Below are 72,089 nucleotides of genomic sequence, written 5' to 3'. Positions count from 1 at the left end.
GAGATTGAGACCTGAGTTGAGCTCCGTGCTAAGTGTGGAGCCCGGTTAAGATTCTCTCTTTCCTTCTCCCTCTGCCCTCCCCCCAAATGTAACTTCCCTAATGTCATCTTTCTAATATTTCCAGTGGAAAGGAAGATCCAAATGTCATCATCCTGCCGTATAGATCGGCAGTTAAGGCATAAAAGGTTATGTGTCGGGATCCCTGGGTGGTGCAGCGGGTTAGTGCCTGCCTTTGGCCCGGGGCACGATCCTGGAGACCCGGGATCGAATCCCACGTCGGGCTCCCTGCATGGAGCCTGCTTCTCCCTCTGCCTGTGTCTCTGCCTCTCTCTCTCTCTCTCTCTCTCTCTCTGTGACTATCATGAATAAATAAATAAAATCTTTAAAAAAAAATAGGTTATGTGTCGATCTTGGCCAGTACACTTGGTGATAAAGTTAGAACCTTAGGCAACGTGTTCAAATCAGAATCACCATGTATAGCTGGTAAAAATGCAGGTTTCAAGCCCCCCTCCCCCATGGTCCTGGGGTGAGTCCCGTCTAGTAGTGAAAGAATGGCACTGGAGGAATTATGTGCAACGCTCCCAGTACTGTTGCCATGAGGCCATGTTGTCAATGAAAGTTGAAAACTGATTGAGGAGACATCGCTGAAACTCTGCAGACCTGCTAACGCTTTGCCCAGAGAGATGCCAGAACTCGAAGATTGAATCTGAGAGCGGTGAGGACTTGCTGATTGAGCTCCACGTGTAGCCTTAGCTATATGGAAATAAACTGCCACTGCTTACAGTGTATTCAAATCTAGATTTCTGGGAAGGCAATTAGCCTAATTAGTTCAGTAATGAATAATGTTAACCTTCGTGATATCATTATAGAGTCCAGGGTACCAGTTTATTTCTGTCCCTCAATTTTATACGTCATTATAGATTGAGATGGAAGCGTCGTGTTCTTAACTCAAAACAACTGCTCAATTAGGTGGGGCAGCTGAGCAATAAAAATGTCGATCGGGTAATCCCAAGGCAAAAATACTTGACGGATGATTTTGTTTTATTTTTTTAGGTTGTGGGGAGAAGGAGAGGGAGAGAATCCCAAGAAGGCTCCATACTCAGCCCGGAGCCCAGCTTGGGGCTCCATCTCATGACCCTGAAATCATGAATAACCTGAGCCAAAATCAAGAGTCAGACACTTAACTGACTGAGACACCCAGGCCCCTCTTCTGATGGATGTTTAAATGTTTAAATTTCAAATATGGCTATTTCAGCATGTGGCAAAATCACTTAAAAGTAAAGATTACCATACTTTGATTTCTTGCTGAAATGTCATTGGATAGCTGCAGATTAGTTTACCAAAAGTTGATTCGCTTGTTATTTTTTTACGTCCTGAGTTGTTATTGTTTCCAAATCGGTCTTCCATCAGTTTTTTAGGAGCTGAGACACTTAAAAAATATGTAGATTCCCTAGGGTACTTTGGGAATCTGCAGTGTAATCTGCTATCCAGGGCAATTTAGCCCTCATGCACAGCCTTACCACCCACCCATAAGTTAGTGACCCAAAGGGCTGACAGCATCACCCTTTGAGGTCTTGGATTATTTGCCTCTGAGGTTAAGTTACTTAGATCCTGTCTCATAGTATGTGAACCCTCCTTCAGAGCAAAGGTTGCAGCTTTTTATTTTTTTTATATCCGCCAAACTCTAATTTTGCTTTTCCAGTAGCGGTGACCCATTGTGAACTAACATGCACAGCTCAGCTGCTCCCTTGAATTTAAAGAAGATCATATGTTTCTGTGCGCAGCAGACCAAATAGATTAATGAAGGAAAATTTTGGGAAATGAGACTTTCATCCAAAAGACATATACCTTCCCTGGCAACTATAATGAGTGGAATCGACATAATCAGCCCAGCAATTTAGCTTTGGCCTTTTATCTAAGACTTAGCAAACTTGCTACTTTCTGCCTTTTTGGTACGTTTTCCATATTAGGGAGATGAGACATATAGGATCCCTCATGAGGAAAATGAAAAGCAGCTCACACCTATAACTTCCCTGACTCTTTCAAGGATATCAGAGGAGAATCTTCAATCATCGACTTAATATTTTAGAACCAGGTAAGTCACTTCCTCAGGTATGGTTTGATTCACAGGATTCAATTTTTCTTTAAAAGTCGGCAACACCACAGTAATTAAATGTTTGCTAGAACCCCTGATTTTTTTACATTACTAACCTAGAGATTATACATATAAAAATAACATCTCTAGGTTATATATAAGCTAATATGATTTATATTACATAAGGTATACAACACAAGATATATACGTGTATGTGTAATATGACATTATTCCATCCCCAATATGTTAACAGGTCACAGCTTCATTTGGAAGTCAGTTATTTGGAACTTGGAAAAATGCCTGATTTCTGATATTATATTACTTATTATTATATTATAATATCTGTATATTTTACATTATAAGAAAACTATATTGCATCTTAAATTATGTAATAATTTATATTTGGTGATAACATATCATTATGTTACTGTTTTCTGACATTAGAAAAAGTGGCTAGCACCATGGTTAGCTCACATAGCAATGGATTTTTGTTTATATTTGGCAATAACATTTTTATCTTTATTATTTATTTCTACTGCCTAACAGCACAGTTAAACCACAAGCTAACTATGCTTCGATGTATACAACCAACAGTTATTGCAGACTTATAATGAAAAATGTCCTACGGTGCCAAGGGGATGTGGTGGTTGGTGACTATTTCTTCCTCTGGAGGGGAACTGACAGATGCCTAGCTCTTTGGACAAAGGGAGCCCTCCTCGTGGTGTGGCTTGGCCCTTGACCTGTGTGGGTATTTAAATGCCCTGTATCTATAAACAATGGACACTCTCCTTAATAAATATGACCATGATAAAAATAATAATCATAAGAAAAGCATCTACCACGTGTTTATGATATGGAGGTACAATGTGAAGGCCCTAAAACATTTTATCTCCTAAATCACAACTTTGTGAAGTGCTTACTGGTGAAGCTGAGCCTTGGGGAGGTTGAGTGACTTCCTCATCATCCAAAGGTCATTGTAAACAAAGGTTATTGAGAAAAGCTAGGTCTTGTGCAAACTTCCTTGGTCAAAAGCATGTTGTTTCTCCCATGTGCTCTGACATCCAAATATACTTCTATGTAAGAAAAAACTTATGCAAGTTATCCATTTTGTACCAAAAAACAGTAAACAAAATCAGCATAAAGGGAAAGATCGCATCTCACCATTCAGAAATAATGACTGTTGGAACCCTTTCTAATTCCTTGAGATGCAACATTAAACGTAGAATCTTAGGGAGTCCATAGTAATACTTTTGTCCCCATCCAACTTTGCATTCCTTCTACCATAATCCCACACCCTTAGTAGCCATTTCCACATATATGCCCCAGATTTCTGCTTGTATAAATTAGAAAACTTAAGTAGTTCTCTTGGAGTGTAGCCTACTTCCTCACATTTTGTACCTCATCTCTAGGCATCTGCTGGGGCTTGAGTCTAGTTACAAGTCTGGAGGCAAAGAAGGGGGGTGGCAGTGCATCCTGAGCAGACCTAGCATCGGTCCTTCATGGCATTGACCTCAGGGGAGGGCATAACTCTTCCCTCAGGCAGTGCAGGGTTAGTCCCTTCAGAGGGAGGTGGAGAGGTTACTTCCCCTGTGGGTGGAGGGGCTGATACTCAGGGTGAAGAGATTGCTTCCGCTGGCAAAAAATAATTCTCAGAATTTAGAAGAAAGTCTCTCCTCACTCTAGGATTATATAAATGTTCTCCTATATATTCTTCTAGTAATTTTTGGTTGCGTTTTTGACATTGATATTTTTGTCTCTTTGGGGTTTATTTTGGTATGAGAAGTGAGGTAGGAAACTCTTTTCTCATTTTATACTTTTCAGAGCATTTTAATATAAATTAAGATCTTTTGGACTTGTGAAGTAGGTGAGGGCTCTATCATTTCTTGGATTTTATACATACGAACACGGGAACTCAGACATTTCAAGTGATTTGCCAATGGTAACAAATTTAGCTAATGGCAGACTCAGGCCTGGAATCTAGATTGTAGTCATCTGTCCAGAATTCTTCATACCCCATTAGCTTGCTTCTTGGTTTTCTGTGCTACTTTTATTACTTACTGGAAGTGAATTCAATTATTTTCTTAAATCATCATTGAATGCAGTTTATGACATTATTGTTGAGAATTACCGCATTTTGGAAATCCTTGGTCTGTTCCTAATAGTGTGATGATAACTGTTGACATATGCTGACCTTTCCGATGTGCTCCATGTTAAGTGCTTAAAACTGTTTGTCTCATTTAATCCTCACAAAATCCCTCCAGGAGTAGACATTATTACTGAAATGCATAGTATACAGCATAACAACCATTTTCCAACTTTTGGGTTTCTGACACTCCCTTTACACTCTTAAAACTTATTGAAGACCCCAGAAAGCTTTTGTTTATGGGCTATAGATATCAATATTTACCATGTTAAAAATGGAAAAAGTATGGGACACCTGGGTGGCTCAGCATTGGGCATCTGACTTCACCTCAGGGCATCCTAGGATGGAGTCCCACATCGGGCTCCCTGCATGGAGCCTGCTTCTCCCTCTGCCTGTGTCTCTGCCTCTGTGTGTGTGTCTCTCATGAATAAATAAATAAAATATAATGTTTAAAAAGTGGAAAATTAATATTTATTTACTATTTCCTCTAAAGAAGGAAGAACAACAATAAACCTAAATATCATTTTTTAAAAGATTTTATTTTTTTATTCATGAGAGACACAGAGAGGCAGAGACACAGACAGAAGGATAAGCAGACTCCCTGTGAGGAGCCTGCTACAAGACTCGACCCCAGAACCCTGGGATCACGCCCTGAGATGAAGGCAGACGCTCAACCACTGAGCCACCCAGGTGTCCCTATATATCATTTTTCAAGTAAAAAATAGCCATGCCTTCCCAAAGGATGACATTATTTTTCATTTTTTCAGTGTTTCTTTAATGGCTGCTTTCATAGAAGGACTGCAGGTTCTCATGTTTTTTTCTACATTTAATTTGCAGCAGTATCACATAGCCTCTGGAAATCTCCCAGAGGCACATTCATGATAGAATGAGAGTAGGAAGAACAAGTATTATCTTAGTATTCTTATTAAAATAGTTTTGATGTTGCAGAACCTCTGAAAGGCTGTTGTATTTCTCTGAAGAATCACTGCCATATCACACAGTGGGTAAGAAGGAGGGCTGGTGCTGCCGGGGAGCCAGATCCCTGGGTTTTCATCCCAGCTTCACCGTTTACTCATTGTGTGATCCTGGGCCAGTTATTTTTGCATTTCTTACCACAGTTCCATGTCTCTAAAATGAGGGTTATAGTAGTGAGGATGAAACCAATTAAAATATCCAAAACATATAAAAAAAATCCTTGACAAAATATAATCACTTATATGCAAGAGCTTCATTACAATTTTATTTTTTATTTTTTAGAGGGAGAAGGACAAGGGAGAGGGAGAGAGTGACTCTTAAGCAGGCTCCATGCCCAGTGCAGAGCCCAACACAGAGCTCAATCCCACCACCCCGGGATCATGACCTAAACCAAAATCAAGAGTCAAACGCTTAACTGAGCCACTCAGGCGCTCTATTATTATTATTTACCTTTCTACATGAAGAAACCTGACGCTTAGTGAGGAAGTCCCTAGACCGAGATTTGGGTCACATCTAGTCAGTGTTTCACTGTATAATTTCCTTACCTTTGGGAACCTTAGATTCCCTCACGTAGAGGAGGAAAGTAACAAAAGTAGGGATCCCGGAGGAGTGGTACTGAGCTTTAAGTGAGAAAACACATGTCAGGTACTTAGCACAGTGACTATCAGGGAGGAAATACTATGTGTTTGTGCTAACAATTGATATAATTTTTACTTCCATATAAATATGACTATATTCTTTCTTTCTTTCTTTCTTTCTTTCTTTCTTTCTTTCTTTCTTTCTTTCTTTCTTTCTTTCTTTCTATAGGCTCCCATACACTAAGAATATATCTAGTGGCCTATGGAGATGAGCAAATAAGCCATGGCATGGCCAAAATAGTCAGGCTGGTCAACTTAATTAGATTTCCAGCGTCTCAGGTTGTGATTTTAGCTGGAATGCTTTGGAGTCAACAGTGAACTTTGTCTTCCATTAATATTCAGAGACAGGAAACTATGGGTGTGTATCCAGTAGCAATCTCCTAATAATTATAATTATTTAAACACTGGTAGATCTCCACAAAAAGCTGTCTTTATTTTGCTTTTTATTAGGAATCTCTGAACTGTTGCCTACTGACAATCAAATCTGAAAAATCCAACTCCAACATGGCTGAACGGCTGATGGGTCTTTTGAAGTGACAGCCTTTGGATTAATTAGAAATGAAAGCAGCATGTCACTTCACATGGAAAGCTGGAAGTGCCCCATCTAAACATCCTCCTCAGATAATTAAAATGTGTTGTGTAATGCCAGTTGACTGAGTTTGATTTTTTTGTTTTCATTATAGGTGTTACCTCAGGAAGGTTTTCTTCCAGGCAAATTATTATTACTTATAAATTTTAACTTTCATACTATAGCTTTTCAACAAGAGAAGGGAAATAAATCACAATACCTTTGTTTCATGAATAAAGTTCTCTATACAAATATTAAGAATCATATGGGTGGCTCTTTAAGAAAAACACTAGGCTAATGCAGAACTTCTGTAAACATCTAGAGCTTTTGAATAAAATTAAAGTAAGAACCTTAAAAAAAAAAAACCTAAACACGGCCGTATTAGTCAGGGTTGTTTAGTGAGACAGGCCCAGGAGAGTGTGTGAGTGTGTGTGTGTGTATGTGTGTGTGTGTGTATGTGAATGCATGTGAGTTTTTATTTCTCAAAAAGATTGGTTGAGGCCATTGTGAAGGCTACGAATCCGAAGGCTGCAGGACAGGCTGGCTGGCTAGAGACCCAGGGAGGAGTTTAAGTTGCAGCTCGAATGCGAAGGCAGTCTGTTGCAGGAATTCCCTTTTCTTTGGAGGAAGTCAGTCTTTTCATAGGGCCTTCAACTGATTGCATGAGGCCCACTTACATTATGGAGGATAAACTTCTCTTCTTCAAGTTCACTGATTGGTTTATTTTCATTTTTATTTCTTTAACTTTTAGGTATACATGATTTTCTGCTTAACAAAATCTCAAAAATATGTACTATATGAAGGAATGGAATAGTTTTAAAAAATTTATTTAAATTCAATTAACATATAGTGTATTATTGGTTTCAGAGGTAGAGGTCAGTGATTCATCCTCTTATATAACACCCAGTGCTCATTACATCACGTGCCCTCCTTAACGTTTGTCACCTGGCTCCCCATTCCCCCCACCTCCCCTCCAACGACCTTGTTTGTTTCCTGTGATTAAAAGTCTACTATGGTTTGTTTCCATCTATGACTTTGTCTTGTATTTTTTTCCTCTTCCCCTGTAATCCTGTTTTGTTTCTTAAATTCCACATGTGAGGTCATATGATACTTGGCTTTCCCTGATTGACTTATTTCACTTAGCATAATACCCTCTAGTTCCAACCACGTCATTGCAAATGGCAAGACTTCATTTTCTAATGGCCGAGTGATATTCCATTGTCTATATAGACCACAGCTTCTCTATCCATTCATCTGTTGAAGGGCATCTGGGCTCCTTCCACAGTTTGGCTACTGTGGACATTGCTGCTGTGAACATTGGGGTGCACGCGTCCCGGAATTTCACTGCATCTGTATCTTTGGGGTAAATCCCCAGCAGTGCCATTGCTGGGTCATTTTTTGGGTCTATTTTTAACTTCTTGAGGAACCTCCACACAGTTTTCCAGAGTGGCTGCACCAGCCTGCATTCCTGCCAACAGTGTAAGAGGGCTCCCCCTTCTCCACATCCTTGCCAACACCTGTCGTTTTCTGACTTGTTAATTTTCCCCATTCTCACTGGTGTGAGGTGGTATCTCCTTGTGGTTTTGATTTGCAGTTCCCTGATGATGAGTGATGTTGAGCATTTTCCATGTGTCTGTTGGCTGTATGTCTTCTTTGGAGAAATGTCTTTTCATGTCTTCTGCTCATTTGTTTGTTGGATTATTTGTTCTTTGAGTGTTGAGTTTAATAAGTTCTTTATAGATCTTGGGTACTAGACCTTTATCTGATAGGTCATGTGCAAATATCTTCTCCCGTTCTGTAGGTTGTCTTTTGGTTTTGTCGACTGTTTCTTTTGCTGTGCAGAAGCTTTAATCTTGATGAAGTCCCAATAGTTCATTGTTGCCCTTATTTCCCTTGCCATTGGAGACGTGTCTAGCAGGAAGTTGCTGTGGCTTAGGTCAAAGAGGTTGCTGCCTGTGTTCTCCTCTAGGATTTTGATGGATTCCTGTCTCATGTTTAGGTCTTTCATCCATTTTGTATTTATCTTTGTGTATGGTATGAGGAAATGGTCCAGGTTCATTCTTCTATGTGGCTCTCCAATTATCTCAACACCATTTGTTGAAGAGACTGTCTTTTTTCCATGGGATATTCTTTGTCAAAAATGAGTTGACTATAGAGTTGAGGGTTCATTTCTATTCTGTTCCATTGTTCTATGTGTCTTGATGATCACAGCTTGATAATAGAACGGAAGTCCAGAATTGTGATGCCACCAGTTTTGGTTTTCTTTTTCAATAATCCTTTGGCTATTCAGAGTCTTTTCTGGTTCTATACAAATTTTAGGATTATTTGTTCCAACTCTGTGAAATAAATTGATGGTATTTTTATAGGGATCGCTTTAAATGTATAGATTGCTCTGGATAGCATAGACATTTTAATAATATTTGTTATTCCAATCCATGAACAGGGAATATTTTTCCATTTCTTTGTGTTTACTCAATTTCTTTCATGAGTGTTCTAGTTTTCTGAGTACAGATCTTTTGCCTCTTTGGTTAGGTTTATTCCCAGGTATCTTATGGTTTTGGGTGTAATTATAAATGGAATTAAGTCCTTAATTTCTCTTTCTTTTGTCTCATTGTTAGTGTATAGGAATGCAACTGATTTCTGTGCATCGATTTTATATCCTGCCACTTTGCTGATATCCTGTATGAGTTCTAGCAATTTTGGAGTCAAATCTTTTGGGTTTTCCATATAGAGTATCATGTTATCTGCAAAGAGTGAGAATTTGACTTCTTTTTTGCTGATTTGGATGCCTTTTATTTCTTTTTGTTCTCTGATGGCTAAGGCTAGGATTTCTAGTACTATGTTGAACAGCAGCGTAGTGGACACCCCTACTGTGTTCCTGACCTTAGGGGAAAGGCTCTCAGCTTTTCCCCATTGAGAATGCTTCACTATATGCTTTTCGTATATGGTTTTTATGATATCAAGGTATGCTCCCTCTATCCCTACGCCGCGAAGAGTTTTAATCAAGAAAGGATGCTGTACTTTATCAAATGCTTTTTCTGCATCTATTGAGAAGATCATATGGGTCTTGTCTTTCTTTTATTAATGTGATGTATTGCATTGATTGGTTTGCAGATGTTGAACCACTCTTGCACTCCAGGAAAAATTCCACTTGGTGAATAATCCTTTTAATGTACTGTTGGATCCTACTGGGTAGTATTTTGGCGAGAATTTTGGCATCTATGTTCTTCAGGGTTGTTGGTCTGTAATTCTCCTTTTTGGTGGGGTCTTTGGTTTTGGGATCAATGTAATGTTGGCCTCATAGAAAGAACTGCTTTCCCTTTCTATCTTTTGAAGCAGCTTCAGAAGAATAACTACTAATTCTTCTTTAAATGTTTGATAGAATTCCCCTGGGAAGCCACCTGGCCCTAGGCTCTTGTTTGTTGAGAGGTTTTTGATTACTTTTTAATTTACTTGATGGTTATAGGTCTGTTCAGATTTTCTACTTCTTCTTATTTCACTTTTGGTAGTTTATACATCTCTGAGAATGTACCTCTATCTTCCAGATTGCCTAATTTGTTGGCATATAGTTGCTCAGAGTATGTTCTTATAATTGTATTTCTTTGGTGTTGGTTGTGATCTCTCCTCTTTCATTCATGATTTTATTTATTTCAGTCCTTTCTCTCTTCTTTTTGATATGTCTGGCCAGGGTTTATCAATCTTATTAATTCTTTCAAAGAACCAGCTCTTAGTTACATTGATCTGTCCTACTGTTCTTTTGGTTTCTATTTCATCAATTTCTGCTTTTATCTTTATTATTTCTCTTCTCCTGCTGGGTTTTGGGTTTATCTGATGTTTTCTCTAGCTCCTTTAGGTGTAAGGTTAGGTTGTAATATTTGAGACCTTTCTTGTTTTTTTGAGAAAGGCTTGTATTGCTATATACTTCCCTCTTAGTACTGCCTTTGCTGCATCCCAAAGATTTTGAACAGTTGTGGTCTCACTTTCATTTGTTTTCATGAATTTTAAAATTTTTCTTTTAATTTCCTGGTTGATCCATTCATTTTTTAGTAGGATGCTCTTTAGTCTCCATGTATTTGAGTTCTTTCCAAATTTGCTCTTGTGATTGAGTTCCAGTTTCAAAGCACTGTGGTCTGAAAGTACGCAGATCCCAATCTTTTGGTACTAATTGAGACCTGATTTGTGATCCAGTATGTGATCTATTCTGGAGAATGTTCTATGTCCACTTGAGAAGGAGGTGTATTCTGTTGCTTTAGGATGGAATGCTCTATATCTATGAAGTCCATCTGGTCCAGGGTGTCATTCAAAGCCCATGTTTCCTTGTTAATCTTCTGTTTAGATAATCTGTCCATTGCAGTCAGAAGGGTGTTAAAATTTCCTACTATTGTTATATTATTATTGATGTGTTTCTTTAATTTTGTTATTAATTGGCTTATGCAACAGGCTGTTCCCAGGTTAGGGGCATAAATATTTATAATTGTTAGATCTTCTTGTTGGATAGACCCTTTAATTATGACATAGTGTCCTTCTTCATCTCTTATTATAGTCTTTGGTTTAAAATCTAATTTGTCTGACATAAAGATTGCCACCCCCGCTTTCTTTTGATGTCCATTAGCATGATAAATTATTTTCCACCCCCTTACTTTCAGTCTGGAAGTGTCTTTGGGTCTCAAATGAGTCTCTTACAGACAGCATATTGATGAGTCTTGCTTTTTTATCCAATCTGATACCCTGTGTCTTTTGATTGGGGCATTTAGCCCATTTACATTCAGAGTAACTTTTGAAAGATATGAATTTAGTGCTTTTATATTACCTGTAAAGTCACTGTTTCTGTATACTGTCTCTGCTCTTTTCTGGTCAAGTTATAAAGTCCACTGATTTAAAAGTCAATCTCATCTTAAAAAAAAATACTTTTACAGTGACATCTGAAGTCGTGTTTGACCAAACATCTGAGTACCATGGCTAGCCAGTTGACATGTTGCATTAACTAACCATCACAATGGCTGACCTTACCAGAGGAAAAACAGAATTTCATGTACACTAGAATTGTAGAGAATGTTGATCACCACAGCATAGAAGCCACCTAGTAGGTATGACTAGTCCTGGTCATGGCATAGGCTATGCAGAGACAGAGGACAGTGCTTTCTTTTCTTTTCTTTTCTTTTCTTTTCTTTTCTTTTCTTTTCTTTTTTTCTTTTCTTTTCATTTCTTTCTTTCTTTTCTTTTTTTTTGCTGTACTTACCTTTAATTCCATTTTTCCATTTAATTTTTAAACTGCTTTATTGAGATCTAATTGTTAAACAAAAAACCACATGTATTTAATGTATACAATTTGGTGAATTTTGACATGTCCATATATCCATAAAACCATCAGTACAAAGTAGTAAACACATTCATCACGTTCAGAAATTTTCTCATGCTTACCTGTTTTTGTTTTTATTTTTATTTTTTGTTTTATGCTAAGAACACTAACATGAGCTCTACTCTATTAATTTTTTTAAGTGCACAATACACTATTGTTAACCACCGGCACTATGCTAGGTCTCTAGCAGGTCTCTAAAATGTATTCATCTTGCACAACCCATTGAAAACTACTCCCCATTTTCTCTCCCGACAACCACTGGCAACACCTTTCCACCCTCTACTTCTATGAATTTTACTATTTTAGACTTGCCGTGTGAGTGAGATCATACAGTATTCGTCCTTTCATGGTGCTTATTTCACTTAACATAATGTCTTTTGGGTTCATCTATGTTGTTGCAAATGGCAGGATGTCCTTTCTTAAGGCCAAATAATATTCCACTGCATGCACACACCATATTTTCTTTAACCATTTATCCATTGAGGGACACTTAGATTGTTTCTATATTTTGGCTATTGGGAGTGATGCTACCACAAACATGAGAATGAAGATATCTCTTCCAGATCCTGGTTTCCTTTTTGATATATATCCAGAAGTGGGATTGCTGGATCATATGGTAATTCTATGTTTAGTTTTTTGAGGAACTTCCACATTGTTTTCCACTGCAGCTGCACCATTTCACATCCCTGAGACAGTGTATAAGTATTCCAATTTCTCCATCAACATTTATCTCTTGTTTTTTTTGTGTAGTAGTCATTCTAATAGGTGTGAGGTGATATCTCACTGTGATTTTAAACTGCATTTCCCTAATGATTAGTGATGTTGAGCACCTTTTTACATCTCTTGGCCATCATATGCCCTCTTTGGAGAAACATGCATTCAGGTCCCTTGCCTATTTTTCTTTCTTTCTTTCTTTCTTTCTTTCTTTCTTTCTTTCTTTCTTTCTTTCTTTCTTTCTTCTTTCTTTCTTTCTTCTTTTTTTCTTTCTTTTTTTCTTCTTCTTTTTTTCTTTTCTTTCTTTCTTTCTTTTTTTTAGTAGGCTTCTTGTCCACCATGGAACCCAACAGGGTTTGAACACACAGCCCTGAGAACAAGATCTGAGCTGAGGTCAAGAGTTGGAAATGCTTCATGAACTGAGCCACCCAGGTGCCCCCTTTGCCTATTTTTTAATTGTGTTATTACTTTTATTTTATTTTTTGCTATTATTATATTTTGCTATTGAGTTGTAGGAGTTTATTAAATATTTTGGATATTAACCACTTATCAGATAGTTTGCAAATATTTTCTCCCATTCTGTAAATTGCCGTTAGACATTGTTGATTATTTCCTTTGCTGTGCAGAGTTTTCTAATTTGATGTACTCTCACTTGTTTAGTTTTGCTTTTGTTAACTGTGCTTTTAGGGTCAAATCTAAGAGATCATGGGCCAAGAAGATCTTCCCGATGTTTGTTTGTTTGTTTTCATAGACATTTTATAGTTCTAGGTCTTATGTTTAACTCTTTAACACATTTTGAGTTCATTTTCTGTGTATGGTGTAAAACATGGGTCCAATTTCACCTGGATATCCAGTTTTCCCAGTACCATTTGTTAAAGAAACTATACTTTCCCTTTGTGTACTCTTGACAACCTTGTTGAAGATTAGTTGACTGTATGTGTGGGGTTTTATTCTAGGCTTTGTATACTGTTCTATTTCTCTATATGCCTATCTTTATTCCAGTACCATACAATTTTAATTAATTACTTTACAGATTTAAGACAATCTCTATCAAAATCCCAATACTTTTTTTTTTAAAGACAAAGAAAAAAATCCTAAAATTCATGTGGAGGCACAAAACCCCCAAATATCCAGATCAAGGTTGAGAAAGAAGGACACAGTTGGAGGAGACAGTATCTTGAGTGGGTATGGATTAAATACTGAAACTGAAGCTCCTGCTTAAGTCTGGATGGGTGTGGCTCTAAGGAAAGTAGAACTTTGAAAAAAACAAGCCATGTATTCACTCTGGAAGGCCACAAGAAAGCTTATCTGAAGTATAGATCAGAGTGGGGAAAAGATAAGCCTCCCTTGAAATGTAAAATCTATGATCTCATAGATTTAGAGTCTGAATTTTAATTACCTTTGTGTTGAAGAAATCTCAGGATAAAAGATTAACAGTAAAAGTTAGATTCAGAGCAGAGATTCCACTGGGACAAGAAGTAGAAATAAGATGAAAAGTTCCCCATAGGTACATTTCAATAACCCTGACACTACAGAGAAAAACAAGTGTTTCTTAAATGAGGGCAAAATAAAAATTAGAAATAATGTAAAAACACTCTATTTTTTTTATTAGATGGCAAAAAATAAAAGAGAGAGGATAAAGATGTCTCCTACAGGGACTGGAAAGACTAGGTAATGAGACAAACTATGACATGTATTTAAAGTGATTTAGAGAGAAAAATAATAAGTATAAAATGCATGTGGGTATAAAGCAATACATTGTACATAGTCAGGGTTTGGAAAGAATGAAAGATAAATTGTAGAAATAAATTGTAGAAAAAACAGGCAGTTTTGCAAGTCACTGGAACTGCTTTGTGGCTAAGTTTTTTAATTCTTACAGATATTCTTTGAGGAAAGCAGCACAGGATCCAGGTGGGTGGGATAGCAGATGTAATAGTTTAAGCTTAATCTAGGAATATACAAATATAAATTCGATATGTATTATGATCCAAAAGTAAAATTTTAGACTATGAGCAGTAACAATAGTTGTGGCCAGAAAAGCTCTCTATTTGAACTACCCCAAATCCATAAGCCTGAGTATTTAAACTTTAAGGTTAAAAAAAAGGAAAAGATGTATAGAAAAGAAATTCTAAATAATTTAAGGAAAAATTAAAAGTTAGAACTTGAGTCAAGTTACCTATATTCCAATTTAGATTCTCTTACTTTTATTCCTTTAATAACCTTAGATAATTTACATAATCTGTTTTTCCTCTGATTTCTCATCTATGAAATGGGGATATTAATAGGACTTTATATGGTCAGCTTCTGGGTAGTTCAGCTAGGTTTGTGCTGTCCCTGCTCAATTTTTTAAAATAAATTTCTTATTTTGGGCTAATTTTAGATTTACAGAAATATGGCAAACATATCACAGGGGGTTCTGGGGTATCATTTACCCAAGTTCTTCTTTTCTTTTAATTTAAATTCAATTTGCCAATGGATAGTACATCATTAGTTTCAGATGTAGTTTTCAATAACTCATCAATAGCATATAACACTCAGTGCTTATCACATCACGTGCCCTCCTTAATGCCCAGTCACCTAGTTATCCCATTCCCCGCCCACCTCCAGTGGGTTAGCAGTTCCAGTGACTAGCACAGAGTATACTGTCAGATAGTATTGGTCTTTTCATTGTTATTGTTATTATTTTTATTGCTAATTTTCTCTGCTCTGATTCTAGTTCATTAATACTCCTTTTAGCTATGCCTACTCTGACATTGAATCTGCCCACTGAGTTTTTAATTTTAATAACTGCCTGTTTTTTCTACAATTTATCTTTCATTCTTTCCAAACCCTAAGTACAGTGTATTGCTTTATACCCACTGCATCTTGTCTAGGAGTAACGTCATAAAACCAAGAAATTAAAAGAGGTATAATACTACTAACTAAAGTCTTGACTTTCTTTGGCTTCCACTCATTTTTTCGCTAACACCTTTTCCTGGCTCAGAATCCAGTGGGAATTTTGCTGAATTCCCCATCTCCATCCATTTCTATCTTGCTTCTAATTTCATTAGAAGCAGTTGACAGCCAACTGCCAATTTAAACCTTGACAGCTTGCAAGAACACGGATCATGCATTTTGTAGAATGTTCATCAATTCGTGTTTGTCTTATGTTTTTCGCATAATGAGTCTGGTGTTATGGATTTTTGAGAGGAATATAACAGAGGTGAAATATCCTTCTCATCGCATTGTAATAGGCTACATGATATCATGGGATTTAGGACTTGGGATTTTACTCCCAACCATGTGGTTTTAGTGGTTCCTGCCAGTTTATCCACTGTCAATTTACTATTTTTTTCCTTTTGATATACTCCATTCTTTTGAAGTGAGTCATTAAGACCAGTCTACACTCAAGGAAAGGGAAATTAAGTTCCACTTTCTGCAGGGAGAGGAGGGTGTAGCTTCATGTATTATTTGGAATTCCTCTGTAAGGAAGATTGGTTCCTTTTTCATTTATTTATTCTTTAGTAATTTATTTATATCACTGTGGCCTAAACCTTTAGTCAATTTTATGGCAATTTTATATATAGGGTAATATTTTGGGGTCTAATAAATTACCTCAAATATCAACCAAAAATTCTAGACTCTCATGGGCTCCAAATAAAATATATTTTACCTCTTAAAATGGATTTGGAAAGTTCCCATATGCGTAAAAGATATATGCATCTAAATTCCCTGAACTTTTACTAACCTGACAATTGAAGGGTTGACTTAATGACATTGATTTAAAATTTTGCCCAAAAAGTATGGATATTTTAAGATATATTAATTGACTGTAGATTCCAATACTCCATTATTTACTTTGTTTTGAATTCAATAGTGACTAAACAAAACAGATGAATGTGCTGCCACAAATACAAGTTTAGTTTATTGAATCTGCAAACCTGATTATGAAGCTGTTTAATGCTGTTTAACCTAATGAGTTTCCTCCTTATTTTGCCAGAGAAATATTGCATGCACATGTGCATGTGTGTGTGCATGTGTATGTGTGTATATGTGACTGTGGCATTAGTCTCAACCCAGTTGGGAAAATGCTTAAGACATTTTTCCAAATTATATTTTTCTGCCTACTGTTTCTAATGTATGCTCCCGTGAGTATTTTCATAGTGTAAAGAGTGAGCATAGCTATTTGAACACTTTAAAATACATTAAATAAATAAAAATGCATTATTTGTATAATGATAATAATCCGCCTTGGTTCAGGATGAATACAGAATTTTGTCATTATCCAAAAGGAGAGCTTTTCTATGAAAACTTTCATAAGTAGAAATGGCATGAAGCACTTACCATTAATATATGGAAAAATTTTTGAGCATTCTCAGACCCCCAAAATACCCTCTCTTAAGCTTTCCTGATACCTTAGGACACATCTTGCTAACAGATACACAAAATAAATTGAAATAAAATATGGATGCTCAGAGACACAGTTCAAAGCTCTGAAGGACTGATGCTGCGATGCTGGGTACAGTTTCTGGGGACAAAGAATGGCAGGGCCATTCTGTTCTGAGTATGTGCTGTCTCTATACCTGTTCTCTGAAACAGATGCTGAATGCTGGTTTTGCTTTTTTTTTTTTTTTTTCATAAAAGCAAACATTCTTTTTTGGGTTTCTTTTGATTAGCAAAAACAGATCCTAACATAAATCTTTCACAAATGCAAAGTGGCATTTCTGACAGGGTCTTGGGGTAGTTCACAGCCTTGCTAATATATCGTATCACTTAGTAGGTGTCCAGCTGCCAGAAACAGACAATTTCAAGACCAGATAACGTAAGCAGTTACAGGAAATTTAACATCTCATAGAACAAAGAATCAGGCAGGATAACCTTAGGGTTTGCTAACTGAGGAGCTCCACCCTGTCATTCAGGATTTGGGTCTTTTTTGTTGGCCTATTCAGCTGTCTTCAAGCTTCTCCACCTCAATGTTGCAGGATGGCCACTACAGTTCCATGCACGAGGTCCTGACGCGACAGTTTCCAAGGAAAGAAGAGGAACTGTCTTTGCTTGATCAACTGATGAACGTATGCCCACCCATAAAAGAATCACCAGCTAAGGGAACGGTATTGCTATGGAAGGCTAAGATTGATCTAGATTTGCCCTCTTCTGGGGATTGGGCCATTTTCCTTGAGCACATACACAGAAGAGGGTGGATGCTCTGCAAGACAGAATTGGAGGACGAATGCTGGAGGGACAACCAGTAGTCTGTACAAATGTCTTCATCCTCTATCGGTACTTGTTGAGATTGAGTGCAATTATTGTGTTTTCAGAGAAGTGTGGAATCCTTTTAAAACTAAAAGAACAGTGTTGTGTCCAAGATTGCGAATCCGAGAAACCACCAAGGAGCCGACATCGATGCAAGTGCACTAGCAAGCTCGAGCTTGGGTCCAAGTGTACCCGACACAGCGGAGCAGGGACTTGGACCTCGAAGTGTGTTTCAGCTGGGTTTTTTATAGGCTGGTCTAGGGGATTTTCAGAAGGGGTGCAAGAATTTCTCCAAGTTCTGTTTACATTCTGATGTGGTGCTTTCAAGGGCATTGAGCTTTGTTCTCATTTTAATATGAGACTTTCTACCATGGGCGTGGGCTCTGTTGTCTTTCTGTTATGGGATTACCTGCCGAGGACACTGAGGACATTCTGCAGTTTTTCCTGTAAAGTTCAGCTCTTATTCACAGGGACCCTAAGATGGCTGTACTTGTGCTAATGCTAAACTTTAGGTGGGATGGCCTTAATTTTTTTCGGCCTCCACAAACAGAACTAGAACTCCTTTTAGTATTCACTGCTAACTGTTTTCCTCTTTTTGTCCTTATTTTTCTTATAGCTGTTCTGGCTTCTACTGGATTTGTGCTATAATCTAATATACAGTCTTTGCTAGCATTTTTCCCATTAATTTTTACTTATGTAAATTACGTTTTTTTCTGATGTTAGTCTGAATATATTTCAAAAATATTTTCCTGACCTAAAATGAAGAATTGTAAAAGTAATCAATAGTTTTTGGTGAAACTCATACTGCTTTTATTTTGGGAAAATTTTTGGGTAATCCCATGGTATTCTGTTTGCTATTTGTATCATTTTAAGTGATGCGAATGAACATAGCTTAGGTACTGGAATGAAAATATATAATGGTCTTGAAATAATTTTCACTACTCAGGTGAGTAAAAGTTACAGCCTTCTGCAAAATTAAACTGAGTGATAAGGAGATACCAGACTGAGAACCTTATTCTCTAAGAGTTAGAGTTGGAAGAGACAACTGAATCTTTACATTTGCTGGCAACTAAAACCTCTGCCAACTGTCCAGTTTTCAATTTTTGGTTATAGTTGAAAAACTAACATATATGCCCTTTGTTGGGCACAGGGAATGCTGAATGAATTTAACATTAATGATTTTTTTTCCTTTGCTTTGATCAAAGACAGAGCAGCAATTAAGAGCTGTTTCAAACCTTTAGAAACAAATTAGGAGTATTTTGGCAATTAGCATTACAACATCTCTTGCATTTGAGACCCCCTGCAGCAAAGAGTTAATGTTTAAACTATTTAAAATTCAGTGGTGGTTAATAAGGCAGTTTTAAGGCTCTTATTTCCTGACTGCATCACATTTGTCTTACACAGCTTTTCAATTATTCCAGCCACTTTTAAAGAAACAAATTCTAATTTCACTGCAGTTTCAGGTGAGGATTTTAGCACCTTAATTCATGGGCTACATTTGGATTTATGCTGTGAGCCACCTTTGGATACAGTCACATTTCCAAATTTAAATGTTAGAAATGGAACCCCCAAATTTCCTTTATTTCTTAAAACACAAATTCCCTGAGTCTCTCTTGTGGTCCTTCTCTCAGTCACGAGGAAAATATGGACTAAGTTCATTCACTTCTTCTAATAAATGGTGTATTCTTAATAAAAATTGGCTCCATAATCCATTAACGGTTGTTGAGCTCATACTGTGTGAGAAGCAATATGTTATGCATACACTGAGAAATCGAACATTTCTAAAGCAAGTCTTGGCTCTGAAGGAGCTCACAGGGAATTGGGGCAGATAGCCAAAGAATCAAACACAGGCAAAACAAGGCTACACAAGGAGGTTGATAGAAATGCCAGACAAGTTTGTGCCCTTGGTCTCAAAGGGGAATGTTTTGGAGAGTCCATGATGGAGGAGGTCATCAAGAGGACGTGAAGGCTGGTTGACCCAAGAGCTGGACACAGGCCATCTGCTCAGTATACTTGACTGAGCCCAGCTAAGGCATCTATATAAACTCTAAGATTCTGGCGACAGCAGCAGAGATCTATTTATCTTGGGGCCACAAGACAAGCCTAGTAAGTTCCCTTTCGTGTTGAACCCCACCATGGTTGCAGTCCCTTATAGCAGCTCTGTGATACTCTTCTGGTGGTCTGACCACCCCCCTGGTGCCTGCTCCTTTGAGTATGTTGCCTGTGATTCCAGCATCTCATGAATCTGTTAGCATTTACCAAAGTCACACATTGAGTTTTGATGATTTAAAAAAAAAAATGGTTTTCTTCCTCTTTGGGAATTTTTTTCCCCTTCCCATTTGGTGGAGTTGTGCTCATCCAATCAATATGCAAATTAATACTGTTTGTTCTCCAGGGTCCCTAGCAATGCAAGCAAGTCTTCCTTGTTCATTAGAGGTTTGATTGCATCTCTCTTCAAAGCCATGCAACTCTCTGTTTTAAAGAAATATGGCTTTATAGCACTTACAGCCAAGAATTCTGAGCCAACCTCAGCCAGTCGTACAGTAACAGGGATGGGGGCTGCTGAGGTCTTTCAGAGACCAAAGGGAAGATTGGTGGAATGTCCTTTCCAGATTGTATTCTTCCCTCCCATAGGTCTTGGAATCTTCTGCACCGTCTTGAATGACAGGGAGAAGGCTGTTGACTTCCCTGTGAAGACTTCTTTAGTCCTTTATTTAGTTGAGACTCTAGCACATTTTTTTTTCTATCACATTTTTTATATACAATGTGTGCATGTAAAGATAAGGGGGCTACATGACGTGTTCAAGGTGTCACATCTTGTATAAAGTAAGCAAGTTGTGACCTTAGGATAGATATATAACTCTCCTAGGATCAGATTCCTCATCAATATCATGGGAACAAAATAGTACCTACCTCATACTATCATTCTGCCTAGATAGCCTTATCTGTCTGAAAAATCCAGATTTTTCTCTGGGATTTGCTCACTGTGTTCTGGGAGTACTAGAGGATCTCTCTTGTAAGACCATATTATTAAGCTCCAGTAGTTTGGAAGGAGTGGTTAGAACATGTTGGGTTATCTTGTGCTCAAACAGGTATGCCCCCATTCTTAACCAGCTTGCTTGGGGAAAAAGTTAATTAGGAGAGTGTTGGGAATACTGTTGAGTCATGCTAATTTTCTTTAAGAGAGTAGCTGAAACTTTTCATCAAACCCACAATGGATTTTGTTACTAAAAGGGTTGAGAAGGTATGTTCCTGTGCTTGAGCAGAGGAAACAGTCAGCAGACACGTAATGAGCTGAAGTGAAGACTTCACGGAGAGTCACTAGCCTCTCTGCTCATCGCAGAGACATTGATGCATCAGAGGCTAGCCCAGGGCAATGTATGTACCTACTAACTAGTCAGCATGGATTGATTCCATGTTGGATATATATCTGGGTCTGAAACCAGCCATACACAGGGTTTTTGTGATAGTCCTTATCCTTCTCACTTATATCTAGGAAATCTTGTACACTTCTGCATTTGCATTTTGGCTCAAGCATTTAAAACGTGTTAATTAAAAGTATGCTCAAGTCAGGTTATTCAGGTTCATGACTAATTTTCTCCAGAGATTGAGGCAGATATTAGTAGCAGAGTAGTGATCAGATTTGTTGGAATGATTCAGTTACAAGTGACCAACATCTCTACTTAAAGTTAGATCTTTAAAAATGACCCATATTTCATATTTTGTGTAGGTATGTGTGATGTCACTCTAAGGATTAGAGAATATAATAATGAAGGAAATTCTTTCATTGTTAATTGCAAAAATCACCTATATAGTGTAAAAAGTAGGCTACAATAAGCACTTTTATTCCTAGGTGCTTTAGTACACACCCATTAGAGCAGCCTAAAAAATGAAGAAGAACTGTAACTTCCAAAGAGAAAGTGAAAGTTATATATTTTTGTCTTTATTCAAAAACTTGACTCATTTTATAACCTCGTTACTATGTCTATTACCTCTTAGAATAATATTCTCTGGCTCAGAAAGCCGATAGTTAAATTCTATAGTAATCAATTCAAATATCTCCTTTAAGGAAACATTGAACAATTTGGTTTTGACTGATTGGAACCCTTTCTAAGAATTCTTAAAATACCAATCCTTATCTCATTTTTTTAGCTGTTCTCCCAGCCCTAACTCAGACCTTGACTACTTGGTAGGTAAGACTACCAATGATCTACTAAGTAATCCTAGTTTTTACCTCTTTCAAACTAGACTTAACTTGATACACGTGGTAATGTAACAGGCATTTTGTCTTATTTACCACTATACACCCAACACCTAGAATAGTTCTGTACAGCATTGGTACTCAGCATGTTTTCTCCAGTAAAAGGATATCTCATTATGATAGTCCCTCACTTACCCCTCCCCTTCCCAAACACCAAACTTTTTTTTTTTTAAAGATTTTATTTATTTATTCATGAGAGGCACAGAGACAGAGAGAGAGGGCAGAGGGAGAAGCAGGCCCCATGCAGGGAGCCCAATGTGGGACTCAATCCCCGGTCTCCAGGATCACGCCCTGGGCTGAAAATGGCGCTTAACTGCTGAGCCACCCAGGCTGCCCCCAAACACCAAACTTTAATGTTGCCTCATTCATTATATTTGTATAATTAAATCCTTGGTTCAAATTCTAGGCTAACCCTGATCTAACTCCATCTAAATACTTAGTCTCATTCTCATCTGTCATATTCTTCACTTCATCTCACTTCCACTCTTTTTCTCCATGTTCCAGCTTGACATCACAGTCATGCCCTTCTCCCTTCCTCTTCTTGGAATGTGCTCATCTACTGCCCGGATCTTTGCTCATGTCCTTCTAATTGCCTGGAATACTTTTTGTCCCAATCCATATGTTAAATATGTATTTTTAAAGATTTTATTTTTATTTATTTGAGAGAGACAGAGAGACAGAGACACAGGTAGAGGGAGAAGCCTGATGCAGAACTTGAGCCCAGGACCTTGGGATCCTGACCTGAACCAAAGGCAGATGCTCAATTACCGAGGCATCTCAGTGTCCATCCACATGTTAAATATTACCAACTTTTCAAGGCTCAGCCCAAATATCACTTCTGTGTTCAATTGCTGTTTTTTTTTCTTTTTCTTTACTTCTTCTGGCCTTTTTACCTTACTTACAGCACGCCTGCTCGCACACATACAGTTCTCTTCCCTAAGCCTCAAACCCCACACCTTGGGTATCTCTGCTTCTGATTGACTTACTCAGAAATGAAGAAATTGGAGTTGCTCAGATAAATGTTGAGTGGAATATCTCTCACCAATCTTTCCAAAAATCTCTCCATTCAATTCAAATTTTACAGGGGCTTTGGGAGACAGTGGCTTTGATTAGAATAAGGCACAATGTTGTTCTAGATTCTCTGGGAATCTAGAAGGGTATCCTACTAATTCATTTATATATCACTTGAGATTAGTCAGTGTGATTGAGCAATTCTACATACAGAAACGCTCCTATAGAAGCCAGGACTTCCCAGGATTATATAGATTAGGGATTCTCCACACCAGGTGATTGTCAACATCACTTGGGATATGTTAAAAATAGAACTTCCTGGAGGTTCCCATTTTACAAACAGGACCTGGAAACTGTTTGTAAAAAGATCCTTAATGATGTTAGTGCCACATGGTTTGGGAATGAAAAGGAAGTCAGATCTGATGAAAGGAACATTTCTAAGAAGTGCTTGGGTAGGACCAACAAAGGGGAATTGAGTATGTGGATTTGAGAGATGGAAGGGAGGCAGGATAAAAATTAAAGAAAAGGTGAAGGGTGAGCACGGACTTTACTCTCACTAATGTTGCCTAGTGAGGAAGATCAATGATCCAAGCACTACAAAAGAAGCAGTAGCAGGTGGTGTGCCTGCAGCAAGTGGCAGGACCATCTCAGTTACTGCGTGTCTGTATGTGCAAGGGTTGGGGTGAGGGAGGACATCCAGAGGACATGGCACTATAGGGAATGTGGAATTAAGAGTCAGCATGAGACAGGGGCTGAGGAGGGGGAAGAGTGTCAGACAAGTCAAGGAGGCCATAACAAGCATGGTATATTCAAGAAACAAAAGCTTCATATATGCTGGAAGTTGGGGTAAAGCAAGGCAGGGCAAGGGAGAAAGCGGGTGTAAGAATTGCTCAGGGCAATGTTATAGGATGAACATTGTGGCTTCGAAGTGGATGGGCAGAAGGTGAATGAAAACCTGAGAATCAAGTGGTGCCATGAGATACAAAAGCAGAATGTTTTGTTGAGGAAGGAGTGAACAGTAGAGCACCCAGTGCTGCCAAGAGGTCGGGGAGGAGACAAATTGAAAGGCGACCTGAATTAAGTGATGAGGAGGTCATTAGTGAGCACAGACAGAGTCCTTCAGTGAGCCAAGGGAGTAAATGCCAGAGTTCATGGTCTGGGGTGTGAGTGGAAACAAGAAAGAAGAGACAGGACACTAGTCCTTCAAGAAGTTTGCCTACGAAGGGGGAGAACAGAGGTAGCATGAAAGGGGTGAGGATATAGGATAAAGAAGGTATTTTTTTCTTAAATTTTTTTCTTAACTAGGGTTAATTAAACAGGCTGATCGAATCAGGTATTTTATTAGGGTTAAATTGACAGTAAAGGAGAGGTTGAAAGTAGAATAGAGAGAGGGCCTACTGGGAGAAGGACCCTGGAAGAGAAAGAAAGGACAGGACTCATAATAAAGAGATAAATGGATTTACTGCATTTAGGATGAGGAACAATTTTTTCCCCATCATCACAGGAAGGAAGAAAAAACAGCTTGGGGCAGATGTTTGTAGCGTTGATTTAGAAAATTCACAGAGCTCTTGTCTGATATCACCAATTTCCCTGTGATTTTCAGGGAGCGAGGGAAGATGTGAGTGTCAGGGGATGGAGCAACGTAGAAGCCTAAAATATCCCTTGCCCTCTGGGAAGACATGATGAGATGAACTGTCAAAAGGTATTGGGGTCCTAATTATCAAATTGTCATTAGTGAGCATCCTTCACATGTGCCAGCAGAACCTACTGGTCAGGCTGAAGAAAAGGTGGATGGTAGGGCTGCACTAAACATGATTGCTTACTTCACACTCACCACCCTTCTCCCTTCTCCCTTCCTGACAGCACCTTGTTTTTGTTTCGGTCACCACTCTCCTCAGATTAGACATGTTCCTCAAGGGACGCTGGCCCATCCACCATCTAGGGAGGCTGGCCGTGATTCATCTCAGCCAACCGTAATAGTCTTCTTACCACTGACTGATTGGCACGAGGACTTGAGCGTATGATACGATTCCAGGCAATGAGGGGGATTCCACAGATGGGGAAATGTCTTCTTGCTTCTAAGAAGAGATAGAAGGAAGAGATGGTCTCTTTTCCAACTTGGGAGGCTGTCCTGTCTGCAGGTGACAGATAGTGAACTAGTCCAAGGACAAGGTGACATATCACGATGTAGAGTTGAAAGATGGAACTTGGCCTTTGGCAACATGGTGGAACTAGTGGTCTTCTTGTTCCGTGGCGGAATCACCCCATTGCTTATGTCACTTTAAGTAGGTGCTTTGCTATCTGAATCCAAAGGCACCCAACCTATATACTGGAAAGAGGATGGTCAAAAAGGCACTGGGGATATTGGTTAAATCCTGCTTGAGATGACTGACCCTCCAGTTTAAGACAGAGAAGGATGGAAATGGTGACAGGAGGGGGTGACTCATAGAGAAAGCGGAGGGCTCTTGGCCTGCAAATCGCAAAGAAGGCAAAGAAATAATGTCTAGAGGAGCAGCCGAGGAAGAAAAAGGGAGAAACTAGAGAGAGGGGGAAGAACTGGACTTACTCAGTCTTTGGGATTTTCCTAATGTTGTCATTTTTAGGATCTATTTGGCTTCCTTGTTCAGCAACTGTGAGTATCTCCAAAGGAATTAATATGGGCTCCTGTCAACAGAAGGGGGAGAGGCAAGAGTATCTTGGCATTTTTAAAAAATATGTTTGAGAAATAAAGATGAAAATGGTATATTTCAGAGAACATTTGTAGGAGATGCGCTTTTATTAGGGAGCTGCAAATTGTGTTTTTTTTCCCACCCAGGCTCCATGCCAACCGGAGGAGACGGTAATTAGCAAGGCACACTGTTGTCTATTCTTATGCATTTAATAACCCAAGCTTGATTCACAGAAGCTACAAAACAGAGTAGTTGCTGTGAAGCGGAATATTTTTGTGTGGGGCATTTACTTTTGATGGAGAAGCTGGTGCGCCGGCGCTCATGCGTTCACTGGCCGACCGTCCCCGCCTTCCCCATCCCTTTCACTGATGCCATTGTTGTAACAGGTGCTTCTTCTGAAAATAGCGCCCACTGTTTTATTCACAAGTTAGGTGAGGCGAGGAATGCTGAGTTCAGAGGGAAGTTGTGCTGTTTCTGACGCGCTCCTGTAACTGCACCGTGTGACACAGAGCAGCCTTTTCTATCTTCCCACCGCTGTTTGGCTGCCTCCTTATAATTGGCACATCTCACGCCCTGTTTTTTCCTCTGGGTTTCTCTGATTTGCAAGATGGATAAGTAGACCTGGTAATTTTCCATAGTCAGGAGCATTCAGAACACTCTTTTGGACAGACTTGGAATCTTTCTTAACATCGCGAAGACTTTTTGGTTTTCTTCTTCTTAAATCACCTTTCACTTTTTATTCCAAGGATATTCATATCCTATGTGTCCTCAACCCTCCTATTTAAGCTATCCACCCAGTGACCTTGCCTGTCTGCTTAACCACCAAGAAATTCAGTAATTTCGCAATAAAGGGGCCCAGAATGTACTCATGTTAAGCTACTCCTGTTGAACAAGTTTATAGTGAGTTCTTCTTCTTAGGAGTATGGCTATTTGGCAAGGGAATGTATGCAGATAGAAGAACCTGTTATCAAAAATTAGCAGGAATAAACAGGACTAAGAACCTCTACAGAAGGTGGTGAAGAAAATTTAAGAAATAGAAAAATAGGTAAAAACAAATTGTCTTTGTCTGCTTGGTCTGCCAAAACCAAATATCATAGACTGGGTGACTTAAACAACAGATACTTGTTTTCTCACAATTCTGGTCTGTGAAGTTCAACTTCAAGGTGTGAGTCAATTTGGTTCCTGATGAGAGCTTGTGTTTCCGGCTTGCAAATGGCTGCCTCTTGCTATGTCTTCACGTGGTCTTTCCTCAGTGTGTGCAGGAGGTGGGAGGAGGGACAGTGAGCTGTCTGGAATCTCTTACATGGACCCAGTCCTATCCAAGTAGAGCTTCTACCTTTATGATCTTATTTAACTTGATACCATCCGTAAAAATGGACTCAAAATGAATTAAGGACTTGAACTCAAGATCTGGAACCTTGAAACTTTTAGATAAGTATATAGGGGATAATCTTGATATTGGTCTCAGTAATGATTTTTCTTGAATTGACACCAAAACCAAAGGCAGAGGTCAAAAATAGCAAAAATGAACCAGTGGGATGACATCAAACTAAAAACTGCGCAACAAAGTAAACCATGAACAAAAGGAAAAGGCAAACTATGGATTGGGAAAAAATATTCATGAAGCACACATATGATAAAGGGTTATGATCCAAAATATACAAAGAAGTCAAATAACTCAATAGCAAAGAAACAAGTAACCTAGTGTAAAAATGGGCAATAGATCTGAATAGATATTTTCCCAAAGAAGACATACAGATGGCCAACAGTTACATGAAAAGGTGCTCAACATCACTCACCACGGGGACAGGCAAATCAAAACCACAAGATACTATCTCATACCAGGTAGGACATTTATTATGAAAAAGACAAGAAATAACAAAAGCTGGCAAGACTGTGGAGAATAGAGAACCCTCATACACTGCCGATCCGATTATTATGTTGTGTATCCTAAATACATCATAATTTTATTTGTCAATGATGCCTGGAAAAGCTGAACAAGGGTGGGGAGAGGGAGAAACAAAGAGATAGAGAGAAAGAGAACTCAAGACCAAAGAGAGACACTGATTTCCCAAACATGGTATCAGCCTTGGAGGGGAGCCCAAAGGGCTGGGGCTTGGGATTTGCTGCCCACTGGGGAACAGAAGACAAGACTTGAAAGTAGTACCATGTCTAAATCTATCTATGAAAAAAGGACAGAAGATCTTGACCCATCAGACTGGCTAAGTGACAAGGATACAGGCTGTCCAGTACCGAACGGAAAGTCTGTGCCATAGGCCGCGGCCTGATATTACTGCCCTCCTTGTTCAGGACCCCGAGCAGAGAAATTAGTGCAAAAACTGGTCTAAGTCATAGAATCCCTGGGTCCCCCCAACAGAGGTATGTGTTCCCCTGGCACCATTACCTGGGGAAGCCTCTCTTGAAATCTCATCCTCCAAAGACAACACTGGTTAATACGTTGCTAAAATACGCACAAGGGATTTTGCCACCTACGCACTTCGGTTCTTACATAATTGCAATCCTAATATTCTGTGTAACAGAAAGCAATGCTTTTTGTTTAGTTTTGTTTTTGTTTTTTCCAAAGGAACACAAGTTGTTGAACATAATTGAGTTACTGCAGTTAATGTTTTCCCCACTCGCAACACTCCCTGGTGACCCGGGAAGTGTTCTGTTTCTCTGCCTCAAACATTTGGCTATGTCCTGCTGTCAGCAAAAGGGGAAACGTAGAATTCAAAGCAAGATAAGAATTGAGAGAAGGATAGAGAGAGAGGGAATGTGCCCCACAGGAACCCCAAGTGATGCCGTCGTTCCCCACGTGGGTTCGTGTTTGTTACCCCCCCCCCATTCATACAGGTGGATCTTGCAGCCACGGGCCTTCTCATCCCCGCAACACCCTCCACACCTGCGCCTCTGGCTTCGCTGCTTCATGTCTAATTGGACCAGAAGATGGATGATTTCTCCGGAGTGTCTCGTGGGAATCTGTCGAAGAGCTTGTACACCTGGACGTTGTTGGGATGAGCTCTGTGTCACCTCTCCTGCTCTGCCTGCTCAGAAGGTGGCCTGGAGGCCAAATGGCTTGTAGGTAGTTTTGGTTTTTTTTCCGAAATGTGAGCTGCTCCTCCTCTGGCGGGGCACAGCCTTTCCCTGGGCAGAGGGGACAACTCTGTCCCACCCCAAGACCGAACTCTGCGGCCCCTGCTGGATGTGGGTGGGCGACGGGAGGCCAGCGGGTCCTTTACCTCCCTCCCTCCCTCTCCCTCCCTCCCTCTCTGTCTCTCTCTCTGTGTCTGTCTCTGTCTCTCAGGTTCTAATTCAGGGCAGGCCCAGGAGCCAAGCAGGATCTACTTTTTAAATGATGAAGCTGGTCAAGAATTCCAGAGAGACCCCTTCTGCCTTAAAAAAAAGGCCAGGGTCGGGATGCGGGCTCTGCCGGTGTTCCCGCCCGTGCTGGCCTGTCCCCCCAGGCCTGTCCTTCTCCTCCGTAACCCAGACGAGGGATCCCGTCCTCTCTACATCTCGGCTTGGTGGTCCCAGAGGGAGCCCAGACGTGTCATTTCTGGGCTGACCCCCCTGCAGGGCCCAGCTTGGCCCCAAGTCCCACACGTGATGGTTTGGCCTGACCGCTGGCGCCACAAAGGTCTTACCTGGGTGGCCTCTGCGGTGGGGGTGTGGGGGGGCGTGGGGGTATGGGGTGTGGAGGGGTGGCCCTCCTCACACCACCCTCGACCCTCGGTGCAAACACAGCCAGGCGCTGCAACCCCTGAAGGGAGCTCGTCCAGGACTAAGGCCTGCTTTTAGGCAGATCCGCATCCCCTGCCTCGGCACTGTCTTTCGAAGGGCTCCCCGAGAGGGGTCAGAGCTTCAGGACACTTTTCTCCACTCTGTCTAGATACTTTTCTACCTCTAGATCTTCCTTCTCTCTTCCCAGGTCCTGAGTCCAAAAGATAACCATACAGCTTTTGTGTAGGGACCTCCTCTCCCCGCACCGCTCCCCCCATCAATCTGTGCTGTCAGTCCCTGGCCTGTGGCTATTTCCCCAAAGAACAATGTAAGCCAGCACCCCTTCCCGTGTGGCCTCTTGTTCATAGTCACAGAAAGTGGATCAAGTCCTTTTTTCTCTTTTCCTCCTCTTCCAGTTCTCTTTATTTTTTAAAATTCTATTTTATTTAAATTCAATTAATTAATATATCCTGTATCATTAGTATCAGAGGCAGAGGTCAGTGTTATATCATCAGTCTGATATAACACCTCGAGCTCATCCCACCTTCATGCCCGTCACCCAGTGACCCCATCTCCTCACCCTGTCCCCTCCAGTGTCCCTCAGTCTGTTTCCCATGGCCAAGAGTCTCTTAGGGTTTGTCTCCGTCTCTGATTTCATCTTATTTTATTTTTCCCTCTCTTCCTCTATGATCCTTTGTTTTGTTTCTTAAATTTCAGATATGAATGCAAGTCTTAATTATTACTTTCAGTTTGGCTTATTTTAAAATCTCTATTAACTGGGACACCCAGAGCATGCAGTAATCTGTTTACTAGACTTGAATTTACTACAAAAATCTTTCTCAAGTTCATGTGGATAAAAGTGTGTGCCTGCTTTTCTTCCTTAGTTTTAAAACAGTGTAATCATTCAAATTAAATCTTTCCTTGATGATTCAGAGCTTTATCTCAAAGTAATCATTTTTTTTCATTGAACAACTGTATAAATGTAGGTGTAGAAAACCAAGATGAATAAATATGAACTGCTAGAAGAGATTCTCTGAAATCTATTTTAAAGAAATCTGTAATAGCACTTTTAGCTGTTACTTTTCTTTAAAAATAGCATTTCAGAAACAAAAGTATTCCAAGTCATGTGTCTTTAGATGACATGAGATATAAAAATGAAAAAAAGAAAATTCCCCAAACGGAGCTGGGTGTGAGGTCTGGATGTGAAGCATCATTTTTAAAATTTTCTTTTCTTCCCTTCCCTTCCCTTTCTCTTCCCTCCTCACCCCTCCTCTCCACTCCCCTTCTTTCTTAAATGTACAGATACGTTTTAACTTCTTACTTGCATATTTTGGTGAGCCTATTTTCACAAAGCTACAACTTTTAGTTTATTTCTAGTGTATTTCTCTTGCTAATTATTGTTTTTCTTTTTTACTGGTCACTGTCCATCTCCTTTGGACCTGTGCAAGGCTGTTCCAGTTCAAATGCAGAAAGTGTCCTGTCTTCTCTTGGATGGCTCCCTTATTGTTTTATAGTCAGGAAATTTCCTTGGGGGGTTGCCTGTGGAGCACCTGACTTTCAAAGAAAGAACAAGATTTAAGAAGTTGACAGATGTTTTCATTATCAAGGGGAAACTCTGACTCCATTAATATTTAATAGATTCCATAGTGATTGATAAAGTTCATGGAAAGTTTATTCTTTTACCTTTGAATCTTTTGCATTTCTTAAAACAAAGAAACCTTTTTTTTGTTAAATATACACTTTTATAAAAGGTGAAATAACATTGATAAAAGAAAGATCGGTAAGAAGAGCTGTTAAGGTGTGACAGTTTTGAGAAACAAAAAATGCAGTGAAAGATCAATGCTGAGCATCACAGGTTTCCACTGCAGTAGCTGGGCCGCCCCACTGGATTCATCTTCAGGAGTCTCTTGCTTTATCTCTTCATTTTATTGCAGGGATTTCCCCTGAGACCATGGGGGCTCTCTCTGGAGTTCTCTTAGACCACCTCAGCTGAAAAGTGCCAGCTCCTAATGCAGCCCCCTGAACAATTTTGTTTGGTCACCTCCGTGAAAAGTAACTAGTTGCATTTGGATGCCGTTCGGTGGGAGAGGCCACTGATGGTTGACAGTGGTTTTCAGAATTCCTTTACTTGTTCGAAGGGAACATTTGGGTTTGCAACTCCTGTTTCTTAGTATGGGATAAGCTATTAATGGAACATCTAAAATATGGAACATATGGGATTCTAGAGGTAGGAGAGACTGGTGAGTTAGGATATGTGAGGCAATCAAAGAAAGAGAAATGAGGCACAGACGGATTAAGCAAATGAGTACCAGCACTATTTAGGAACTTGTTTTTCACCAGGAATAAACTCCTTGCCCCAGGCCATGTCCATGTCCAGGACATGTGTGTCTAGTCATCGCTCAAGTGTCGGTGTCCCGGAGCTCATGCAGTGCATAACCACAGTGCAGGGCGTGGATGCTTGTACCAGGCCTGGCTGGTTAAAACACAGGCCTGTTGCTTACTACATGTGTTGTTTCCTGATCTGACAAGTGGAATTAATAGCTCTATCGGGCTGCCCCGTAAGCTTTTTGCAAGGACAGAGTGAACAGTTTAAATGTTTCTGGCACTCAGTAAGCACTAAGTGTTGACTACGCATTGTTCCTTCAATCATTTTTCGAGCATTAAAAGAATGTTGTTCTATGTCCTAGGCCCTGTGGTAAGTCCTGAATATTCAGCTGTGAGCAAGACTCCGTGCCGTTCTTCGGGAAGCTAACAAATCTGCTAGGGTGGGTGCCCTGAAGCTACTGATGCTCAATGCAAAGGCTAGCTTTTAGCCCGGGAGTGGGAGCCTCATCTCCCTAGTAGGCTCTGTTTCTTAAAACAAAACATAACAAAACATGGTATTTTGATAGGGATTGCATTAAATATGTAAATTGCCCTGGGTAGCACTGACATTTTCACAATGTTAATTCTTCCAATCCATGAACATGGAATATCTTTCCATCTCTCTGTGTCTTCCTTAATTTCTTTCACAAGTGTTCTGTAGTTTTTAGGGTATAGATCCTTTACTTGTTTGGTTAGGTTTATTCCTAGGTATTTTACCATTTTGGATACAGTTGTAAATGGGATTGACTCCTTAATTTCTCTTTCTTCAGTCTCATTGTTCGTATATTGAAATGCCACTGATTTCTAGGCATTGATTTTGTATCCTGCCACACTGCTGAATTGCTGTATGAGTTCTAGCAATCTTGGGGTGGAGTCTTTTGGGTTTTCTATGTATAGTATCATGTTATCTGCGAAGATGGAGAGTTTGACTTCTTCTTTGCCAATTTGAATGCCCTTTACTTCTTTTTGTTGCCTGATTGCTGAGGCGAGCACTTCTAGTACTATGTTGAATAGCAGTGGCGAGAGTGGACATCCCTGTCTCATTCCTGATCTTAGGGGAAAGGCTCCCAGTATTTCCCCATTGAGAATGATATTTGCTGTGACCTTTTTGTAGATGGCTTTTAAGATGCTGAGGAATGTTCCCTCAATCCCTACACTCTCAAGAGTTTTGATCAGGAATGGAGGCTGTATTTTGTCAAATGCTTTCTCTGAATCTATTGAGAAGATCATATGGTTCTTGTTTTTTCTCTTGTTGATATGATCTATCACATTGATTGCTTTACGAGTGTTGAACCAGCCTTGCATCCCGAGGATAAATCCCACTTGGTCATGGTGAATAATCTTCTTAATGTAGTGTTGGATCCTATAGGCTTGTATCTTGTTGAGAATTTCTGCATCTGTATTCTTCAGGGATATTGGTCTATAATTCTCCTTTTTGGTGGGGTCTTTGTCTGGTTTTGGAATTAAGGTGATGCTGGCCTCATAAATTGAGTTTGGAAATACTCCATCTCTTTCTATCTTTCAGAACAGTTTTGGTAGAAGAGGTATTGTTTCTTCTTTAAACATTTGATAGAATTCCCCTGGGAAGCCATCTGGCCCTGGACTTTTGTGTCTTGGGAGGTTTTTGATGACTGCTTCCATTTCCTCCCTGGTTATTGGCCTGTTCAGGTTTTCTATGTCTTCCCCTTCCAGGTTTGGTAGTCTGTGGTTTTCCAGAAATGCGTAATTTCTTCTATATTGCCTAATTTATTGGCTTATAGCTGCTCATAATATGCTTTTAAAATCATTTATATTTCCTTGGTATTGGTGGTGATCTCTCCTTTTTCATTCCTGATTTTATTAGAGTCTTTTCTCTTTTGTTTTTAATAAGGCTGGCTAATGGGTTATCTATCTTATTAATTCTTTCAAAGAACCAACTCCTGGTTTTGTTGATCTGTTCTACAGTTCTTCTGGTCTCTATTTCATTGAGTTCTGCTTGAATCTTTATTAACTTTCTTCTGCTGCTTGGTGTAGGTTTTATTTGCTGTTCTTTCTCCAGTTCCTTTAGGTGCAAGGGACTTTCTTCAGAGAATTGGAACAAATAATCTTAAGATTTGTGTGGAATTAGAAAAGACCCTGAATAGCCAGGGGAATATTGAAAAAGAAAAACAGAGCCGGGGGCATCACAATGCCAGATTTCAGGTTGTACTACAAAGCTGTGATCATCAAGACAGTGTGGTACTGGCATAAAAACAGGCACATAGATCAATGGAACAGACTAGAGAATCCAGAAGTGGACCCTCAACTTTATGGTCAACTAATATTCGACAAAGCAGGAAAGACTATCCATTTGAAAAAAGACAGTCTCTTCAATAAATGGTGCTGGGAAAATTGGATATCTACATGCAGAAGAATGAAACTAGACCATTCTCTTGCACCAGACACAGAGAGAAACTCAAAATGGATGAAATATCTCAATGTGAGACAAGAATCCATCAAAATCCTAGAGGAGAACACAGGCAACACCCTTTTTGAACTTGGCCACAGCAACTTCTTGCAAGATACATCCATGAAGGCAAGGGAAACAAAAGCAAAAATGAATTATTGGGATTTCATCAAGATAAAAAGCTTCTGTACAGCAAAAGAAACAGTCAACAAAACTAAAAGACAACCTACAGAATGGGAGAAGATATTCGCAAATGACACATCAGATAAAGAGCTAGTATCCAAGATCTATAAAGAACTTATTAAACTCAACAGCAAAGAAACTAACAATCCAATCATGAAATGGGCAAAAGACACGAACAGAAATCTCACAGAGGAAGACATAGACATGGCCAACAAGCACATGAGAAAATGCCCCACATCACTGACCATCAGGGAAATACAAATCAAAACCACCATGAGATCCTGCCTCACACCAGTGAGAATGGGGAAAATTAACAAGACAGGAAACCACAAATGTTGGAGAGGATGTGGAGAAAGGGGAACCCTCTTGCACTGTTGGTGGGAATGTGAACTGGTGCAGCCACTCTGGAGAACTGTGTGGAGGTTCCTCAAAGAGTTAAAAATAGATCTGCCCTGACCCAGCAATTGCACTGCTGGGGATTTACCCCAAAGATGCAGATGCAGTGAAACGCTGGGACACCTGCACCCTGATGTTTCTAGCAGCAATGTCCACAGTAGCCAAACTGTGGGAGGAGCCTCGGGGTCCATTGACAGATGATGGATAGAGAAGCTGTGGTCTATGTATACAATGTAATATTCCTCAGCCATTAGAAACGACAAATACCCACCATTTGCTTCCACGTGGATGGAACTGGAGGGTATTATGCTGAGTGAAGTAAGTCAATCGGAGAAGGACAAACATTATATGGTCTCATTCATTTGGGGAATATAAAAAATAGTGAAAGGGAATAAAGGGGAAAGGAGAGAAAATGAGTGGGAAATATCAATGAGGGAGACAGAACATGAGAGACTCCTAACTCTGGGAAACAAACAAGGGGTAGTGGAAAGGGAGGTAGGCGGGGGGATGGGGTGGCTGGGTGATGGGCACTGAGGGGGGCACTTGATGGGATGAGCACTGGGTGTTATGCTATATGTTGGCAAACTGAACTCCAATAATAAAATATACAAAAACAAAACAAAACAACAAAACTATAAAGAAAAGAGTTAAACTGGCAAACATGTTTGTTTTAGTAATGAAATGCATTTTTCTGTGGGTCTGAGAGGATTTTTTGAGAAAATCTCCTGACAGCTCAGTGCACATACTGAGTTGATAAACCTCCTATTTCTAAGCACATGGCCTACTTCGTCTCTGGAAATGTGAAGGACAGTGAGTGCCTGGTATTTTTCTTTTTTTAAAGATATATCCCTTTTTTGTACAAAGCTGAAATGCATTTAATTCCAGGTTGTCATATGCAGTTAGAAAATGTGCGACGGAACAGAGATAGTGCTTATTAGGAGCTTACAGCCTAAGGTCCTTGTTACTTCGTTTAGCACACTGTAGGCTCCCCCACCCCACTGCAATGCTGCGTACAACAGGTCCCATGACTCCAGACAGGCCAATCAGGGCTAATGGGACTCAATTCTGGGAATTGTTTGTGTTATGGGAGAAGCCCTGGGTCTGTAGGGCTGAAAGGTGGAACCTCATATGAACCCTGGATGAACACTTGAAATCTTGGAACTGTTTCATTATGTGAGTCAACATATTCTGTCGGTAAGCTTATTAGGCTTGGGTTTGGTGTTTTCGTAACCAACTTTGGCGGACTCTCTGAACTTGATAGGTTTAAACAAATGTTTTAAAAGTAAACATCTAGTGGCTCAAATATAGAAATCTGTTCATTTGCCAACAGTCAGACGCATTTGCAAACAGCTGGACAGACTCTGTCTGGTCCAGAGAATAATTTGAATCATTGGCTTAGACTTGAGTTAAGGAGAATAAATAAAACTATTTCCCTTATTAGGCCTGTGGTACCAAAAACTCAAGTAGTCCTGAAGGTGCAGCAAGAAATTTAGCTTGGAAGTATATAATGTGGGACTGTAAAATATTCCTTCATGGAAGCAGCATGCTGGGGTAATTATGGGCCAGCACAGTGGAGTCTGGACACACAGTGCCTGGGTGGGGCATCCTGTTCTGCCACTTAGCAGTTCTGAGACCTTGGCCAAATTATTTCACTGTCCTGGGCCTCAGTCTCTGTATCTGTACAGAAGGGATCTAATAGCACCCACTGATAAGAGTTTTTATAAACCACATTTGTAAAATGCCTACTAGATGCCATATTCTTCTAAAAATTACAAATATATATGGCAATGAACTAGACTGTAAGTGCCAACACATCTTTTCTCCAACCTGAACCTATCTGGCCTGAGGAGGAACATAAAGCGTGAGCCCACAGTTCCGTGCTACTCTGACTCTTCTTCAGACCACCTGGGCTGTTAAAACCATAGTTTGAGGGACGACTGCATGGCTCAGCGGTTGAGCATCCCCCTTTGGGTCAGGTCATGACCCCGGGGGTTCTGGGATCGAGTCCCACATCGGGCTTCCTGCAGGGAGTCTGCTTCTCCCTCTGCCTGTGTCTCTGCCTCTCTCTGTGTCTCTTATGAATAAATAAAATCTTTTTAAAAAAAGAAGAAAAAGAATATCATAGTTTGGGTTCCGATGAGGAAAAAAGATGGATTCAAGAGCCTGGCCAACTCACACCACCACATTTCTGGTATCATAAACATATTTTTTTGCAAGGCTTGTTTGCTGGTTGATTACTAAGACACAGTGAAAGAACCACAGTTGAGACCAGTGGTCATTTTTACCTGATCCAGTCTTGGTGACCCGACGGGGCTCAAAAGTAATAGAGTCAAGTTTCAAAAAATGTTTGAAAAGATTATTTTAATAAGCTCCTTAAAAGATTTTTTCTTGGGGCTTTGCTTCCAGTGACTTGGGGAATAATAGATGTTTTCATTGCCATATGCACATTTTCAACATGTTTTGACATTTTGATTCATTCAAAGAACAGAGAACCCATCTGGCATTTATAGTTAGGCTCTCTTATCTTTCTCTTTACATGTGTCATTTTCTTTTGTGGGTGTCAAATCCCATTTTGTTTTAGCCATTGAAAGAGAACAAAGCATTGGTGACCATGAAAAGCAGACTGAAGCTATTTTCAACAGTATATTTTATTACTGGATTATGATCAAGGTAAACAATATGCAACAGGTACAATAGTATTAAAAAACATCTCATAAGATCAGTTTCTTGTTGGTGCAACATACTGATTTAAACTCTTTTAATGAAGTGCAAAAAATAAACAAATGTGTTTGCAGTTGGGTTTTTGTATTAGACTCTTAACATCCATATTTATATTTAAAGAGCTATCAGTTTATAAACTGAGAAACTGTCAAGTAAAATGGAAGTAGATAGTATGCTTTTATTTTTAATACATGGTTTCAGATATGGGGTCAAGATATTCTCATAGTTGAAGTGACTAAGGTTATTTTTTTATGGTTATTTAGATTGGTTCTCCAAGTCTTCATTTTATACTCCTTCTATTTACAGAAGTTAGAAAGCTGAAAATATACCACTACCCTGCCTCTCTTGCAGCTAGGGTCCTGAACGCAGAATGGATTCAGTCATTTGATGGACTTCTGTGAGGTCGGAGAGGCAGGAGGACGGAGCATGTCATCTTTCAGCAGAGTGTCCAGGGGCAGTTATGTCTAACAGGAATACATTTTAGCAATGGCAGGATTCCCCATCTCATCCTGGTCACTGGCTTTGAAATTAGCGGCTGTGGCGATGGAACTACTGACCATTGCATCACATTTACAGTGACAGAAACTTAGAGCCAAACCTCTCCGGTCTTTTTTTTTTTTTTTTTTTTTTTTTTTTAAGATTTTATTTATTTATTTATGAGGGAAACCTCTCCAGTCTTTAAAAAACATTCTTTTAAGATTTAATTGTTTATTTGTGAAAGAGAGTGTGTGTGGGAGAGTGGAAGGAGGGGCATCCTCAAGCAGACTCCCCACTGAGTTCGGAGCCCGAGGCTGTGAGGCTTCATCTGAGGACCCTGAGATCATGACCTGAGCCAAAACCAAGAGTTGGACATTCAACTGACTGAGCCTCCCTGGTGCCTCTAAACTGTTTTTTTTTTTTAATGCACTTAATCTTTTTAAGTAGGTAATTTCTGTCTTTTGCACTGAATCTTTACTTGATAACAAACATCAAATCATGTCCATAACCTGTGCACAATTCAATGCAATATCTTTAATTTGTCCTTTGTATACAGGACAAATTACATGAACGTCACCTGCCAAGCCATTCAAAATGTCATGAAGAATGTGTGGAGCCCCTGCCTGTGTAATTCGTTGAGAGTGCCCTCCTGTGTATTTGGAACTGATAGTACTTAGACCCTTTATCTTGATTTCATTCACTCCAGAAATTACTTACTAAATTCTTAGTCTTTGTCAGATATTGTTTTAGTGGTCGGAAATGCAGTGGTAAACGAGGTAATAGACGTTGACCATGTACCATTCACAATCTCCATGAGAAGGCCCAGGGAGCAAGTAATTACAGTAATAGCTAGCCGGTGTAACAGTCACCCCCAGGAGATTCTGATGCAGGTGGTCCACATACCAAACTTTAAAAGTATGTAATAACTAAGCTCGGGTAAGAGTTAGACATAGAAGCAGAGGGCACTACATGGCCTCCTCTGCACTGAGCTATGGGATTGTGAAAGGGTACATGGCTGGGATATTGTTGGAGATAAGGGCTTTCTTTGATGATCATTTCCAAGCATCTGCTTTCAAAATGCTCTCCCCACAGTCCCTGTGGTGCAAATTCCATTGTTTTTGTTGTTGTTGCTGTCTTAAGCAGCCATTTTCTTCTTTGATGGCAAAATGTCACTTTTAATTTGAAGAATAGATAAAATGTTTTGGTTTTGAAAATTCGTATTTGCTAACAGAAACCAACATTCGATCTGACCAAAATGGAATTTTACAGTTGATTCTCCTATCAACTATTAGTGAAGTGTAATGTATTCTTTTCTTTTTTTATTTTTAAGTTTTTATCCTAATTCCAGTTAGGTAACATATAGTGTGATATTAGTTTCAGGTACACCATATGATAACTCAAGAATTCCATACATCATAATATATTATTTTAAATAAAAATGTGTAAATAGAGGTTCTAATCTTTTCCTCCAAGTGCTAATTGATTGTCTCATACACACTTTTGGATATGTCCAGCTATCTTTGGAAACCCAGGCCTCAGAAGACAATCTCTGCTGGCCCACTACTTTATCTTTTATATAGTAATGTATGGCTTTTATCCCAATAGAATATCCCCTTCTTAATAATCTTAATTTCTCACCCCCAAGAACCACTGTTATCTCCGCATTTATTCATTTAACAAATATCTATTAAGACCCAACCAACTCTATGCCAGGAATAATTCTAGGTTTTGAAGATACATGAGTGAACAAAAGTAAATTGCCACCTTCCCAGAGCTTGCATTCTAGTGCATGTGGAGGGGAAAACAGACCATAAATATGTAGACAAACAAATATGTAATATGTCAGATGAGTGTAGGTAACTGCAGGGTAAACTGAGCAGGATAAAGGGAAAGGGAGTGCTAAGTGGAATGATGTGCTGCAGTCACATGCATGGGCTCTTAAGACACGGGTCTTCCCAAGTCAGTGTTCAGTGGTATCAGATTGGTAACTGGTATTGTCCGTGCGGGGGGGGGGGGGTACGGTATGTACAGCACACAAATGAACAAATACTAGAAACCAAGACTTCTTCTTCTTTTTTTTTTTTTTTCAGAGAGCCAATAGTTAAATATGTACCAGCACATTACTGGGTGAGAGTGAGGAGTTCTCTTAGTCTATAGGGTGATTGGAGAAGGCCTCACTGGGCAGAGGAGTGAAGAGAGTGAGTCATATGGTCATCGGAGGTCAAGATGAACAGCATCTTGGAGGAGATAACAATAAAGATTGTGTGTCAAAGACCTTTGACACATAATGGGAGTAAGCAAGCAGGCCAATAGAACTGGACAGTGTGAGATGGAGGCCAGCAGTGGGAGTGCAAATAGGCCAGATACGGAGAGGCAGGGTGGTATGGAGTCTTGCAGGTTGAGATAAGGAGTGTGAAGCATCATAGCAACAACTGGCTAATGCTAAGTAGCAAAATCTGCTTTTAGAAGGACTTATGCCCTCTGGTTTGTAGCAGTCCCCCTACTCATAGCTCTTTCTTTCTTTCTTTTAAACATTTTATTTATTCATGAGGGACCCACAGAGACAGAGGCAGAGACACAGGCAGAGGGAGAAGCAGGCCTCATGCAGGGAGCCCGACGCGGGACTCCATCCCGGGTCTCCAGGATCTGGCCCTGGGCTGGAGGCGGCGCTAAACCGCTGAGCCACGTGGGTTGTCCCTCATAGCTGTTTCAACAACCTCATCTGCTTCCCTGATGCAAGCTTTCTACCTGGCCTCTCTAGGTATAGGGATTTCTCACCCTATTCAACAGCATCTCCTTCTCTATATATTATAGCATATATTTTACATCGCCTTGTTTTGTATTTTAATTTAATTTAATTTAATTTAATTTAATTTAATTTAATTTAATTTAATTTAATTTTTTGAGTAGGCTCCACGCCCAGCCTGGAACCCCAGGCAGGGCTTGAATCCACAACCATGAGATCGGGAGTTGGATGCTCAATCAACCCTGCCACCCAGGGTTTTTTAAATTCATGCAAAGATTTCCATAACTGAACTGAAAAAAAAAAAAAAACTTCATTTGTCCTTCTTAGCACCTGAAACAATGCCTTTCATGTAATAGGTGCTTAAGACATGTGTGTTAAATAAAATTTCTTAGGATGTTCTCACCAATTTCTTTCCGTTTGGTGAAATCCTTGTTTCCCCCAGCATTCTGAACCTAGACCTATGATTCAGGTTTCTTTAGCATTTATAGTATAGACATTTTTAGCTTATTAGAGTCCACTTTCAAATAATATTATACCACTTCACACATAGTAGAAGAACCTCACAATAGCATAATTCTTTTTCTTCCTTCCTGACCTCTGTGCTATTGCTACATTTTACTTTTACGTGTTTTATAAACTCTGCACTGGATTGTTGATGTGTTTGTTTAAACATCAACTATCTTTTGAAGAGGCTTAAATTAAATAAAATATGTGTTGTGTGTTTACTCACGTAGTTACTACTTTGGGGATTTTTATTCTTTTCTGTGGATTCATTCTTGCACATTTCCATCTGTTACCATTGTCCTTCTACCCTAAGGATTTCCTTTAACATTTCTTTTAATGAGGGTCTGCTGATGGAAAGTTATTTCAGCTTTTGTAAGTGTAAAAAAAAAAAATCTTTATTTTGCCTTTGCTATCTCTCTCTCTCCCTCTCTCTCTTTTTTTGCTACCTCTTTTCTTAAAATGGCCAAGTTTCATCCCTTGCTTTGGTATGAGTAGATGGTTGGATTTTTAAAAATATTGTGATAAAAATATACGTGATATAAAACTTATAGTTTTAACCATTTTTAAGCATGAAGTACATTTAGTGGCATGAAGTACATTCACAGTGTTGTTAAACCATTTCAACTCTTTCCAGAACTTTCTCATCGCCCCCAACAGAGACTGTCTACCCATTAGGCAACAAGTCCCCATTCTCCCCTTCCTGCAGCCCCCTGGTGACCTCCATTCTACTTTTTGTCTCTATGAATTTGGCTATTCTAGACATTTCATGTAAGTGGGATCCTGTACTATTTGTCCATTTGTGTCTGGCTTATGTCACATAGCATAATGGCTTTAAGGTTCATCCATGATGTGATGTGTGTCAGGACTTCTCTATTATGGGGAGATATGTGTGTGTGTGTGTGTGTGTGTGTGTGTGTGTGTGTGAGTTACTTAGTTTATTCAGGCTGCTAACGCAGAGTACCATAAACTGAGAGGCTTACAACTGCAGGCACTTATTTCTCACAGTTCTGGAATCTGGATACCCAAGATCAAGACACCAGTAGATTTAGAGTCTGGCTAAGGCTTGCATATTCCTAGATGCCATCTTTTTACTGCATCTTTACATGGTGGCAGGGGGGAGGGAGTTCCCTGTGATAAAGGCATCATTTCCATTCATGAGGGCTCTCCTCACCTAATCACCTCCCAAAGGTCCCGTTTCCAAACACCGTCACTAGAAACTAAGTCTTAACACATGAATTGTGTGTGTGTGTTGAGGGATCCCTGGGTGGCTCAGTGGTTTAGCGTCTGCCTTCAGCCTAGGGCCTGATCCTGGAGACCCGGGATGGAGTCCCATGTCGGGCTCCCTGCCTTCTTCTCCCTCTCTCCCTCTCTCTCTCTCTCTGTGTGTCTCTCATGAATAAATAAAAATTTAAAAAAAATTGTGTGTGTGGTGGATGTGTGGAGGGACACTGACACTTGGTCTATAGTATTCCATCCCCAGACTCCTGAATTCATGTCCTTTTCACATGAAAAATACATTCATTCTGCTCTGATAACCCCAATGTCTAAACTTATTCAAACATCAACTGGAAAGTCTAAAGTTCAAAGTCTTATCTAAATATCCCCTAAGTCAAAAGTGGGTGAAACTGGAGGTAAGATTAATCCTGAAGCAAATTCCTCTTCAGCTGTGAACCTGGGAACCCAAACGAATTACGTATTTCTAAAATACAGTTGTGGGACAGGCACGGTAGAGACATTTCCATTCCAAAAGAGAGAAACTGGAAAGAAGAAAGGGATAACGGTTATCAGTTAAGTCTAAAACATATAGGGGCAAACTACATCAAACCTTAAGGCTTGAGATCATCTTCCTTGACTCCATGCTCCACTTTCTTGATGGGTCTCCACAGTCCTCCTGAGCTGGACGTCCCATGGAGGGGGCTCTGCCCATAGGCCTTCACGACCTAACCACCTCCCAAACTCACCCCCCCTCCAAATACTATCACATTAGAGACTAGGCTTCAACATGTGAATGGGGCGGGGAACGGGGTGGAAGACAGGGGGAAGCACATTCAGCAGGTGCATCTTCCAAGGAGACTTCCTGCTGTCAAATTTTATGTTTTCATCTTCATCATATCATCATTACCATTGAATTATTAAGACTGAAATCGAGAAAAATCATCCACAAGACCATGCTGTCTGTGTCTTCAAACACTATTCTTGAAGTATGAATGAATGTAGCCATGTCAGTAGATGCTACCACGGGTGACATGTGAAACAGACTGGTTATTTAGTGAACACATACAGGTGACACAAACAATCTAGACAGTCTGGCATGAAAGAGTGATATAACAATTTCCCATTCTTGTCACACCTTATAGGAGACAGTTTGAAGGAGACAAGCAACTCTTCAGTATCGAATGCAAGCAGCAGCTCTGAGCTCAGTGCCAGGAGAGAGCTTTGTCCACTCACTGTCCTGGCTGGACAGGAAGTTAGGGCTACAAGCTGAACATATTCAGGTGCCCCCATCATGCCACCTGGCCGTGGACACAGGCTCTCCAGAACTGGTGAAGCAGAGTGGTGTAGAGGCTCCCAAGTTGGACAGTTTGGGCTCAGGTTCTGGCTTCATCACTCACTCTGTGGCCTAGAACTAGTTACTGACTTCTCTGAGTCTCAATTTTCTCAACTGTCTAAGGGGGTGATATTAATATTTTCCACAAAGGGTGATAGTGAGGACTCAGTGAGGGAATCAAATAAAGGGCTTAACATAGTGCCTGGCATATGTGAGGCCCTAAAGAAATATTAGTTGTGAGTCAGGAGTGATGTTTGAAATGTTCTAAGTGGGAGGGCATGAATAGAGACCAATCTGAATGGTCACCACCTGGAGGCTCCCAGCGTGTCAGATGTTATATGTTAGTAACTGGATGGTGAGCAGGCCTAGGGGTACTGGGGGTAGGGCTGAGGCAGAAAACCTTCGGGAGACTCAAGGGAGCCACTGTTCCTCAACTAGTGTGGAGGTATTTAAATATTTTAATGACTTGCATGAGCATACCCCTGGGTGTCAGGCTTGGTTGTTATTCTGGTGATTATCCTTGCAGAGGAGTATTCTTCTGGAGGCATGAATTTGCTCATCACATTAAATAACTTCTTTATGCTGATGACTCACAAATTTACATCTCCAGCACCCTTCTGCTCTACTGCCTTCTTGACATCTCTACTTGGATGTCTTAAGGGCGTATCAAACTTAACATTTCCAAAGCAGAATTCTTGATCTCCCTTGCAGAGATCCTGTTCCTCTCCTTGTCTTTCTCATCTCAGTTAATGGTGCTAGGGACCTGGTATACCTTTGATGCCATGATTTCTCCACTTCTGAGGGGCTGTATTGCAGAATGAATCAAGTTCAGTGGAGCCAGACAGAACTAGACTTACTCTCGACTTTGTCATCTGTTAGAAATGGTCTTGAGCAAGTCACCAGACCTTCACGACCAAGTCATTTCCCTGACTAATGAGAAGAACACTGTAGGATGATGGTGTGCTGTCAAGGCAATAGGTATGAGGTGACCAACACGCAGTCTATGTTTGTTAATAACACTTAATTGATTTTCCACATCAGATAAAAGGCCAGGAAACTCCAGGATTGTCAGCTGGCCAGGAAGTAAGGATTCTTAGCAGTTTGCTTCATCCCCTCCTCACTCATAAACTCACCATCTCTGACCTCAGTCTCTTGTGTTGTACTTAATTCCCCTGTGTTTGCTCAGAGCATCCTTCCTCCAACATGTTCCCTTACAACTATTTCCAGTGTCTTAATTTCTTCACCTTTGAAGTGGATCAGAGACTACTTTCCACTTATCAGGCTTAAGCGTTTGGAGAGTTAAGAAATTGCCTAAAAGTTGGAAATAAACAAAAAGCATTTGCAATGGACTGAATGTTTTCATCTGCCCTGCCTAAATTCATATGTTGAAGCCTTAACTCCCAATGTGATGAAATCTGGAGATGGGGCCTTTGGGAGGTAATTAGGGTTAGACGGGGTCATGAAGGGAGTGCTCTCACAGTGGGATTAGCCCTTGTAAGTAGAGTCCCCAAAGAGCTGTCTCTTTCCCTCAATGCACAGAAAGAGCTCATGTGAGCACATAGCAAGATGGAAGCCGCCTACAAGTCAAGAAAACAGAAGAGGCGCCCAGATGAAACCTGCCTTGCTGCCACTTTGATCTTGGACCCACAGCCTCAAGAACCTAAGAAATAAATGTTTGTAGTTTCAGCCATTAGTCTGTGCCTGAATTTGTCTCTCTTTCCCACTCAACATTACCAAGTGTTCTTTCAGTGAAATGTTGCATGTTTCTATCAGGTCCACACATCTTGCAGATCATCTAATTTTTCAGGGGGTTATATCCTGTTTGACTTCCTATTTACAACTGATTAGGCAACTTCACAACTCTGTAAAGGTAGAAATTAGCTTAAATCGGAAAACTTATAGCAATGCAAATTACATTTGTTTGGGGGCAAAACAAATACTTCCTATCCATAAATTAGGTTACCCTAATCGTTACAGTTTATTGACTAAAAGTAGGACACTTACCAGTTTTGCAAATATTAGCAAATGCAATTCAGCATTGCGCGGACTGTCTGACTTGAATTCCCTTTTGAACCAACCTTACTGTTTGACCTGATTGCTCATTAATTAATGAGTTGGATGGAATACTTGACATGTGTTCATTTTGTATTTATATGAAAATCATGTATTAATTTTTTTGGAAATTATGGGCACATTAATGAGTTAGTGTTTAGAGAACAATAAATCTCTGGGTAAAATATGTTGTCCCTTTGATAAGCATAATAAGAAAGAGACCTTGTAACAGTCAAGATTCTTCCTGAAGGGGTTCTACCTTTCTATTTTATGGTTTAGTGTCTTTCATGCACCTTTGTAGCCATACTAGAGAATTTCTTTCAAGTAGCATGGAATAAAAATCTGGGTCATTAAGGCATATTCTCCAATAGGTAATAATGTGGGTCAGTTGCTTTTTGACTTTTGAAAAATCACCTTTGTATCAGTGGTTGTTTCTTTTCAGGGCAAATGAATTTAGATTTAAATTAGATTGAATTTACTGAAATAGGACATTCTAGTTCACTGCCAGTCTCCTAGAATGCTTAACAGATAAAATGTCACCAGAGTAATTTGTGGTTGTTAAATTTTTTATTTCTCTAGTCCCACTAATTAACAGAAACAAATCAAATGTCAGCCACCCTTTAGTTTTAGGTACCTTATTCCACCTTAGTCAAGCTATGAGACGCCTGTCAGGATAAATTGCAGAGAAAAGTAATGTTTGGTGATGTGGTAAATTATGATATTTTAGGGTTTTTCCCCCTTTCATTCTTTATTACCAAACTGAATTTATAGGTTCCTGGAGTGTATCAGAAAAGAAACAAATTTGTGAAGTTAAGGTGGAGCAGTCAATTCTTTAATGCTGATTTTCAAGTCTACGTTATAAAAAGTTTCTGGAGTTGAACTATTGTCAGAGGGTAATTTATTAATCCTGTGTAAATAGTTCTCTTTACACAAATATAACTGTAGTGGCTTTTGGTGATTAATAGTAAATTAACTCCTCTCACATCCAGGCTATTCTGAGCCAGCACATGAACATCTTAACTGTCTATGACCAGAGGCATTACCAGAGTGATAGCCACATACTTTCAGGTAAGAACCATAGTCAATGGAAAGGCGTTCCCTAAAATATTGTTTCCCGTGCAATCTTTGTCATGACCTTCCCATTCATGGAGGTTACATTTTAGAAAAGATATAATCATTCAATAAGTAACTAAAATTGTGAGGAATGGTCTGAATGAGTTATTCAGAGGGCTAGGGAATATGACCTCTTTTCTCAGGCTCGATGCATCTTCTATTTTTCTATCATAGTCTATTCCTTTGTCTCTTTTCTTGCACTCAAATGCCCTGAGTTATTAATCAGTATTTATCCAATGCCTACTACATGATTAGCACTGGATGCCTGGGTATTGTGAATGCCCTGATTTTTGATGATTAATAAAAGAGAAACAAAGCCTGTAACAAGGATGGCTACACCAGGGGAATGACACATGTTGGAAGACACAATGCATATAGCAGATATGTATTAGTTACGGTATCGAACTTCACCAATTCATGTGTTATTTGCAACTAAGAAAGAGAAGAACCAGTCTGTGCTGATATGATATATAGAAGAGATTCATGGGGGAGGTAGGGCATGGGCCAGCAAGGAGAGAAGGTGGCTCCTGGAGCCATCCAGGGATTCAAGAACCTTTTATTTAATGAACACTGTTTGTATGCCTATAATGTGCCAGGAGTTCATCTACATGCTTTAGAAATGCTAACTTCATTTAGTTCTTATAATAACCCTATGAAATAAGCATTATCATGTTCATTTTATGGACAAGGTGATCCAAAGCATGGAGATGCTAGGAAGCCTGTTCCATTCATGTAGCCTCAAGTGGCAAGTCAGAATTTATACCCAAGAGTTACAAATGAGTAGTAAGTACTTTTAACCACTAGACCCTCCTGTTTCCCTAGCATCAACCAATGCACAGCATTTGGAAAAGAAACCAGCTAGCTGTGGGGAATCGGTTAAGCTATGGGTCTGTTGAGACGATGGGACATCCAAGTTGACATATCAAGCGGTCACTTTGGCATGCAGGCTGAGGCTTGTACTGAGAGCAGGAACCTGGAGTTACAGGTTCAGAAGTGAGTCATCTGCCAAGAAGTTGTAAGTGAAGCAAGGGGTATCTTGCCTAGAGAGCAAATCTTAACTGTTCTCAAATGGGATACTTGTTAAATTCTACCTACTTGACAGTCCTTAGGCAGAAAGGAACTTGTTCCTTGTCTCTCAGTGGCATGCCACTAATTGAAAGATTGCCAGTCAAAAGGAAGAAGAATGCAAAGATATTTGCAGTTGGGACATGTACTCAGGTCTCCACTGTATTCGTTTATCTAAAGTCACCAACACATATATACGCACCACAGGGGAGAGGCTATCTTGGAGGATCAGAGAAGCCTCTATTTTGGATCTCATTTTGCTTTGGGAGCAGAGCTTTAAGTGTTGAAGGAAATGATTTCAGAAATGTTTTTTTCAAGCTGACTGCAAGTCAAATTGTTATGGAGTGTTGAACTGCAGCTATCATTATTCTGATTAACAATTCAAAACCTGATTTTGAATTATTCATGATGTTTAAATAACTATCAACATGAACAAAAGTGATGTGAAACTCTTGCAATTAGAAAAGCTTACTTAAAGCTTGTAGACAAACATCCTTAATTAAGTAATATTGCCTGTTGGAGATGGCATTTCTGGGAAGCAAAGAGGAACTGGGTAAATGGAAGTCTAAGAGGGCCAAAAAAGTGTGTGTTGGGGGGTGGGGGAAGGGCATGTTAATGTAATCTCATGATTTTACAATGCTGTGGGAGGAACTAAGTAGGAGTCTTAGCAGGTTTACCACTGCCTTGGGAGGGTCTAGTTAATTAGTTGAAAAGAAAAGAAAAGAAAAGAAAAGAAAAGGAGTAGAATATGATACATTCAGTTTTTAATCTCTTAGTGGAAGACTGATAGGAATGGTTAAGCTGACATAAACATAATCAAAAGTAGCAGAAAAATTAGGCTAAGGGTAGGCAGGATTGGATCCTCAAGCCAGCTCAAGAATATGGCATCTGAGCACCTAGGAAATCCTGAAGATTCCTGGTTGTGTTCCATATGCTGTTCCTACATTGCCTCTCAGAACCTTATTCTCAACTCGGCAAAATTGAGGAAGAGGTTTAAGGTAGATGAGAGACCACTCCATTAATAAGCATGTTAAAAAACTTTAACCATGTGCTACTGAGATTGAGTCCAAGGCTCCAAAGCCAAATATTAGTTATTTCTTGTCTCTTAAAGAGTTCACAGTCATGCTGGGAAGGCAGAAAGGCAGATGGAGGCTTACAGGTGGGGCAGTAAAGCCTTGCACACGGTGCCAAGGAAGCACAGCACAGGGACACAGCTTTCTTAGGGCCCAGATAGAGGGAGACTCAGAGCCTAAAGAGATTCAGGGTCACTAGTGTTGGGGACCCATAAGGATGGAGTGGATAAATGAGTATACCAGTGAGTGTTCTTGGTTTCCCCAACACATGCCAGAGCTGGTAAACTTAAGCAGCCATTATTGGAAAGCAGATCCATTAAACAATGGAGGGCTGCAGGAGCAGGTTTGGCAAAAGAGCAAAAGTAGGGTTGTTTGGAAGATAAGTTCTAGTGTGGATAGCCAGCATTGGCATCTTCCCAGAGAGACACTTGTTACTATGTCACGGGACTCTGCTCCACACCCTTGAAAGCCTCCAACTATTCCTGCTTTGTTGAAGTGCCAAGATTCAAAGTGCTCCATGTTGATTGGCTAAGTTCAGTCACATGGCCCATACCCAGAGGCCAGAGGGCAAAGCTGAGATAGGTCTCATCCCCCTTGTCTTGCAAAATATGGCTCCTTCTCAAGCCTGCTTCCCACTTATTTGGGAATTATTTCAAAAGGTAAGGATGTTTCATTGCTGGGTGACCAACGTTTTCAGCAGCACCCTCGTCTCCAGGAAAGAAGCAGATATCCTCAAGAAGTAGAGTGCATTACAGACATTCATGGTTAAGGACGCATGGCTGGGGTAGCTACTATGGCATCTTTGAGAAAACTCTCTTCAACTGATGTCTAACAGACCAGGCATTCCAACAAGAATGCCATAAAATGAGAAATTGATAAGAAAGAGTATGAAAATAAATCTCACATATGGGGAGACTGAATACCTTGGTGTTAAAGAAGTAATTCATCATGGAGTCAAAAGGAAGTCACCTTGACTTATATTATGATGAAAGCATTAATGTCAAATTTGTCAGGCACATCTACAGAAGTACTGAGGGAAAAATATATAACTTCAAATACATTTATCAGGAAATATGAAATGTTTAATGTTTCATATGAAATATTTAAAAATAAATGAACTAAGCATTATGACATTGATAAAAGAACAGCAGAGCAAATAAGAAAGGAAAAGCGCAGAGAAAATAAGTCAGGTATCAGTGTAATGAGGATAAAGAATAATAAAAAAGATAAATGCAAAATTGGTTCTTTGGAAACAATTCAACAGAGACCTTTGGCAAGAAAGATTAAGAAAAAAAAGGGAATGGGCAGCCCGGCTGGCTTGCGGTTTAGCGCTGCCTTCGGCTGGGGGCATGATCCTGGAAACCTGGGATCGAGTCCCACATCGGGCTCCCTGCATGGAGCCTGCTTTTCCCTCTGCCTGTGGCTCTGCCTCTCTCTCTCTGTGTCTCTCATGAATAAGTAAATAAAATCTTTAAAAAAAGCGGGGGTGGGGGAACACTACAAAAAGTAAAAATGCTCAACAAAAGAAGGAGAAGGAACTACAGACACAACAGAGATTTAAAAATAATGAAAAACTGTTATGCTATTTACCTCTAATTCATTTGGCTAACTGAATGGAGTCAGTGAATTCCTAAAAAAAAGTCAAATGCTAAAATGGATATAAACAAGAAATAGAGAAATGAGTGCACACACAATTATTAAAGGAACTTCCCCTAGGGTCCCACCCACTCCCTGTACCCAATCTTTGCACAGAAGCCTTCATGGAAGCTCCATAAACTTATAAGGAGCACTAGATTCCTAGTTTATGTAAGTACTTCCAGAAAATAATAAGACAAGAGCAACTCAGCTTATTTTTATGAGACTAGTCTAATTTGGATTTCAAATCAAATAAGAAAAAATTAAAAAATAGACTCATTTGTCAATAAAAAATAGTCTACCCAAATCTAATAATATATTTTATTATTAAAAAAAAGATTTTATTTATTTATTTGACAGAGAGAGAGAAAGCACAAGTGGAGGAGAGGCAGAAGCAGGCTCTCCACTGAGCAGGGACCCCAAAGTGGGGCTCAGTCTCAGGATTCTGGGCCCATGACCCGAGCTGAAGGCAAATGCTTTAACTGACAGAGACATCCAGGTGTCTCCCTAATAATGTATTTTAAAGACATCATGATCAACTAGGGATTTCTCCTCAAACACAGAGAATATACAACATTAAAAATCTAATAATGAAATGCCTACATTAATAGACTAAGGGAGAAAAATCTTATAATTATTGCATTTTTTATACACACAAATTCATGAGATTTAACATTTATTTGTGAGGAAAATTCTTCACAAAGTAGAAATATAAAGGAATTTCCTTAATTTGATTCACGTTATATTCCAAAAACTCATGACAAGTATTATATCTAATAGAGAAACTATAATGTATTATGTTTGAGGCCAGAAAAAAGAGATCTTTATGCCAACACTTCTGTTTTCAGTGTACTGGAGGTCCTGGCTCATGTAAGAGTGATATAAGGATTTAGGAAAACAAATAAAACTGCTGTTATTTACAAGTGATATTACCTTTAAGTCTAAAATAAACCAACATCAACATACAAACTCTGAACTACCAAAGGGATTCAGTAAGTTTAAGGATATAAAATTAAATCCCAAATAGCAATAGATTTTCTCTATACTAGTACCAAACATAATGAAAATTAAGATATCATTTATAATTGCAACAAAACCCATGATGTATTCAGGAATTAACTTGTGCAAGAAGACATGAACTTTATAACTCTAAGTACATTGAATGTTATATAAATAAATGAAGAGACATTTATTTGGATGGGATGACTTAAACTCAAAAAAATCAATCTTTAAATTTTATGAACATCATTCAACATTCCGACTGGACTTTATTTTTTTTTTCCGACTGGACTTTAAAAAGGACTTGATACATCTCTAAACTTTATTTGGGAGAAGAAAGATCCAAAACTATCTAACCTTAAAAATATTAAAAGTAGGAGTTGGCCCAGGCAGCAACAATGAAACTTCTGAAGTGCCAACCTATGGCGTGCATGTGACGTTGGAATAACAGTACTGCCCTCAAGGGTTGGATCAACCACCCCCCTACCTATAGACAGAATGGTAGACCAGTTGTGTGTGCAACCAGTGTGGGCTGAGTGTGACCAGGAGTGTGCCCCACCTTTTAGATGAGCTAAGCTAGTCAAAGCAAAGATGATAGTCCCCGCTCCAGGTAGGGAGCAATTTCTGCCCAGGGCCTCAAGAGCAGTCTCTAGTGCAAGGTCCTTGTTCTACTGGGAGCAGTGGAGTAAACTGCCCCAGGGGAATGGACTTTCAATTTTGAGATGAGAGGATGAAGGTCAAAAAGGATGCAACATGAGCTTGGTGAGCGGTGGTGGAGTATCTAAGGCTCTTTCTTGAAACATCTACTATGAAGCACTGGAGCCACCTTCACACAAGCCTCACCCCTGCACTCTGACCACAGGGATCTACCCCAACCCCTGATCCTGCTTCCTTGCATCCACCAGAACACAAGATTTTCTGGAATCATGCTACGGTTGTGATGTAGGTTTTAGTCTCTGGGTGTTGCTCCACCATCATAGACCCACCCTCCTCAAAGGTGTGTCCCCCACTGAGGCTTTCATTCACCGTGGCATCTGTCTGATGCATTCGAGTACTCTCCATGGCCTCAACAGTTTGCCTCCAATAAACTGTCTAGCCAACCAAAACAAATAACTCTCATGTCCCCCAAACTCATTAAAAATATATACTATCCCTTACAGAAATCAAAATAGCCTACAAAGCCATTAAAATAAAGGAGTATGGTGTATGTTCAATGCATATCAATGAACTCAGAGACAGTCCTATGAATATACAGAACTTCATATACAATAAACGTGGCACCACAAGTCAATAGGGTATTGACTGTTGATCTGTTAGGTGAGATTGGAAGAAGTGGCTCACTACATGGAAAAATAAAACTAGACTTCTACTAATACTACAACTAAAAGTGAATTTCAAAGGCCTAAGTGCAAGTAGTAAAACTATAAGCTTAACCAGTAAACAAATTTAAAACATCTCTGTGACACGGAAGTAAGGAAAATCTTTTGAAATGAAGCCTTGCATGATTAGGATAAAATATGATAAATCTCATACATCCACATTAAGGGTTTCTGTTCCATAAAAGATGTCATAGACAAACTTAATAGACGGCAGAATGGGAACAGGTAGTTGCAGCATCTAACACTGACAAGGAATTAATATGAAGGCTCTAGAAGAAAGCAACCACAAAAGAAAAATAGACAAAGGATATAAATAGACAATTTAACCAGAAGAGGAAGTCCTAAAGGCCATCGAGCATACGGAAGATTGCTCAAATTCATCAGCAATTGGATAAATACAAGTTAAAGGAAAGAGATATCACTATACACATACTAGTTTGGTAAAAAGCAGGAGGCTGGAAAATGCTAAAGGGTTGGCCAGGATGGGAATTCCAGAACAGAGGATCTCTCAAGAGCCTCTGGAGAGCCATCTGGCCCTTAGAAAAATAAGAATATGCACAGATGGAAGGGGCCCTGCACAGGGATGTCTGCTGCAACGATGGAGCTTTGGAAGCAATCAGAATATCCATCGCTGGGTCAGTGGCCAGGTAAGGTGTGGACATCCGTACCACACACAGGAGGTGTACACACGCCAAGTAGGCTAGAGAGGCACGGTGACGAATGACAAAAGGCACAGGAAGTGAAAGGAGGGATCTAACACAATGGAATTTACATAAATTAAAACCACACACACAAAGAACAGCAAGGAAGCCCATTTTGCAAGAATACCAACAAGCAAAAAAGATCCACATTAAACACATTAGCATGCTGGCCTGGGGGGAGGTGGTCAGGAGCTGGGGAATGAGAATGGAGAACGGGGATAAAAGGGAATTTTTAAAAACTTGCCTTCCGGGACAGGCAAGCTACTTAATTGGGTTTGGAGGGAGGATCATTTGATGCGATGCTCTCCGGCTGTCAATTAGGAAACAACAGGCGAGGTGTTTGGATGCGTCAGAGCCCTGGGCTCATCAGCTCCGAGGCTGGAAATAGAATCCAGAGCTCGGCAGCCTGCCTCCCACAGATGGGGTCAGAGGTGCTGGATGCTGGGCTTCTAATTGGACACGTGTGTCGTGTGTCGGAGATCAGAGCAGGGGCTTCCAACACAATGCACAGGATGCATGGGGAGCCTCTGACTCATTTCAGAGAGAAAGTGAGAAGCGACGGTGACACTCTTGCATCCTGTGATTAAGCCCGGGGCGTTGGCTATTGGTGCTGCTATTTTACAGTTATAGCTATGTCAGCCATCCCTCGGATTGTGTTCCTAAATGCCCTTGGGCGTCAACGGACGTGTTTCCAGAAAGGCTCTGCAGCGTCCTCGGGGCATGCTGAGAACACAGATGCCTTCCTTCAGACAAATCCGAAAAGTAGGCTCCCCCGGTCGTCCACAGTACCGTATTCTCACCTTCAAAGCTGCTAAGAGACTAGATCTTCAGGGTTCTCACCGCAAAAAAGAAATGATAATTAGGTGACCTGATAGAGGTGTGGGTTAAGGCAGTGCTGCTAGTCCCACGGAAATGTCTAGATGTATCAAATCAATACGTGGAATACTCTAGACTTACACAATGTTACATATCAGTAACATCACAGTAAAAAAATAGATAAGTAAAGACAAACACATACGCCCAAAGTTAGTTCCTGACCACTCAGAGCTTTCCCTTGGCAAGGTGGGGTCCTTGGCAAGGGGGGCGCTCTGTGTCCCCACCTGTCCTAGGTGCCTGCTCTGTTCCCACGCTTGGCTGTGTCAGCCTGGTTGTTATGACAGGTTTCCGCCTCACTCTTCCTGTGTGATTCCAGTAGTGCTCATGGGAGGACTGCTTTATTTCTATTTATTTATTTTATTATTCTTTTTAAAGATTTTGTTTGTTTATCCACGAGAGACCCAGAGGGAGGGGCAGAGACACAGGCAGAGGGAGAAGCGGGAAGCCCGATGCCGGACTCGATCCCAGGACCCTGGGGTCACGCCCTGAGCCAAAGGCAGACGCTCCACCACTGAACCCCCCAGGCGTCTCTATTTGTTCTTTTTTTAAGAGCATCTCTCAAGAGCTAGGTGCAGCACAGACAAAAATGGAACCTTCTTTCAAGGAGCTCACAATCTAGTGGTAGTGGGAGCACATAAAACAGTCATAGAAATGCCTGGAGAAAGTCCTGTGACGCTGTGTTGAAGTCCATCAGGGATTTGCCTGAATCAGGTACAGGGAGATGACAGGCACAGAAACAGTAATCAGGGCGGCCCGGGGGGCTCAGCTTGGGCCCAGGGCGTGATCCCAGGGTCCCGGGATCGGTTTCGGTCAGCGTAGGGCTCCCCGCAGGGAGCCTGCTTCTCTCTCTGCCTGTGTCTCTGCCTCTTTCTCTCTCTCTGTTGTCTCATGAATAAATAAAAAAAATTTTTTTTTAAAAAGAAACGATAATCATGACAAGACTACTCCCCCCCAGTTTTATTGAGATATAATTGACATACAGCACTGTATAGGTTTAAGGGGTACAGCATAGAGATTTGACGTGTATTTATCATAAAATTAACACTACAATAAGTTTAGTTAACAGCCACCATCTTAAACAGATACAAAAAATAATAATAATAATAGAAAAAGAGGCGTGCCTGGGGCGCTCAGTGGTTGAGTGTCTGCTTTCTGCCCAGGATGTGATCCTGGGGTCCTGGGATCAAGTCCTGCATTCGGCTTCCTGTATGGAGGCTGCTTCTCCCTCTGCCTGTGTCTCTGCCTCTTTCTCTGTGTCTCTCATAAATAAATAAAAAAAATTTTTTTAAATAGGAATTTTTTTTTCAAAAATATAAGAAGTTTATACTTTCAGAAACAGGAGATACCACACACCACGTGGGGCCACCTGGAGAAGGATCAGGGTCAGTCAGGAGGCAGAGAGAGAGGGAAAGGTCAGAACATGGCCCAGGGCCTTTATGGGGCTTTTGGTGGGAACGAGTGGGTGAGATGGCAGGTATTCTAAGTAGACTCAGGATTGGGTAGTTGGAATATTTTCAGCGGGCTCTGGACGGTAGGTCCCTAATTGTGCGCTTCCTGGCTCTGGGGTCATCGAGCGCAGGGGGAGTTTGGTGTGTGAAAGTTTGGTAAAAGAGAGTGTGGCGTAGGCTCTGGGTGGATTGGTTTCCATTCCAAAGGCAGCTTGCAAGGGGAGTCACTTACCATCTGTAGGGAAAGGTCTGCCTTGCAAGAGCCAGTTACTTGAAGGCCGAGGCCTCAAATGCCCGGGCATCAAGGATACAGAAAATAAAAAAAAATATAGTCAATACAGTCAGCAATTAAGTTCTTTGAGAGTCTGTAAAAAAAAAACAAAACAAAACAAAACAAAACAAAAAAACGAACCACTTTAACCTAAGTCAGGGATGGCTTCTGTGAAGAAATGATGGGTAAAGCAAAGGCTACAGACTGAATGGAAGTTCATTAGGAGGGGTGAGGAGCCACACTTCACCTCTGCAAAGGTCCTGGGGTGGTAGAAAGCCCCAAGGGGCACTGAGGAACTGAAAGGTAAGACTAGAGCCAAAGGAGGTGGGACTCGGGAGACCAACAGAGACAGGCTCCCCAAGGACAGATGAGGAGCCTTAGGGACTGGGGTCCTAACCTGAAAAAAATAGCTAGGCCTGAGGGACTGGAAGTAGACAGTGGTCAAGAACCCACAGCCCGCTGGCGTGGTTGGCCCCTGACCCCTGGCCTGGGCATGAGTGGAAAGTGGGTCCTGTTGCAAGCCCCCTGGCTACCAGGGCCACCATCCATGCGGCCACCTCCCTGGTTTGGCGTATCGCTGCCCCTCCGACCCTCTCCAGCAGCTGGAACTTCTGCAGACAGACAGCTGCCCAGTGGCGCCAGCGGCCGCGGTTCACAGCCCGGGGTCCCTCGGTGCCCACCCTCCAGCTCAGGTCTTCCTCTCTTGCCCTCTAGTCCCTGTGAAGGCAACAGCATTCTAGTGGGCTTTACTCTAGCCAAATTTTGCAAAAATTTGATGAAAAAGGGATTCCGCTGCCCGGGAAGCACACTTTCCTCCTGATGAATGAGAGACAGGTCTGTGGGGGGCGGGGGGGGGGGGCTTGTGCAGAGCTGAACGGCCACCTTCTGCCCATGAAAAAATGCAGGAATGACGACTCAGCAAGGCATTAATGCGAATATACAAAACCCAATTTGGAGCAATTAGGTGCAAGGCAAATAGCTCCATGTGTCCAATTATGAATTTGTGGGAGAATTAGTTCCCCAGTGGTCTTGGGATTAATTTCCCATTCTTGGAGTTCTGTGTTTAAATTCAGAAGAAATTTAGGGAATGAGTAAGTCACAGGGATGAAAGGCACAGCCCAGGGAAGAGAGTCAGCAGCATGCTAACCCCTCGGGCCGGTGGCAAACCTGCGAGCCCAGAGCCTGTGGCCTTCTGCAGTCTCCTCCTAGGGCACCTGGATCACTGGGTCGCTTGGCGCCCTCTATGCATCAATTAAAAAAAAAATACAGCAGGAATGTGACGGTCTGCATCTGCTTCACCTGCCTTCCCAACCTCAGTGGTGTCCTGTGACTCTCCCCCCATGACTTTTTGATTCGGGGCTTTGGTCCAAACTTTGAAGAAATAAACAAAACACACACACCTGAGCGGGGGGGGGGGGGGGGGAGAGTGGGCAGCGGGTTCCGGGCGCAGAGCCGCGGGGAGGGTTCTTCACACCCAGGTGGCCCTCGCCCTCGGCTTCATCTGGAAGCTCTTCATTAAAGGCTCTAACTCGAGGCAGTTAACGTTTCATTAAAATGCAAATTAATTCTCCACACAGCTGCCCTCCTAGTTTTCCTTGTGTTGTCATTTATTTCCTTTTTCCATTTAGAAAGTGTGACAGTAATGAAGCCCAAACTCCTTAACCTGGCTTCCCAAAGCACCTCCATCAAGACCCCGACCTTGCTCTACACTATCCAGAAGGCAGTGGGGGCGTGGGTGGGAGGCAGGTGTGGGTGGGAGGCAGGTGTGGGGGCGTGGGTGGGTGGGAGGCAGGTGTGGGAGGGAGGCAGGTGTGGGGGGCGTGGGTGGGTGGGAGGCAGGTGTGGGGGGCGTGGGTGGGAGGGCAAACTGGCCTGTGATTGTCGCAGCTCCTGTTAGTACACACCTGAATTTGGCAAAATTATGAGATATTTTGCTCCTTCAGTTTCCTTCTCTGCAAAGAGGGAATAATAAGGGCACAAATCTCATAAGCTATTACAAGGATGAGTGTTATAATTTATTTAAATAAAACACTCAACCCTTGGGCAGCCCGGGTGTCTCAGCAGTTTAGCGCCACCTTCGGCCCAGGGCGTGATCCTGGAGACCCGGGATCGAGTCCCGTCAGGATCCCTGCAGGGAGCCTGCTTCTCCCTCTGCCTGTGTCTCTGCCTCTCTCTTTCTGTGTGTGTTTCTCATGAACAAATAAAATCTTTTTTTTTAAAATAAATAAAATCTTAAAAAAAATAAAACACTTAACCCTGTGCTTGGAACAAAGTAAACATTTAATAAACGTTAATTGTTGTTGTGGCAAACCGAATTCCCTTTCCTCCAACAGATCTGTTTCCTCCCCGCTCTGCACCTTGCTTATTTCATTCACTCAGTAGAGCGTGTTCTTAGGTCTTTTTTTTTTTTTTCTACCTGAGATATTTCTTCAAGGTCCTGTTCAAATGCCACCATATCCGTGAAGGCTTTCTTAAGCTTCTGGGAGAATGAATTCCTTATTCCCTCTTGGCCCTTTTCTTGGACCTCTCTGGAGAATGTATTTTTTTTCCTGCCTCATCTGACCGTGATTTATGCACGTACCTCTTTCACCCCATCTCCATGCAACTGCCCTCATTCCCAGCCACTAGCCTGTGAGCTCTAAGAGGGCATTGACTACAGCTCATTCCGTCTTGAATAATTCAATCTGTTCAATAAACATTTGATGAACAAGCAAATGACTGAATGAATGCATGAGTGGAAGGTCACTCAAATGGCTCTTTCTGTCATTATTACAGATTGGTTCTATCAGAGAGCAGGACTTCAAGAAACTTAAGTTCTAATATGGTTGGTGCTCATGGGCTAAGGTTTGAGGTTTGTGATGCAGCTGTGGAGAGACAGGCCTGTGTGAGACCAAAGAAGGTGTAGGGCCCCCAGAGAAATGTTACTTCCTTTTCAAATTAAAAAAAAAAAAAAAAAAAAAAGCTCTGCGGCCTTGGTTTGAGTTGATGGTGACAAGTAATTACGTGAGAGATGATGAATAGACAAGCACAAAATGATGTAAATCTGAATATAGCAAAGTCCACATCCATCTTGCTGGATTTTGCACCTCTAGTTAAAACTCCTTGAGTAATAGTAGCTCTTGAAGGAGGGAACTGCTTCTACCAAAGATTAATGGAGTTGTGTGGGAGACTGAGGCAGAACACACCATGTAGCCTGTGTAGGACCCAATTTTACAAAACCGGGTTCCGGCAATCCCCATTTAGCTTTAGATTTGTCTAGTGGGGAGAACAGTGGAAGAAGATTTTGGGGGAGTCTTTGGAAAGCTTTGCACTGTCATGGCTTCTGGGAAATGGCCATCAATGACACAACCAACAGGATGCTCTTGACATTTTATCATTTTTATTATCTATGTTCTTCATGCTCCATTCCAGTAGTTTCACTTTAATTGAAACTAGCAGGCTCATCCCAAGTCTCCAGAAACCCAACAAAGGGCCTCCCTCCCAAGTTTTCTGACCTTGAGGTCTGTGATTGCTCCAGATTCCACCCATCAGAGTCTTTAGCTACTTACTCAACTCTCTCTCCTGTCCAGTTCCTTGGCATTCATGATTGATCTAGGCTAACAAAAAAATTTTTTTGGCTCTAATCCAGCCTTGTGTGCAACTGCTACCTTCTAATGTGTCCATGTTTCCAGATTCAGGAGCTGGGGCCAGATCAGGGTACCAGGGTACCTGGAGGCCATGTCCTCAACCCCAGTCATCTGGTTGCCCAGGAAATGGAGTCTATTTGTTTTCTTTTTCTCCCTTATGGGGGAGCTAAGTTGCTATGGAAGACAAAATTATTAAGAACTTTAACATTTATTACAACTTTCCACTTAATCCTTGAAAGGGTAGGAAGTATTACTAAGAGGTAGTCTGAGCATAGGTCACCTGTGTTTATCTATGACACCCCGAGACTCAGCTTCTTTGTCAACCACATGGTGATAATATTAGTTTGAATCACAGGAAATAGTCTATATTCAACCATTTTCAATATAAAAATGATAATTGTAGGTGGCTCAACATATAATATTCCCTGCTTTATAAGTTAGTTGTAAAGGTATAGTTAATTGTCACGTGTGTGATTCGTAGTAAACTTAATTGACATTAGCTATTACAATTGTACCATGTGCTTTGTGTATGTGTGGTTTTCTGCTTCCCGTGTCATAGCTATAGTAGTGTCTCTAACACTTGGCAGATAGTAAAAACTCCATAAATACTTACTTAATTGAATTGGACTTGACCGAATTGGCAAAAACAAATCCCCCAAAAAACAAACCACAAAACTTGTGCTGGATTCTATGAATTTCAGAGTGAATGTCATTTGTGACTAATGACCGTATTCATCCCACTTGAGCCATCTTTGTTGGTGTATGGTTAATAGGTCCTGCTTTAACTTTTCTCATCCTAGAATTCTGAAAAGTGGTTTTCTCATCGTTCTACTGGGGCTACTTGATAGAAGCTATGAGATCCTATTTCAGAATCCAAAGACCAGGATATCCTGACAATTGAGAAAATCTTGGCCATTAGCAAGTATCTTACTTGTTTTAAAGATAGACCCATTCTTTTACCAGGCTTAGTATCTTTGGGATTGGGAGACACTGCTCCCAATCCCAGACATTGGGGCACACATGTCTGGAGGAGCACCAGCGTCCAGAACAGCTGCCTGTCTTGTGAGTCACGTGTAGGGCTTAGGACCAGTCTGAGCTTCAGACAAGTGAAGAAAGTGCTGAGTAGAATCTCGCTGCCTGGGGGGTTAAGATGAAACAAATGCTTCTTCTCTTGGTGGCCACCATCCATCTTAGACAGCCAAGTTCAAAGTTTCCCTGCTGCCTGACATCATCTGCATCCCTGTCTGCAGAATTCATCGAGATCTCCCCTGCTCCTTGACCACACATTTCTGACAGCCCGTTGCATTTAGGTTGGTATAGGTGGTTTCCCCAAAAGCCATTTTCTCCCACTAGACTCTGTGGGCAGCCCTCTCATGAATCTTGTTCATGTCCTAACACTGATGCCTAATGCAGTGCTTGGCGCACAGAAAGCATCCAATAAATGCTTGCTGATAATAATAGCACTATATTTATTGAATGCTTATTGTTCTGATTGAATTTACACAGAAACCATACCCGCTAGGATGATTTCTATTTCATGGGGGAGGAAACAAAGGCAGAGAGAATAACCCGATCAGGCCCCCACAGCTCGCGAGTGGCAGAGGCTCAGTTCAAACCCAGGCAGTCTGGCGCCAGAACGTGCCCATTAACTGCATCTCACTCCTTTTAATAGACGGAGGATTCTTGACTTCTGGCGAAGATGAAGAGGAAGGAAGGAAGGAATTCATGCGGGGGGAGAAAAAGAGGATTTTATCTCCCAGGCTTTTGACTGCTCCTGTTAAAAGGCCCCAACCTGTGCTCGCGCTGATGGGTACCAGGAGGCAGATGCCAATGATTTAGGGATTTCAGAGTTGAGGTCGGCTTGGGGGAGGGGGACAGGGGAGAGTCTCCGACACTCCAGCGCTCTAGCTGGCTCCGCAGCGCGGGGGCCTGGGGCCGGGACCCGGGCAGCCTGGAGCCCCCCCTCCTCCCGGCTCCTCCCCGCTCCTCCCCGCGCATCATCAGCCTCGCATCCTGGACACTGAGGCATCGTGACATCTCAGCCTTGCTCCTGAGTCTCATTAGGACGGAGCCGTGGATGAATGTCACGCGGGCCTTGGTGAATGCGTAATGTGCCCACGGCTTCCGCGCGGGGGTGGGGATGGGGTGCAGGCTGCGCGGGGGGTGGGGGGGCGGCGGGAGACCAGTTACCTGGGCGGCGGCGGGGGCACCTGCTCGCTCCCGCTCAGCGCTGCGGCCGCCGGAGCCTCGGGGCCGACTCGCGTCCCCTTCCCGCCTCGCTCGGTCTGAGCCCGGGGCGTGTGGCGGGAGCAGCATCCCCCGGAGCCCCCCCAGGAGCCCCGCCCCCGCCCGCAGGCTCCCCGAGGTCCGCGCACACTGGCCTCTCTTCCGCCCTCCAGGTGCGTGCAGGTGGCTAATGACCTGCATGGCAGGGGCATCCCGAAATCCATTCTCATCACATCGGAGTAAGGGAAATGATCTTTTAGCTTCATTACAATGAGCACTGGGTGTTATTCTGTATGTTGGTAAATTCAACACCAATAAAAAATAAATTTATTATAAAAAAAAATTCCAACATTCAGGTCTGGCTTAGTCCTGTTTCAGTGAATTCCCAGGGACTGGGAGGCGAATGCTAACCAGGCGGCGCATCTGCAGAGTGCCTCAGACCTTGCAGAGCATTCCTCTTATATATTGGGCTCTTATCCCAGGTAACATCGCCGTCATTTGGCAAATTAATAAACAGGGGCTCAGAAAGGTGGAGTAATTTCCCTGAGGTCGCACAGCGAGGCAGGAGCCCAGGGTTGTACCTTCCCCCGTACGTAGCTGCTGTCTGTTGAATTTGCTCCGAGGCAGGTTTTGCTGAGGAACTAAAATGGTTTTAAAACCTAAATGATTTTTTTCTTTTCTTTTTCTTTTTCTTTTTTTTTTTTTTGTAAATTGAATATAGCATTTTTGGAGATGGGAAGGAGAAGAAGGGGGAGCTGTGACTTATACAACTGATAGTTCTGGACCCACCCCGAAATGACAACTGAATCCCACTCAAGGTTGAACTACAACGTAACACAAAATGTCTAAAAAAATGAGTCATTTGAAGAGTTTTCTTGTTATCTTTAAGCATTATCTGTATTACTATTTTCTTAATATTTTTTCTATATTGAGTCTTTTGTTAAGCCTAAATAAAAGGGAGTTTGTATTACTGCCTCAACTTGAAAATTGTATCAGCTACATAAATAGGCATAAATAGGCATCAATAAAAATATAAATATGTTAATAAATTTCTGTTTAGATCCTGCAGCCTATAGAAAGCTCTGAGCGTACGGCCAAAAGGGGAAGATTTTCAAGTATCGGAAAAGTGTTAAAAACATACTAGCCCCCCGCTGAAAATTTCATCTTTATATAACCAGGAGAATTGTCCAAGGAAGAAATTTGACTGTAACTCAATTTTGCTTTTGCCATGTTGATGCCTGACATCAAGTCATTCACAGTGGTGCTGTGGATATGCATGCTAAACTTTGGGAGACTTAGATGGATTCAATGAACTCTCTTCATAACAGGAGCCCCTAGGGGAAAGCAGGACAAAATCCTCATTATCTTGTCTTAACTTGTCTTACCATTCATTTCTGTATAAGACAATGACCATAATACAAGTTCTAGTAATATTTTAAAACACTTGATCTCAGTATTCGTATCTGCCAGTTTGGGCTAGGTTATAGGTAGTAACAAAAATCCTTCCAAATCAATTGCCTAAAACAACTTTTCATCTTGCTTACACTGTATGCCCCTGAAAATTCTGGAAGACAATACTTCACATTGCAGTTAGTCCCTCAGAGACCAGGCTGTGTGGGCAGCCACTATCTCAAACCTTGCCTGCCACAGTAGTGAAGGAAAGCAAACTCTGATATGTCCACCTAAGCTCATAAGCTAGAACTTGTCACATGGTACTACCCAATCATGAGTCTAAGGAATGTAGTTTCATCATATGCCCAGGAAAGGGGAGAATCAAAAATACTTAATGAATAATACTAAGTGTTATGACACATTTTTAAGATTACATACTCACTGGAGCATCTGTTTATAGCTCTGGAGCTGTCTGATAGAAAGCAAACTCTAATACGGACATAAACATTTGCATTCAATTTCATGGGATTCAGTGGACCTCCAGTTAAAAATCGATGCTCTAAAAAAATGGAGTAACTGCATGCAGGGTTAGGGATTGATCAAGGAAGGCCTCCCTGAGGAGATTAGTCAACTAAATTTTTTTTTTTTTTAAAGAATCACAATGGTGGAAAAGAGAGGTAGACCATTTTCTGGGCAAGGAGAATGACGTGGCTGAAGATGGATCTGATGAGAATAAGTATATTTTCTGGTAGAGAAATTTATACAATTGAAGTTGAAAATCCAATAAGTTGGGAGAGGTATGGGAGCGCACTAAGAAAAGAAAAATTAGTGAAAGGCCTTGAACTATCTATGGAAAGATAATCCAGTTGGTTCTAGGTTCCAGCAGAGGAGACTCATAATAGAAAAATGTTGAAAGATAATTTGCTACTGTATTTTAAAAGATTAAGCCCCATGGTTTGTATGCAGTAGACAATATAAATTGACTGTGATTTTTTTAATCAAACACTCCAGTCATTCAGTCAACAGTATTTTCTGAGTGGTGGCCCAGAATAAAAGTAGGAATTATTTCCTATAAGTTGCCAACTTCCTGGTAGAAAAGGACATGTGAGGAAGATTAGTGATAAACACTGGAGAGGAAACAGATTCTGAGAAAGATCAAACATTAGGGGATGTGAAGAGGCTGTGTAAATGGATAAATAATAAAGGAACAACCTGAAGATTTAGCAATGGTTAGGGAAGAAGGGGTGGGGCGAGGGAGTATAAGAATGAATTGAGATTCAGATTCCATGGTTGGAACTGAGGGTCAGAGACTATAATTGATCATGTGAGGACATTGACAAGAAGGTAAGAGACTGGGAGGTGATGGGGTCAGGTTGGTCTTGGTATGTTTATTTGTAGATGTGATATTTTTAAGGTTGGTTTGGATGGCTTTGGGCATAGAGTGGAAGAAACAAAACAAGATCCCTGACCTCATGTCCTCAAAGAGATTACAGTTCAATTGAGAAGAGAATAAGTGAAGAATCTCACAAATAAATGCTACATTACAACCATAGTAAGTACTAACCAGGAGAGATATGTGGTCCATGAGAGAATATTCTGGAAAGAATTTGCTGTGTCAGGGAAGTCAAAGAAGCTTCTCCCACAGGAAATAGTAACTTAGCTTCCTCCGAAGTAGGAGGTTCAATGGGAAAAGCAGGCAGTATAGGTTTGGGGAGATTTTCTAGTCCAAGGGACTGGGATGAAGGATGGCTGCTCTGAGTTAGATGCTGTTTAGAGTTTTGAATTAAGACAAAGAATGTGCTTTGGGGATGGGGACTAGAACCATGACTCATGAAGAAAATTCAGTAGAGATATTTCACTTAGGAAAAACAGAGCTGGAGGAGGAGGCATGATTTTGTTCATAGGAAGAAAATTGAGGCCAGCTCCACAGAGCCCTGGAATTCTGAACTGGGATCCATGGTGAAGCCTATATGAGGTCATACTTCAGGCTACTGCAAGGGAAAAAACTCAAAATATAAGCATAAAGTTGTTCAAAGATGGAATAACAAAAATGTCATTAAAAGATGAGTTGCCTATCATTAGGGGTATTTAGGTATATGCTGGAAGGCTGTTTGTTAGAGATGTGACTGAGTAGATGAAAGCAATAGACTTTCCAATCATAATAATCTATGAGCTAGTTTATATTTAGATAAAGTCATCTGTATTTATTCAAGAATCAATTTGAAATGAAATCTTTTTAAGTTGAGAAAGAGATATTCTTTACAAATATCAGTATGATTTCCATAATGGGAATAAATAATGGATTAGCGAGCTGGTCTCTAGAAAAACTGTAGAAGAAGGTCAAATATATTAAGGTCAAATGTATTTAGATTTTAATTTTGTTTTATGTTTAATGAACATTTCTGATATGAGAAAAATTCAAAGATGTAGGTGGAAAACTTAGTGTTTCATTATGCCATCTAAGAAAGGCATAGAAATACCATATATTTTTTAGAATATTGTATTTATTTATTCATAAATAAATAAAACACAGAGAAAGGCAGAGAAGCACAGGCAGAGGGAGAAGCAGGCTCCATGCAGGGAGCCAGATGTGGGACTTGATCCCAGGACCCTGGGATCATGCCCTCAGCCAAAAGCAGATGCTCAACCACTGAGCCACCCAGGTATCCCCAAAATACCATATCTTTTGATAGAGATAGAGAATCAAATTTACTATGACTTGTTTTAATTAATTAAATTTTTAGTATTCTTCTTTATATCAGATGTGTTGTACGAAATGGTCCTGGAGTAACTAGTAATACTAGAAGCATCTAGTATTAAGCTCCTTGGGCAGCAATACTGGGGCTATTTCATTTCCCCATGTTTAAAGCTGCTGAGGCAACTTCCCCAAATACTCACAGAGGACTAGTGGTACAGATGCATTTCATTTTGTTAATGTTTGCTTGTGGGACTCTAAGTACTTTAGAGTTATTAAGAAACCTTCAAAAGGGGCTAGTTAAAGCAAAACTGTAAATTTATTAGCCATGACTCTCTTTGTTATTCTTTTTTATAGAGATTTTATTTATTTATTAATAAGAGAGAGACAGAGATAGATAGACAGACAGAGAGACAGAGCGGCAGAGAGACAGGCAGAGGGCAGGCTCCATGCAGGGAGCCTGATGAGGGACTCGATCCTAGGTCTCCAGAATCAGGTGTTGGGCTGAAGGCGGCGCTATACTGCTGAACTATTGGGGCTGCCCTCTCTTTGTTATTCTTTACTTCATTTTTTGCTCCCACCTTACCCATTATCAGGGTTCTTACCTCTATTTTACAGTCTTTGTTCTGGCCTTTGAGGAATTTCAAGGTCCACCCTAGAGCCCTTTTCTCAGGTTTCTTTCATTCTTTTTAAAGATTTATATTTAATTGAGAGAGAGAGACAGACAGAGAGAGACAGAGAGAGGACATAGGCAGGGGGGCAGAGGGAGAGGGAGAGAGAATCTTAAGCAGACTCCCTGTTGAGCAAGGAGCCCATTGTGGGGCTCGATCTCATGACCCTGATATCACAATCTGAGCCAAAACCAAGAGTTGGATTCTTAACCAACTGGGCCCTCCAGGCTTGCTTTCTTATGCTGTAACTCACTATTAATCAAAACTTAGCATCCATTAGAATCACCTAGAGGGGTTGTAGGACATCAATCACTAGGATTCCATCCCAGAGTTTCTAATTCAGTAGATCTGAGTGGGGTCTGAGAATTTGCATTGCTATTTTCCAGAAAATGCTGATGTTGCTGATCTGGAACCACACTGAGAATCACTGCTTTAACAGGTGCTTTAAATCACCCTACCTATAGCACATCCTCCTTTCTTCAGTGTCAAAGTAGTAGATGATATGGAATACATCCTCAGTGGCTTTCTTTGGGGGAAGAGATTTTAGGTTGGAGAGCCTTTTTACAGTTCCTGACTTCATATCACACATGCAAGTGCCCTACCTCCAGAAGTGATATATTCATTTCACCAAAATAGCACTCTAAAATCCCAACAAAGGCTAAGTGAACTGTGAAAGTCATCTGGTGAATCAGTGGGGGCACTGGACACAAAATGCTAAACTTGACCATGAAGATGCTAAACTTTGACCTTGAAGACTCTCCCACATCTCCTTGGGCTTCTGGTTAAAAGGAGGTGTAGAAATGTGTACTTGGGTGATTTCCAAACAGAAAATATCCTTGTTAGAATGTTTGCATGTATATACTCAAAATGTTGATTCACAAAACAATTATGTCAGGAGAATCTGAAAGATTGAGACATTCAGTGTTGTTTTAAACAAAGTAATTAACTTCTAGTGCACAAACTTCTTTTCCCAAAATCCATTGAGAGAGCAGATGCTCAAACATGCATGGGATTAGATTAAGGGAATGGTACTTTCTTTTCCTCCAAGCACCAGATGGTTCTAGAATCCAAAGGCAATGGAAAATAAAGCCTAAATTTATTTAAGTGGCTCTCACTGAGAGTTTATGAGAAAAATCATATTTTAATACCTAGTAGGCAAATGCAAAAATAATTTCACAGCCAAATCCCATTTCACAAAGAAAAGAGGCATAGTGTCCAAGGATTAAAAGAGGCCTTAAATGTTTATCTAGTTTGTCTGGAGCCACCAGCAATGTTGTACCTTGATAAGAAGAGGAAGTGGGGAGGGGGGAGAAGGAGAAAGTAGAAAAAGAACAATAACAAAACCCCCCAAAAAACAAAGAATAAACAAATACTAGTCAGAAATAGCTCAGTTTTCTTATGTGCAATCTCAAATTTTAGCTTAAATACTGGGAAAATGTTTTACAAAATAAGGGAAAGAGTAGATAAACAGAGTGAAAGAAAATTTTCCTTAAAAAAACCCTAAACATAATTTGCTAGCAAAAAAACCCTAAACATAATGTGAAGCTCACATATAAAGGCAGTTCATTTGCCGAAGGGCACTGAGGGAACAAAAACATTCCAAGCTGGAGCTTGGGCAGCACAATGATGACATGTTAACTTAATTCAACACAGCAATGTTTTGTAAAAGTCCTTATGTAAAAGGCAATGGGGCAGGCATGAGGGTACGGTGGTAGAAAACAGAGTTTCTGCCTCCTAGAACTGGTGGATTTTGTCTGAGAAACAGTATTGAGGGTACCCGGTTCCTGATTTACATGTTTTCTGAAAGCAATTTGGCAGGCTTTGCTTTTGCAAGGGAAGTAGTAAAACTTCATTCTTCCTTGATAGTGTTTTTTTTTTTAAGTCATCTCAAGACAGGAACATTTATTAATAAAGAAAGTATACTACAGCTAAAAGAAATTTAAATAAAATTTGGAAGCAGTGCATCAGGGCGGCAAAGAGTAAACAAGGCGTATAAAGAAGGAAAAGTGAACAGAAGAGAAGGGAGGCAGACGTGGGAGGAATGAGCAAGGAGAAGTAGTTCAGGCCTTTAGGAGTCTGGGGAAGACAGTGCACACCACCCCCTGCCCCTGGTAAATGCTGGAGGACCTCAGGCCATGCCTGCTGCAGATTGGATTCCTCCATGAGTCTTATCTTCCAAGGGAGAGAAGGACAAGGGAGTTAAGAGACACGGGAGAAGGAGATGAGAGAATGAGGAGAAAGAAGCCACATTGACTTCTGAATCTTAATTGCTTTCATATAAATTGAAACAAAATGGGAAATGTAATGGAGTGGAAGAGAGATACATTTCAAATTGAGGGATTACTAAGATTGCTTGTACAACCGACAAAAAAATCAAAGTCTGGTCTAAATGAAATATGAAATTGAGTAACAAAGAATGAAATGACTAAGATTTAAAAAATTCTGGTCATAGAAACAAATTAGTTCATTCTAATTACTTAGATTTGAATTGTGAATGATTGGCTTGATCTTAACAGCACATGGTGAAGATTCAAGCTAATTTAGTAAAGACTATTATCATACACAGTACATAATTATTTTGAAAATGTTCAGGATATAGAGCTTTGTTTCTTGGAGGCAATGGTAGTTGGCAATTTGGACCTGACAGAAAATTAAAATTTTGTAAGGAACATTTAAAATGATTTTATCTCAGGCTTAGTAATAAAAAGATGTATAGGTTATCTGTAATATTCATGCTCTAAAAGATCTCACGTCAACAAAAACACTGCTTTCTCTCTATATATTACGTTTTAACTTTGTCAAATAGATTTCTATTTCAGAAAATAGTTTTCTTTAGAACAAATAACTACTGGCAAAAATAATTGATTTCTAGAGTTATATTAAATATAACTCATTGGAAAATCTATAGAACACAGGCTGCTGGTGAGTAGAATTTTCAAACTCAGTAAATACTCTCTTGTTTGGAAGACATTATAATATGCCACATAGCATCAATAAAGTGATCTAATGTCAACTCTTGTTTTCTATTTTTGCTGCCCCAGATAGGAGTCTGGGCATAGGCCATCTGGACAATGATCAAGAAAAGCAATTGGGACAACCCCTGAGGATTTTGGTCAAAGTGGCTACATTCTAGACTTGGATCTTTAATGGTTGGATCCCTGCCGTACTCATTTCTCTATTCCTGTAACCCAGCAGAGTACCTAAATCATAGTCTTTATTATGGAAACACCTTTGGAAAGAACGAATTCAAATTGTACCTCTACCAGTTATGAGTGAGGCAACAGTGGCTGACTTACTTATTTCTGAATTTAAGTTTCATCCTCTGTAAAATGGAGATAAAAATATCTATTGTAGTTACAGGATGATTAAATTAGGTTGTAGAAGTTCCAACTACAGTGGTTGGAACATAATGGAACTCAATAAATGTATTTATCATAGTATCATACAGTAGGCAGAAATTCAGTTATCCACATGTGGCTCATTATTCTACCCACACCTGTAGCTGATGGAGCCAGTTCATCCCAGCAGCTGCCTTCTAACATCTCCATTGGAGTTTTTGAATGAGGTTTTGCATGATTAATCTCAAGAAAGAGATTGACTTTGGGGCCTTAAAAGAACTATAGCTTCTGGTCCCTGCCAAAAAAGTTCAGTTCCTGAACTAGCCTGATCAAGAGTGACTTCCTTAGGAGCTATTGGGACCATGTTGAACCAATTCAACCCTTTAAGATTAAACTTCCAGAATTTTCTGGGGGCAGTGTTGTTGATACTGGTTAGTTCAACTGGCCACACAGAACTCCTGGAAAACAAATTAGGTCAAGCTCAAAGTGGCTTAAATATTTATCAGGGTTTAAGAAAATGTTATTATGTGTATATAGCTAACAAAAATATCAGCAAAAGAGCTAACTTTGAGTTGGTGGTTGAAAAATGGGATTTTCAACCTTTTCTCTTCAACCTAGCACTAGACGTTGCTCTCAAAACTCATTATGAAGGACACAAATTTTGGAGAATTGGCCCTAGGGTTCCAGTCTGAGCCTGTATCAGTTCCATGTCAATCCATAGATGATGCTGGTCTGGTCATTTAGAAAAATCAAATATTTTCAATAGGAGAGTAAGGGAAAAATCAAGGGTAATTTTAATTTTCCCTTGTTTTTTTCCTAAAATTTAAACTATTCCTATTTACTTGAGGATTTCAAGAGAACTGTGGTTTACCTAACATAGTTAGAAACCATTTTATTTTATTTTTTGGAAACCATTTTAATAAAACCTGATAATGACATATCTAAGTGAAGGCTCTTTTCCCAGGAGGCTCCCCCCCCCCGAATTTTTCCCTTGAATTTGAATATGGAACCAAATAGCTTTCCACAATGCTTCCCAAACTCATCTGGCTAACCTCTTTCTTAGTGCTTTCCAATTCATAAACTTTTTTTTAAAATTTTTATTTATGATAGTCACACAGAGAGAGAGAGAGAGAGAGAGAGGCAGAGACACAGGCAGAGGGAGAAGCAGGCCCCATGCACCGGGAGCCCGAGGTGGGACTCAATCCCGGGTCTCCAGGATCGCGCCCTGGGCCAAAGACAGGCGCCAAACCGCTGCGCCACCCAGGGATCCCCAAGTGCTTTCCAATTCATGCCAAAATAATTAGTCTGTCATCCCCACCAGCTTATGGGTCCTTAAAAGTATATATATATATGTGATATCATAAAGAGCTATCACACATATATATGATATCATACAAAAGCTAACATACATATATAATTCATCTTTGTATCTGGCATTTAGTAGGCATTACAACTTATTGGATGGATAAATCAGTGGCTGATTATTTATTTAACTGAGATTTAAAGGGATCTCTTATACAACAAGATACTTTTAATATTTATTTATTTATTTATTTATTTATTTATTTATTTTTATTGAAGTTCAATTTGCCAACATATAGTGTAACACCCAGTGCTCATCCTTAATATTTAGAGTATGTTTCAAAACATAGTTTTTAGGAAACACATCTTTAATAAAATAGTTAAAAATTTAGACTTATATAAATCATTAAAATAAATAATCATGCTATCTGGCAAAGCAGAGCTGTGGTCATGAATTACAAATCTGAAAGGTTGGGAG

The sequence above is a fragment of the Nyctereutes procyonoides genome, unplaced genomic scaffold (genome assembly GCF_905146905.1).
Source record: "Nyctereutes procyonoides isolate TBG_1078 unplaced genomic scaffold, NYPRO_anot_genome, whole genome shotgun sequence".
NCBI lineage: Eukaryota > Metazoa > Chordata > Mammalia > Carnivora > Canidae > Nyctereutes > Nyctereutes procyonoides.
This window is presented reverse-complemented; position numbering follows the sequence as displayed.